Source organism: Sinohyriopsis cumingii, chromosome 14 (genome assembly GCF_028554795.1).
Source record: "Sinohyriopsis cumingii isolate HCF-2022 chromosome 14, ASM2855479v2, whole genome shotgun sequence".
In the NCBI taxonomy this organism is placed as follows: Eukaryota; Metazoa; Mollusca; class Bivalvia; order Unionida; family Unionidae; genus Sinohyriopsis; species Sinohyriopsis cumingii.
The window spans coordinates 16,354,629-16,426,717 of record NC_142974.1 but is presented as its reverse complement, the minus strand read 5'-3'; the positions used below and the strand labels follow the sequence as shown (position 1 = coordinate 16,426,717).

At 36.3% G+C, this 72,089-nt stretch overlaps 1 protein-coding gene across 1 annotated transcript; it reads left to right on the top strand.

The window, feature by feature from the left end:
• The first annotated feature begins 32,423 nt into the window (after positions 1–32,423).
• Positions 32,424–47,450, top strand: LOC149783323 (uncharacterized). Its single transcript, XM_089933094.1, has 5 exons — positions 32,424–32,919; positions 34,321–34,604; positions 37,092–37,199; positions 42,042–42,225; positions 47,318–47,450. The coding sequence occupies exons 1-5, from the start codon at positions 32,439–32,441 to the stop codon at positions 47,320–47,322; spliced, it is 1,062 nt and encodes a 353-aa protein (XP_089789220.1). The 5' UTR covers positions 32,424–32,438; the 3' UTR covers positions 47,323–47,450.
• Positions 47,451–72,089: the final 24,639 nt, after the last annotated feature.

The window sequence follows — 72,089 nt, the reverse complement described above, 5'->3', positions numbered from 1 at the left end:
GATGACGCAGAATATGATTTCGTAATCAAGGACGCAGTGGCAAAAAATAGATACGTGAACTGCAAAACAGCTTTCTTGTCCAATGGAACAAAGTTGGGTACAGTTGTTACCTACAGCGATGGAGACAGCCCCGCGTATCCGCATTTGAGGGCGTCTATGCTGGGTTATGCCGCTATCAATTTATTCTCGATGATAAATAGATTCCCCGATACCGCGGTTAGAGTAGCAGTTGATTCGTTTTATATTGACGTAGCGTATAAGGGAAACGTAGCCGAGTTTACTAGTCCGGACGAGAGTTGGGGTACATGGAGAATTAAAAATGAAATACGACGCGATTATTCCCCGTCAGCAGATGTCACCGTTGAGAACAACTACTTACGCGGTGATAAATTGTCAGAATGGTCTAATGCACCATCGTGTTCTGATCCAATTTGTAGACACAAGACGGTTTATTTAAGCGGCTGTGGCGGGTCAGGAAAGACGACTCGGGCAATTGAATTATTTCGAACGCGGGCAAGTATAATCGTGCTTACACCGACCCATAGACTAGCGCGAGAGATAAAACAACGAAATGTTGACGCCGTTACTTATCACAGCTTTTTTCGATACAGCGGCGGTGAGTGGACTCCTGATCGAATGGGTGAAAAATTTATTCCTGAAGTTATCATCTGGGATGAGATATGTACTGTTTCGTTAGATACTTCACAAATGTTTCTTGAGTGGTTGCTGCGCGCGAATACAGCGGTAATCATGTGTGGGGACCATGGCCAACCACCACCATTTGTCGGCGAGGGTCCACATGATTGGTTAAAGAATTTTGTGGACTATTATGAAGAAACCGATACTGATTACCGAGCACTTGATGAACAACTGCGCGAGGTTAAAAAATTAATCAGATTACAGCCGGATAGAGTTCAATGTGAAATAATCCGCAAGGTGATTCCGGAAACGCCGTTGAATGAATTCTGGGAAACATGGAGACCAAACGATTTGATTGTAGCGAGTAGAAAGATAGTCAGAGACACACTTCAGCGGAAGTTGTTTACGTTGCATAAGGAAAAGTTTCCAACGCGTCCAGTGCCGTTATGTTATAGACCCGCGGACACACGGCGGCAGAACATTGAAGTTGAAATTCCAGCCCCGACAGCGTCGGGGACAAAAAAACAAATTCTCGTGCTGAATGATATCGTGCTCGTTGATATCAGCGTCGTCGAGGACGCGCTACGTGCTGATAAATCCCCGTGGACGCTAGGATACGCAACAACAATACATTCCTCGCAGGGACTAACCATCACGGACACAATTGTTTGGATAGTTGATAATCGCATCGAATGGTCGAATCTAGTCTATCTTGCAGTGTCCAGAGTACGAAGGATAAATCAGCTTCGAAGAATTGTTGTTGACGAGGTCAGTGACGGAGTCACCAACGACAAAGTCACCATCGATGCAAGCGTCATTGATAGAAAACTCTCGGGTTACCGCCAACAGGATAAAAAAAAACAGCGGCGTTTTGATATTGATGCCGAATTAATAATCTCGCTACGACAACAACAGAATAATCACTGCGCGAGTTGCAATTGTATAATGAGTTGGCGTTATTCGGATAAAGACACTCGCCAATTTACCGTGGATAGGATCGATAACAGTCTCGGTCATGTCAAAAACAATGTGAGGTTGACCTGTCTTGAGTGCAATAGACGCAACGGCGCTAGTTAAGACCACGTGGGGGCAATTGAGTATCGTTAGGTATCACTTGTAGTTGCTCGCGAGTAAATCCGCGCTGAGGAGCAGTTGAATCCAGTCTATAGATCGGTGGTCTACCAGTTGATCGTGTTATCGTTGATATGTTATGTGTGGTAACACTCCAAATAGGATCAGTAGCTCTTTTTTTACCGCCTTCAAGCTCTCCTGGTTCATACAGATATCTGACAGTGACATCGCCGAGAATCGGCTTGGAAACGCTATCTATTTTTGATCTTTTGGGTATGTACTCGTATTTAATCGCGTCGCTGGGCTTCATGTTGATTGCTCGGGTAATCTCGTTATTTAACGCTGCAATTACGCCTGGCAACCTTTTGACCCATTCACGAGATCGTTTTTCTTGGATGAATTCCTTCGCGTATTGATATCCAAATAACCGTTCAGCAAGAGTCCGATTGAATCGTTCAACAATTGCCTGATCACGATGTAGCGCAGTATGACCTCGTCGTATCGCGACGCTATGATGTTTCAGCGTTGATAAAACAGCGCCGCGAAATTCACTACCGGGATCAACTTGTAATAGATTTGGCCAGCGCAGAGAACCTCTTTGATAAATTCTTTCAAACGCAGCGGCTACTTCAGTTGCTGACTTTGTTTTTAACGGCTCCGCTTGTTTGTATCGACTCGCAACATCAACTACGGTTAGCGCGTATTTGTAACCGTTGTCATGCGGCAGAAATAATATGTCAGCTTGATGAACTTCATTGGGTACGCTGACATCAAAGCGCGAGAAGTTGATTTGTTTAGGTGGTGGTAGATAAATTTGCCATATAGCCTGTTTGGATAACCAATTAGCCGCAGTGGCCTTTGTTACCTTTGCAGCGCTTGCGAGTTTACCAATTGCGGCCTTTCCTTTCCAGTATCCTCTCGGAGAATAATAGATGGATTCCATGTTGTTATTATAAACGCTAGCGTTTTCAATTACCAGCGCGAGAAGCTCCGCTTCCAATCATTAATTTACCTTTCATAGCCGATTTTACCAACCATGAGGCCAATTTTTCTTTGAAGGATTTATCAGGAATAGCATTTAGCGCGTGAATTAATTTTACATCCGCGATATGACGCTGTTGCAGATCGCTACTTTTGTAGTAAGCAACATCATGAGCATGACACGCCTTATCGATAGCGTTTATTGGATACTCACCGGGTTTGGGCTGATTTTGATCATCGAGTCTAATATCTAATCGTGTTCCGGGGCCACAGTAGTTATATCCTGGGAGGTGCTTTTCTCCTGGATACTTTGCCCACGGTGTTCCGGGGAGTTTTGCCAATTTGGCTGCAATATCACCTCCTCGCTTTTTTTTAAAACATCTCCGGGTCTAATAGAAATAAATCTGAATTTCTTTACACCGCATTGTACACACTTACCAGTAAGCGCCGATCTGTTATTTCTTGTTGTAACGGTTGTCATATCATTTGTGCCAGTACGCACTCTACACTTTACACAATATAGATCCATAATTTATGTATAGAGACATGAATATAATTGACTTTTCAGCGACTAAAACAAGAGAACCAGTTAAGCATGTTGCAGCGTTACCAAACTCGATCCGGATGATTATCATCGGACCATCTGGATCCGGCAAGACGCAATTGTTACTCAATTTAATAATGAGATGGATGAAGTGGGATAAGTTGTATTTGGTTGCTCCTAGCGTAGATGATCAACGATGCTACGAGGTGTTGAAAGATTTCAACGAGAATGCATCAGCGATCGCTAAAAAAAATGTCATCGAGTTTATTACAGATATCAATGATGCACCGGGTATTGATGATATTGATGGCGACGTTAACAATCTAGTCGTGTACGATGATGTTATGTTAGACAATCAAAAAAACCCAGCTAGGATATTTTCCAGAGGCAGGCATAAAAACACCGACGTGATATATGTCACTCAACGATACACTCAGATTCCAAAAGTAATTAGAGACAACTGTAATATTCTTGCTGTATTCAACGGCGTTGATACACACACGCTACGAAATATTTGGCAAACTTGGTGTGGCGGTGACATGGACTTTAATGGTTTTCGAAACTTTTTTAGTCATGCTCAGTCGACCCCACATGGATTTGTAACGATAAATTTACATGATCCTCGGACACGATATCGTATCGGACTTGACCAAATATTCGGTTAGTTGTAAATAATTTTCATTGTAAATAACTTCTTAGCAGCAGGGGGGGAAATGACATCGACGCGGTCGTCGCTGTGCTTACCGGACGCTGACGACGCTGGGATCGGCTCGCATTAAACCAAATGACGTCACCATCGTGTAGGATGGACCGACGTCGTTTTTTTTTTACCAGCGCTGACTACACCGGATCCGCTGAGTGCAGAAGTAATAATTAAGCAAAATAACGATTGGACAAAATGTCCGATTCGCCCCCCCCTGCTGCTAGCTTTGGCATTATTGGTATGTATGCCTTGTCCACACGTAGGACACAATCTCAGGAGTTGACCAGCACGTTTCTGCTTTGAACCTTGCGTCTTCAGATGTTGCTGGTAACAGTCAGGGCTAACAAGCGTGCGCTGACAAGTAGGGCACTGCACTCGTTCTTGTCTTTCGTTATGACAGGGTTGAGAGCCAAACATCCTGAGCATTTCGAGCCACAATGATTGTGCTGCTCTCGATTGTTATAGCCAGAGTCACATTTCTCACAATAATAACTGTATCCCAGGAATGCGGTGATACTGATAATGGTATCGAAATGTTCATCGTGATGATAGACATGAATGTATTTTCCATCCTTAAAGTATTTTCCTCGAAACAACAGAGGTCCGCGCACTTCTTGAGGGTGCACTTTCAAGGTGTAGCGTGGAGCTAGGACATCTTGCAATTTTTGCATTTCAGGAATGCCACAGGGTGTGTCTTTGGACAGGCCAGCTTGTTGTAACAGGAGTTCTGCTTCATTTCGTTGTTTGGCTCGGTCCGATTTTTGAATAGTTTTCCAGGCTCTTTTCCATTCTGCCGTGTCGTTCTTGTTGGCATAGGTTCGTCCCACCACGATGGCACGGGCTAAACACATCTGGTCTTGAGGGGTTGTTAATTTGGACGAGGCTCTTTTTGGTGCTACGAAGGTCATTCACCAATAACACTTTTCTTCATTGTCCGGTCCCTTGAGGAGGAGAGACGTGGGTCATGAACAGTGTGGCTTTTCCGTCGGTGATGTCAAACTGGTCATTGTATTGTTACACGGGTTGAATCTTGTCCATGACTTTGGAAGGGGTCAATTCTGCGGGACTGCTAAACTCGATCCCAACAGGGGATTTCAAACCGTCGTGTTGTATGGAAAGTCTCAAGCGATCGTCTTCTTTGGCTTGACATTGACGTTTCAGTGTGGTGTGCAAAGAATCCCACACTTCGGCGATGAAATCTTCTGCTTTTCTCCAGCGTTACGTCAGACTTGAAATCCTTAAACGTTACCTTGTAAGTGTAAGCTGTGGTTCTAAATTTTCCGTCTCTCGAATATGATAGTACTTTTCAGGGTTGGCTAAGGGTGGTGAAGTTTGGTTAGGTACAGACTCTCTGGGTCTGGATTCTGGTTCACTCATGACATCTTTAAAATCACTGGCATGAATTTGTGCCAAGACTTCAGCGATGGTACGAGGCAATAGATCACGTTTCTGCCTCTTACTTTCTTCTTTCTTCTCGATTGGATTCGATCGTTTTATCTTGACTGCAAAAAGTCAAATGACTACATGTGAAACACCATGGATCACTTTATATCTATGGCAGACCAGCGTATATATAAAGGGTGTGTGTCTTGTCCTTCCACTATTCATTTCACTCTCAAACTGAACAAAACGATGGAAGAGACTACACAGATCAAACTTTTCATCAGAGCTTTGCGAGGGGTTATCAGAAAATTTCTTGGGACAAGCCGACGGACTACTCACCCTCCTTTCGAGATAAAAGTCAAGATACTTGCTATATCTGTAAGAAGAAAGGGCATTGATCTTCAGAGTGTCCAGACCGTCAAAAAAGCAAAACAGGGGTTAGAAGATACAAAAGTCAAGATACCTGTTATCACTGTCAAGAAAAACGAAATTGGTCTTCAGAATGCCCTAAGAAACAAGAGCAGCAAGAAGAAGAGAGGGAATCAGAAGAGGAAGAAAGGAAGAAAGCAGAAAGGTGAAGAAACAGAAGCAGGAGAAGAAAAGAAGAAGGGAAGAAAGTGAGGATGATGAGGAGGAAAAAGCTGTGAAAGAGAAGAAATTTAAAAAACAGAGTGAAAAAAGAGAAAGAAGAAGCCTATGAACTTTTTAAAGTGCTATGTTGTGTTGTGAATTGGATTGTAAAATTTGTACCAGAATAGACCAGTCATTAAACGTAATTGTCTCTTGATTTTGAGTTTTAGAATAAGAATCTACACTTACGCACTCAACCATTCACACGTTCCAGAAGGGTAAAAAAGTTTTTTTTTTTGAGTTTGAATTGATGTTGGCAATTGAAATTCTATCTCTTTTCGAGAGAAATGTGTGGCCCTGAAAAAGGACCTTTGGGTATTTGTTGATTCAAACAATTAACTTTAACTGCCTTAAGCCTTTGCCACGGCCTTTCCTACTTCTGGACTGCGTACTGTTGATGATTTGGTAGAAATCACTTAGGGTGGTATGTTAGGTGTTGTCACAGGGTTGGGTTGCTTAGCTCGGGAAGGTCTTTTTCTCTTCGGTCGTAATAAAGAAGTCTGATACATTTGTTTCAGACTTCTTAAATCCGCTAAAATGTCTACCGTAACGGTTTGCTTTCACACCCTTGTTTCTTTGCAGCTTCTTCTTCTTGTTGTTTTTTTCTTACCTCTTCTTCTTGCCGCTGTTGCTGTAGGAGAAAAGGTTGTTCTGCTTCCTTTTGCTGCTGTATAAATTTCTCCAGTTCTTCTTTCTGTCTCTGTTTAAAATTCTCCACGTGTGGTAAAGAAGGAGAAGGTGGCGAAGGTACTGGTTCCGGAACAAATTCTTGCGAGGTAAGAAAATCCACAAAATCCCAATTTAAATTCACCTCTTCTGGAAGTAAGTGCGGGTTCTCTTGGGTAGTCTCCACGGCCGGTGCACCCCAATTCATCGTCTTCTGAGTTTCCGTCATGTTTGAAAACTGACGCATGGATTGACGGCGCACAGACGCTAGCGCCTCTATATAGGGAATGTGACGTCACAGACTGATCTCTTCGGATTGGACGAGGGATGACTGAATTTTGTAACGCGTGTTTGGATTGGTCAAACAACTCAATCCGTTTCGATCCTCCCTTCCCCTATTAATAACCGCAGTTCGCTGCATTCTTTCACCTGTACTCGTCACCAAGATGTGGACCAACGTGGAATCTTCTACTCTAGTCTGTTCAATGCTGTTCAGGTCGTACTTACCGATGTATGTCCGATCATCGTGGACTATTGTCAGGATGACAAATACAAGCCTTTGGAAGAGAAGAATATACGTGGAGAGGCAAGGATGTTTAAGGAGAGTTTTAATTTACGGTCCAGAAGTGAGACAGAGTTTGAGGAAAAGAAGAAGACCTAAGCGATGTCCTCTACGTTAACATGGAATAAGGTTAACATAACTCCAAAGGCCCTTTTCAGGGCCATTCATATGCCTCGAAAAGAAATTGACTTTCATGCCTAACCCTTTCAACCAAATTGTTTTTAAATGTTGTCTATGTATAATGTAAGTCTTGTCTATATTACATAAATTACCCATGTTCAATTCCCATTGTCCCTATACAGACACATCCATGTTACATTTCCTCCTGTTAAATTCCCCTTGTCGCTATAGTTCCGGTCCTGTATTCCCCATGTTAAATTCCCCTTGTCGCTATAGTGCCGGTCCTGTATTCCCCTTGTTAAATTCCCCTTGTCGCTATAATGCCTATCCTGTTCTCCCCATGCTAAATTTCCATTGTCGCCAAAGGGCCGGGACCCTATTTTAACATTAAAGTCCCCTTGTCGCTGAATCGCCCCACTATACTACTAAGGTTTTGAAAAATGCATGACAGCTGATGACTCTTCCGTGACTCATATAGTTTCTTTTGACAGAAACGTCTTTCTCTTATCAAGTTCTTTGGTACAAAAGGTCATTTCAGTCTCAGATGCCTTCTACCAAATTTCAATCCGGCATAACATTTAGATATCAATCATATGATAAGACTGGTCAGAAAATCCTTCGTTTCCTTCGTGCACTTATTATAAACAGAAACATTTCGGATTGTTACAGGTTGAAAAGCTGCAGAGTTAGGTCATAGCTATTCCAAATGCTCTTATTTGAAGGTATCATGCGCATCTTCTAGTTTTTATTCCTGTTTGTGCAACTGGATTTGTATTTGTCTTTCTTTCCACTTTCTCAAATTGTATTTGTTTGTCCTCTTTCTGCAGCTGCTTTCTCTCTCTTTCCCCCCTCTGATGCTCAAGCTTTCTTAGCTTGATCTCATACTTGTATTTTAGATTGAATTCCACACTGGAGCCAGATAGAGTCTTAAAAATCAAATGTAAATCACCTTTCTACTAGATACTGAACAACAATATCTTTTTAATTTCTTTTTTCGTTAAAGATGTTTTGCTTCAGAAAGATCATATTGTCTGGTGAACTGGAGGAATTCATCCTATTTCAAGAACTATAACTTTTCCTTGGTCGGATATCAAATAAAATTCTCCACTTTAGATGACAGAATAAAAGCTTGTTGGTTACACTATTACCTTTCCACATATGTAAAGTAATACCTGGGATTTAGACAGTTCCGAAGGAAATGAATTTAAATTTCGGAAACAATGCTTGCCAATATATTTTAGAGAAATTCCTTTGCCTTAAACAACATCCAATATCTATAATGGTTTTGAAATAGGTAATAGAAAAAAGGGAAAACCAATAAGTTGTTTTGTGAAATTGAACAAATTTATTTTCCCTGGAATGTAAAGGGAAATCATAAAACAATAACTTGTGGTACTGCGATTTAAATCCCAAATAAACCTACAATGACTAAAACAGGTCCTAATGAAAAAGATCTGAATAAATATTAGTGGTATTTCAAATAATTGCCAACGCGGAGGGTGTAGATATGCATATAGTGATCTGCTATAACTAATGTACTAAAGTAGCAATGGCCTGAATTGTTATGATGTGTCAACAGTTTTTTGCTGAATCATAGTAATACAATTCAAGGTTTCCTTCTTTCAATTCACTTTAAGTCCAAGTTGATGTCTCTTTCCGAGAATATTATTATAAATTACCACTTTGTATTTCCAGAAAAAGTAACCTGAATAAATAATTCCAGGTCAAATGAGATTTTGAACACAAAATTAAGGCTAAAATTTCTGCTTCAAATGTTATGACAGGAATACATATTTTTCCAGTACAATGATTATAAATCCCTCTACTTGATCTAGGTCACAGTTAGCATTTTCTAAAAAAAATATTACTTAAAGGAAAATTCCATTTCTGAAGGTTCTGTTACTAAATTTATAACACAAAACATGGGAAGTATAATACCCTTGATCCAGACCAAGATAATTTTCCTAATATTTAACCAACATTCACAGAGAAATATAAACTATGAACATCATTTTAGACACGTCTGCTACAAATTGACGTAACCAGCAGTCAGTATAGGATGAATATAAATAACTAACGATGAAATGCAAATTGTATATACATATCAAGAGGGAAATTAATAACGAGTCCCCCACGCCAGCTTAGTGGATCGTGACGAATCAATGAGCATTGCAACGCCTTGGCAGGTTGGAGGAGCTGCGGATTAGCGTGTTTTTTTTAAATGAGTCATGCGAAGAAAAGTTAATCCTTGAAAGTCTTCTCCCACTTTCTTGATTGATTGGTGGATTGGCTAAGCTGTTGAAAGACTGCTATCAGCAAAATTATTAAGTTTATAAAGTTTTGTATAGGCTACTGTCATCTAAATGTCGAGTAGTTCAGCCACACATGAGAGGGCGTGCCTTGTAATCATTATCCATATGGTACTTAAAATACATACAAATCTAATCATCAGATTTCTAAATTCAAGTTTAGCAAACAGTAATGAGAGAATGATATATACTCCAGAAAGAAAGAAAATTACTGTGGCCTTTATGAGCAGTATTCGTTTATTCTGAAAAGAGGGAAAATAATATTGTCATTGTCATTCGGGAGGGGAGTAAGTCTTTAAAGCTACTTTCAACATTTTTGTGATATTGTGCAGTCTGACCGTAAGTGTACAGGTCTTATAATCATGTTTAAAGGTAAACTTTCTTTTTCAATTTACATAAAATAATATGATATTTTGTGAAGACAGACATTTTATATTTGTGAACTGGCCTAATTAACTAACATCAGACAAGTATTCCCTGGCAAAGGACGAATTTACAATCCAAGGTGATTGCACTACATATTTTGCTTTGAATTGACATAGACTTTTATCCATATAGAGGGCGAAGGTTTTAAATATCATGTACTACAAACACGATGACCTTTTCAAGAATTTACTTTGACCTGTGTCATAGTACTAGAGATAACAGTTCATCCTCGTAATAGATAACGCTAATATTTATTCAGACCTTTTTCAGATCGTTTGTTTCGCTGTAAAGAAAGTATAATCGTTTGGGGGATTTTATTTAGCAAAGAAGAAAGTGATAAGACTTTTTAACGCAGCAGTGTTGTACAGGCATAGGAAAAGACCAATTCTTCTAATGATACCCTTTGTGCTGGGAAGAAATGCTCTCAAATTAGTTAGAAAAATGCTGAACATGTATCACCATTTTCGTGGCAGTGAGTCTTTTTGAACTATTAAACTGCATTCTCTCCCCTTCTTACACCTGTAACACATTTCTCAACAATCTTATTTTAATTATAGCCCACACAACCCTTTCTTATTTATCTAATATTTCACAAACCGGAGTTTTAATCATAACTGTATGTGTTTTATTTAGCTATAAATTATGTTTAAAATTGTATCCACCATAGAACTCAAAATGAGTTAATGCAAACTTGATGCATTCATAAGTGTTTTTGTGAAGTTGGGACGACATTGGTAGTCAAAAAGTGTTACAGACATAAATTGCTTAATCGTGTTCCCTACCTCTAGTAAATGAAGAAATAGTAGCAGCTGCAACAGAAGAGGAAGGGATCGTTGTTGTAGATGTCGAATCTATTACGAAAGAAAAAGAAAGAAAGAAAGAAAGAAAGGATGGATGAATAAGTGAAGGAATGAAGAAAAAGAATGAAAGAAAAAAATAATTTGTCGTGAGAGGTCATTACTGGACACTTGTCGTAAAAAGAGAAAATGTCGAGTGCTGTCCCCAAATAATTGGTTTACATGAGAGAGCCTTCCCAGGCCTCAGTTGGAAACCGATCTTTTTATTTGCATCATCCACTCGATCAAATATTTCAGAATACAAAATATTTTGTGGATGCGTGATAAAACAGACCAAACTATTTTATCATTCAAAGCTGATCTAATATTTTTTGCCACATTCATTTCGTATAGGTGTAGGAAACCAATATTTATATATGTATCACTTGCTTGATCCAGTGTTTCAGACGAAAATTTGCATTTGCAAATCCAGGTCACTCAGTGATAAGCTATACGACGATTAAGGTCATAAATCATCTCTTAAATATGTAATTGATAATAGTATTTTATAGTGTGATCTTAAATCGTCATAGACTCTAAGCTATGGCAAGATCGTAAATATGATCACTGGAGTATTTTTGTGAACAACAAATAACTAACGAGAGTCAGAATCATTCATTCGTCTAAAATGTATTTTATTTTAGATATAAGAGAATCAAAGTTTAGATGTCATTTGATTTGAGAAAGCTACTTAACTGTTCGCATACAGATCCTATTCATGATTGTGTACAAATTTTAAGAAAAGGAATTAGCCTATGGTCAATTGTTGTGCAAAAATATGAAGAGCTCGTTCAGCCAAGAGAAAACCCTATGCAAAGCCATCTTTAATTAAAATCATACATGGTCTATTTCATTTGTAACTATCAGATGTAGAGCTCGTTCAGCCAAGAGAAAACCCTATGCAAGGCCATCTTTAATTACAATCATACATGGTCTATTTCATTTGTAACCATCAGAGGTTGTTTAGAATACGCTTGTGAATCCTCATTAGGACTGTAACTATTCAAGCCCGACACAATACTAAATATATACGCGGCAAGTTTTAAACAGCATAATTGATAATGACTGGAGAATTGTGATAGCTCAGACCAGGTCGGGTCACACTGATAACAAATTATCAAAGTGTTCTCCTGTCCTCATTTTTGAATCAATGGCACACGATTGATGTTATTATTGCTATCTTGGGTTAAACTTGATTTTCAGCACATGATACTCTATATATGGCGGCCAGTATTTCTAGTGGAGGAAGACCCCGATAAGATCTTGGGAAAACCCCACCGACCCACGGGAAGCGAATAGCAAGTTTTGTCCAATTTCATACGTTGTCGGAGCCCGAGATGAGAAATACAAGCAGATATAGGTGAGATGTCAGTAATCTGTAAAGGCGAGCGTTACACTACTCGGCCACCCGGGGCGCAACATAAGAATTTAAAATATAATACCCCGTCACACGATTGCGATATCTATTTTAATTTCCACGATTAAATGACGGGTCGAACACTAGATTAAACCCTGAGGATGGCACTCTCTCAGCCATAGACCTAACCATCACTACCCCAAAATTGGCTCAAATCACAAATTGGTGGGTGGATCAGGAAGATACGTTAGGAAGTGACCATTTTCCCATCACAATCAATATTTAAACAAAAACTCAACACATTCCAAACGAAACCCCACCAACAGGCAGACTGGGACCAATTCCAATTATTACTAGCTAGAGTAAATCCAGATAACTTAGAAAACCCAAGTATTGACATGTATTATGATAACATAACATACACAATTATAGAAGCAGCTAACCGATGCATACCAAAGACAACTAATATCCAAAATAAAAACCCTGTACCATGGTGGACTAAACAGTGTACTATAGCACATAAAGACAAAAAAGGGGCTTAAATAAATATAAACGCACCAAAAATTCTATCTACTTCCAGCAATATAAAGATAAAGAAAAAGCACTAAAACAAACTATAAAAACTGCTAAAATTAATCTATGGCAAACCTTTTGCTCTAAACTGAGTCTAAAATCAAACTCAAAACAAATATGGGACAAGATAAAAGCCATAAAAGGGAAAGCAACTACCTCAGCTCCAAAAATTAAAAATGCCATAACAAATAAAGATAAGGCACACCTCCTAGCGAAGCATTTTACGAACATGAGTAGCAACAATAATCACACCAGAAACTTTCAAGAACACAAAAACTAATGGAGGGAAACCAACCTCAAATGTTTCAAGACCAAGGAACAAAAGAATCTCATCTAAATAGCGACATCACAGTACATGAATGGAAGATAGCCCTACGATCCAAAAACGAAACATCCCCTGGTAAGGATCAGATAGGTTACATTATCTACAAAAAACTACCTATCAATATAACAATAGTCATAATCAAACTCTTTAATAGGATATGGGATAAAGGCCAACTACCCACCAAATGGAAACAGGCCATAGTAATGCCAATCCCTAAGTTTGGTAAAGATCCCAACAACATAAATTCGTACCGACCCATCTCCCTTACAAACAATATTTGCAAAATAATGGAGACAATAATCGCAAATAGGTTAAAACACCACCTAGAAACCAATAACCTACTCTTCATAAATCAATGTGGCTTTCGGAACAAACGGTCCACCACTGACCAACTTCTTAGATTGGAAAAAGACATCAAACTTGCTTTTAACGCACATAGGAAAACCGATCGCAACCTCATAGCAGTTCTTTTAGACCTAGAAAAAGCGTTCGACCTAGTATGGACCAATGGACTAATGGCCAAATTAAACCAATTTGGAATAACTGGACGCTTGTTCAACTGGATTGGCGATTTTCTCACAGGCCGGAAAATTAACACAAGAATAGGCAACACCCATTCGGAAGAATTTTCACTTGAAAATGGAACACCGCAAGGCAGTGTAATAAGTCCCTTACTGTTTAACCTAATGGTAAACGACCTTGACCTCAATGCAGCCTCCCGAAAAATAAACTTGTCACAATTTGCAAGAAACACCAGGCAAATGCAACAAGAAACCAGCGATGTAAAGCAAGCAGGACCGTTCCCGAACTCTACTTCCCACTAATGACAGCCAACCATTCAACTATAGGGACCTTTATGGACCCACAGATTGAGGCCAAACTATCAGGGTTCCTTGAATCTATAAAAGCCTGGGTGAGATGGCACCATCTCCATCCCCAGGAACAACTAGCAGGCTGCGGTGCAGTCAGAAAAAAGTGGCACATGCACAATTGTGCGCACGCCACTATAATTAAACTCAACAACAACAACACGATTTTTAGGAAATTTTCTGTACTCAATATTCATGAAAGATAACACTACAAAAACGTAAACACATTACAGAACTCCTCTACACATTACATTAGAAATAAATGAAGGCACAATGCAGTATTCTTCTCCGTTATCTATTAAACTTCTACCCTGCCACCTCGCTCATTACTCCCACAATATCCCGTAAAAGTGAGTGAATAAACAAATTGGACACATGGTCTAAAGAAAAAACGTATAGAAATCTGTCGATGCTGCTTACTTAACCACAAAACTCTAGCTAAACCCAATCGAATAAATAAATCCTGTATGTTTTATTACTAAATTAATTTGAAAGTACTGTACATAATATCCACTACTGAAGCGAAAAGGAAGAAATGTATTAAGAGTGTAACACTGAACATTCTGATACAATTTTGAAATCAAAACGATTGTAAAATCTTACATCGAGATACAAACATCTCTAAGCAACCAAACAACTGTCGTGGATGAAGGTTGCTTTTAATAGATTGTTTGATTTGTTGTCTATTAAAAATGAAGTAAAAAGCCCTAACTTCTTTACGAATTTGAATGAATGTAAGGTACGGGATGACGCAAATCCTGGTCTTTCAAATTTGTGTCTTAGGTTTTAGTCAAACGAGTAGACATATTTTTTTGTAACCACAATGTTGATTTCAAGGCTAAGGATCCATTCACTGTTATGTTCAAGCATAAATAGAGAGGAATCATTTATTTATAGATTTGCTGGAATTGCAAAGTGCTCTTTGACCCTTTGTACAAGAGCACAGCATTGTGATTAATGCGACTTCATTCAAAGATAATCTGATAATATCGCTGTTATACATCAAGACTGTTAGAACATCAATATATTCAAGGCTATTGGTGCATCACAACATTTTAGATGCGGATTCTGAGAATGAAAAATAAGGAGCGATAGTGGACATTTTGAACAAAATGAATCACAGCTGATGCCTTCAGTTCTCATAAAGTTTCATTTGTCAGTACGTCTTTTTCTCAGCACGTTGCTGACAAAAACAGTATCTCGGTCTCATACGCGTACTACGAAATTTCAATCCTGCATAACATTTAGAAATCAAACATATGATAAGACTGGTCAGGAAAGACGCGTAGCAGAATTAAGTCAGAGCTATTCCAAATGCTCTTATTTCAAAGAGGTAAATCGTATCTTCTGTTTGGCATTCCTATTTATGTTACTGCAGTTGTTTTGCCTCTGTTTCCTCTTTCTCCAATTGCGTTAATGTGTCCTCTTTATGCAGCTGCATTTGGCACTCTCATCTTCTGATGCTGAAGTTTCCTAACTCGATCTAATTCGAGTATTTTAATTTCAATTCCATAACTTGCAAAATAGAGCCAGATGGAGATTTTCTAATCACCTAAAGAACCTTTATCCAAAAAATTCTTTTCTACTAGATAATGAACCAAAATATTGTTAATTTTATGCTTCGTTAAAGAAGCCTTTGCTTCTGAAAGATAACACTGGCAAGCTAGAGGAATTCATCCTTTTTCAAGGACTCTAACCTCTCCTTAGTAGGATTTCAAATACAATTCTCCACCATAGATAACGTGAGAAAGTATGCTGGTGACACTGTTAATTTGTCAAATATGCAAATTATATCTGGGACTTACACAATTGCGATACAAGTTTTCGTATATATTTTAGAGACATTCTTAAGCCTTAAACAAACCTCCAATTTTAATTAGACTCCATTGTCTTAAAATAAGTAATAGATAAGAGCGAAAACCAGCATGGTTCCTGTAATACTATACAAACAATTCATTTCCTCAGAATGACAACTGAAAATATAAAAAAACGTACGGTATTGTGACAAAAATCCCAAATACATATTCTAAGGATTAATAACAGAAGCCCCAATGAAAAACGTGCTGAATATCTGTAGCGGAATTTCAAATAATATCCAACGTGGAATGTTTTGATATGCCTATAGTGGTCTACTGTAACTTGTGTACCAATGTACCCATGGCCAGAGTTGTTATGATTTTCGAAACGTTTTTTTCTGGATCATAGTAATATAATAATCAAAAGCTTATGTCTCTGATTTCTCTATAATTCCAAGAGAGTGTATCTTTCCAAGGATGTTATTATAAATTACCACTTTGTATTTCCAGACAATAATAGTTTAAAAAAACAATTCCAGACCAAATGAGATACTGAACACAACAATAATACAAAAATTTCTGCTTCAGATATTATGACAGGAACAAAATATTTTTCCAGTAAAAGGTTATAAACCCTCTATTTGATCTAGGTCACAATTAGCAGTTTCTAAAAAAACACTATTACTTAAAGGAAAATTCCATTCTTAAAGGTTCTGTTACTAAAATTATAAAAAAGAACATGAAAAATATAATGTTCTTAATTCAGACCAAGATAATGACCCTAATACTTAGCCTACACTCACAGAGAAATATAAACTATGTATTGGATATTTACAACATATAAAATATAAATCATTTTGGTCTGGTAGAAAATGAACATGATTTTGGCCAAGGTCTGCTTCAAGATACAATTTTACACAACCCCCAGCTGCGGATGAATGAAAAAAAATCTAAGGAAGAAGGCGAATTATATATACATAAAAAGAGGGAATTTAATAACGAATCCACCCGCCATTTTAGTGGATCCGGATGGATCCGTGAGCATTGCAACGCCTTGGCAGGTTGAAAGGAATCGCAGATTAGCGTGATTTTTAAAAATGAGTCATTCGAAGAACATGTAAGCTTGAAAGTCTTCTCCAACTTTCTTGACTGATTGGTGGATTGGTTAACGTGTTGAAAGACTGCTATCAGCAAAATTATTATCATTGAAAAGTGTTGTATAGTCTACTGTCATCTAAATGTCAATTATATTTGGCCACTCATGAGGGAGACGTGGCCAGTAATGATTAACCGCATGATGCATACGGTACAAAAGATATAATCATTAGATTTTCCAAATTCACATTTAGCAATTAGTAATGAGAGAGAGAGGGAGAGTGACCGATCTTCACTGGTCATCAGAAAGAAAGAAAATTTACTGTAGTAATAATTAGCAGTATTTGTATTCTGAAAAGAAAGAAAATAATATTGTCATTGTCATTCGGGAGGGGAGTAAATCTGTAACACTACACTCTGAACAATAGTCATAATCATGTTTAAAGGGATTTTTTTTCTTCAATTTACTCGAGATGATATGATATTTTGTGAAGATAGACATTTTACATTTGTGAACTGGCCTAACCAATTAACATCAGACAAGTAGGCAAAGGACGAATTTACAATTCAAGGTGACTACACGACGTATTTTGTTTTGAAAATAAAGAAAAGAAAGAAAGAAAATAATTAATCGTGAGAAGTCATTACTGGAAACCTTTTGATTTACGTGGGAGAGCATTGCCGGGCCTCAGTTGGAAACCGATCCTTCTATTGGTATCACCCACCCGATCCAATTACAATTATTTCCTGGATGCGTGATATAAGGGACCAAACTAGTTTATCTTTGAGATCTGATCTAGTGATTCTTCCCACATTCATTTCCTTGTAGGTGTAAGAACCCAATGCTTATATAGCTATCACTCATCTGACCCAATATTTGAAACAATATATGTATGTATGTATGTATGTATGTATGTATGTATGTATGTATGTATGTATGTGTGTGTGTGTGTGTGTTAGACAGTTATGATAGATATTATTTAGTTCAACTGACTCAGCTTTCAGCTGTCACACAGTAAGAAAGAGGCATACATTAAGACTCGTTCTCATTAAATAGTAGACTTTCTGACATTCTTTTTGTGGTATAAATTTACCGCATCAATTAACATAGAACAGAAAAGTAGTGTTAATTCAATTAATTATGATGTCTGTGAATGTGATCATAGTCTGAAACGAATTTGTCCACGTCAGTTCTCGTTCATATTTTTCAATTTGAAGTCTTTTGTCGTCGTACGGACTCACTTTCAGTTTGTGTCAGATTGGTTGAGTAGATATTAAAACGTTGTTTTAAGTTCTTATCGGGGTCTGTTTAGTGATTGTGGATCGCATATCCGCATTATTGGAACGATTTTAGAAATAACTGATGCCGAAGTGCACTCACTGAAGAAAACGGATAGTACAGGTTGAATGATGTTTTTGTTTTTTTAAATTAATACTCTTTTAATGTTGACTAAATTACATATCAATGTTATAGCAAAATATGGAGAAACTCCACACAGTTTTCTTTAAGGTGCTTGTAAATTTGAATCTGGCAAACAAATGCAGATATGCTATTAACGGGCTTTTCTCGAGGCTTTGAGATGAATAGGTGGAAAAGTAGTTTTGTTATTACCATTTGAGAGTGTAGTAACTCTAAACAATTACGATTAGACCTATTTAAGACAAACGTAAGAGTTCAGCAGTTAGAATAATTTTTAGAGGGAAACTTAAATGGAGATGGATTTGGAAGTTAATTGTATTAAAACCTTTCTGCCTTGTATGAACTTTGCTCCAGATGATATGGTATTTTGTGAAGATAAACTTGTTACGCTTCCGAATTGGCCTCAGCAACCAACACCAGACAAGTATTCCTTGCTAAAGGCGAGATTCACGTTAAAAGGTGTTACGATATATATTTTAGTTTGGTTATATATGGCCTGTTACCCCAGTAGTGGGCAAAGGTTGTAGAGATCATGTACTCTACATACAGGATGACCGTTTAAAGAATTTACTTTGCGCCTGAGACTAGAGCTAATGCACTTAGTAAGAAAACTAATAGCTTCAAAGCATTTAATATCATCGTTTAAAAGTAACGTCAATTATTAAAAGGTTCTTCTTAAGAATAAACTTATTTGAACTGAATAGACATTAATAGTTATTATTATTGACCAAAGATTGATATGCAAGTGGGTATTGTTGTCATGCACATTGCAAAACCATTCAAAACGTCGTTTAAATCTTGCTACATACATAATTCTTATTCCATTGCTCCATTTGTCCACTGCTGCTGAATAACCTCCTTATCGGTTACAACATTGTTTATTCGAGTCTTTTCAACATTAAATTGATTTTCGAGTCTTTTCAACATTAAATTGATTTTCGAGTCTTTTCAACATTAAATTGATTTTCGAGTCTTTTCTACATAGCGTTAGGCATGACCTCCCTCCTTATCCCCGATGTCGTCGAGTAGAATAACCGACTTTATTCAAAATTAATACGTATCCGTTTACGTGATGAAATGTTAAACATGTTTGGTAATGATTTATCCGTATGCTATTAACTGTATGCGAATTAATTACAGTCACATTTTTTAGAGTGGACGAAATGCCTTCTTCGTAAAGGAAGCGTTAGATTTATTGTCACATAATTTTCGGTCTTTTTCTGGCACCCTGTTTTGTTCAAGGTTAATTTCTCTCTGTGTGTTAATACACAAAACTATATTTAGCCTACGCTGACCATGTTATGATCTTGACAATTAAGTCCTGTTGTAATCATCGAAAAGAAGAACTCGATAGAAGTGTGAAGCCCAAAATTCTAGCAAAACACAGTTTCCTGTAAACGTCGCCTTTTATAGATAATAATATAATATTAATTTTAGTGTTACATGTACTTTAGTCAACACTTCATTAACGGAAACCTAACATGGGGAGACAGGTATCGACGGTAGAGATAATCCGATTACTTAGGGTACGATATGAATTGACTATTGCTTCTGGACACATTTGAAATAAAGAGACCACTTGTGATGGGAACATTTAACATTTTTGTACTAATATGCCGGCCGTTGCTTCCGTTAGAGGGTTGGCCCTTCATGAAGGGTACATTTAAACACCAGTTGTGCGGCAATGAATATTTTGAACTAATATCAAACAGCACAAACACATCTTTTTTGCACCGGTTACCAGTTGCTGAGGAATATTATTTTAATCAACTCCCACATCCACCCTTTAGTTTTAAAATTGTATCTATTCACCATCTGAACAAATAGTTTTAACAATATATTGATAGTCAAAACCTGTTACTATGAAACAATGGATGAATCGCTTTCTCTACTGAAAACAATGGTAAGAAATAAAGAAACAGTATTCTGGGTAAGAGAAGAAGAAGAGAACACTGTTGAAGACAAAGAAGTATTGCAAGATGTCATTTTTATTGGCATAAAAAAAATTAGCGAGAAAAGAAGGTAATCTTTTTGCGAAGGAATCATCCTATACAGACGCAGCAAGCACAGATGTCGTGAGTTGTCCTCCGAGCTTAATTTTACATGAGAGAGCATTGCCTTGTACCTCAGTGGGAAAATCATCCTGCCACAGGTATCACTTAAACAATATAATATTTCAAAATCACAAATATTTCTTGGATCAGTGCAACCCATTGCATCTTTTATACCTTATCTAATATTTCATCCCATAGTTATAGGAAACAAATCTTTTTTGTGTCTCACCCATTCCAATAATGAAAAATATCCTTTTATGTTAGACGCGTGCTCATGCAATTTGAGAAAATCCGTTTCTTTTGTCTTTGGAATTTAGAATTTTTGCAAATGAAAACTACTAACTAAAACAGCAAAAAAAAAAAAAACAATTTATGTGAAAGATGAATAAACTATTTTTTTGCGTTTTATTTAGAAAAAAGAAAATCCTGCATTCATATGTTGGGGAAAGTTGAACATAAAATAAGTTCAGAAAAACATGATGTGTTGACCTTGTTTGCTATATTACTTTGCAGATCGTCTGTTTATCCATCGATGCATCTTGATCTACACTTCTGCAGATAGAGCTCACAGAGTCTTAAGTCATATGTGGTATAAAGTCCTGAATGGTCTCTTAATTTCACGATTTATGCAAGTATTTTATTAAATGAGATCTTAAATTGTCTAACAAAAGGCAATACATGTCTTAATATCAATATGTCCTCCATTATAATGTCAAATGATTGGGAGGTGAGTCCACAGTGATAAGAGAACCCAAGATCAAATTGTACTTTTAGTATATTTACTGTTTTATAATAATAAGTGATCAGCTAGTGTAGAACGTAATATGATGACGTCTTTTAACTTCATCATAAATTATTCTATATCCAACTGAAGGTCCTTAAATGGCAGCTTATATTTACAATTCAAAAACAATTTTCATTATGAATCAATTCGTGTGTAATATTTGATCTTCTGTGTGATGAGATCATTCAGGAGTCATACATCAAAGACTATGGCGTGATCGTATATTACATAATTGAAGTATTTGTGTAAATAATATATAGTTAACGAGTCAGGATCGCTCATTTATGATTAACATATTTTAGGCTTGATATAAAAACATCAACGAATTCGATCTGAGACACTTATTAAACAGGCAAGTCGAGATGACTTTCTGCATCCATATTTGTGTACAAGTTTAAAAACAAAATGAATTACTATTTGGTCATGTGCTGTGCATATTAATATGCAGAGTTCGTATTGCATAGAAGAGATCGAGTGTTCGGCTATTTTTACTTACACCTTATACATGGCTTATTTTGTTTATAGCATTCATTCAAAGGTTGCTTTAAATATTTTCAGGCCATTCTATAGTATTTTAACCATTAGAACCCGATTCAACACACAAATGTACAGACGTCTGCCGAGTTACGTTGATAGCCAATTATCAAGGTGTCCTACTGTCCTCACATTGAATCGATGGCACAGCATTGATGTTGTTGTTAATGGCTTAGCGACTTTGTCAGCACATGATAGGCTCTAAATAATGGCCAGGATATCTCTCGGAGGAAGAACCCTAGAAATTGTGCATGTGCCACTTTTTTCTGACTGCACCGCAGCCTACTAGTTGTTCATGTGGAAGGGAATGGTGCCACCTCCCCCAGGCTTTTATGGGTTCAAGGAACCCTGATAGTTTGGCCTCAATCTGTGGGTCCATAAAGGTTCCTTACAGTTAAATGGCTGGCTGTCATTAGTGGGAAAGAGAGCTCGGGAACGGTCCTGGTTGCTTCACATCGCTGGTTTCTTGCTGCATTTGTCTGGTGTTTCTTGCAAATTGTGACAAGTTTATTTTTGCGGAGGCTGCATTTTTTTTTTAAATGTTCTAAAAAGGGGGTGGGTGTTCTGTGCTATTTATAGAGGTTGTTAGTAGAAATCATCCATGAAGAGAGATTTTCAAGGTTATTATGGTATTACTAGTCGAGGTGTTTAGGGTGTGCTTCCTACGTTATGTTATTTGTAAGTTTTTAGACATTGTCTTTTTAAGTTATTTATTTATTAATGTTTTTAGAGATTGAATGTTATTTATACTTTATTTAGCAAGAGACCGGAGTCGTCATATTTTGGTGTTGATGGTATACTGCATTGTTTGCATGTATCTTTAACGAAATTGGCAGCACTGATAAATATAACAATAAATTCTTTAAAAAAACTTTGATATTTTTCAGCAAATATTGAATCAAACAATAATTAGAGATATTGTACAATTATAAAATTGATGATTACAAAAGGTGATAAGCAGTTTGCAACACCTCGGCATGTTAAACAGCCTTATAACAGTGATACAATTGTAACTGCGCATAACCAAACGACATAGAACACAGAAGAAACAAACATGCCATAATATCTACGATGATGGTGCAAAAGAACTATCTTATTTTAGTTTCAAAATAGATTAGGAATTTCCACCCATTTTCTTAACGCAGTTCATCACAATGATACATACTACCGTAATAATGATGTAAATTTATACACCCTTCCCTTTGATCAGTAGTTTAACTCCTCTACGTAACACAGTTTTTGTTCCTGAGTAGTAAATGCTATTTAATAATTGCATATGCCTAGGAAGTATAGAAAATAGCTATTATTGCTCACAAACTTTGCTTTTCGGACCAGAACAGTGATATTTTGAAATGTACCTATTTCCAATGAGAAAACAGGCGAATTTGTGCCTTTTCGTTCATATAAAGGCAGAAAAAAATATGAATCAAAATTAACATGTATTTATACTAAAATAGTAACAAAATGACCACAACAGATTTAGAAGTTAGAAGTTTTTCGATATTCACGAAAATACTGTAAATCGCTTTCACGAATCAGCCCCCAAATGTTGTCTCCCATCATGTTCTCGTTATTCTGTCCTTGGTGGCGGCGTTCAAAATCCAGTAAATCCTTTTGGAAGCGCTCGCGTTGCTCCTCCGAGTACGCTCTCTTGTTATCCTTGAATTCATCAAGATGAGCATAAGGAATATGGATTTTAAGGGACATCATGGAGCAAATTGTGCCGTAGTTCTTCACCAGGATGAATTTATGGACGATGAAGAAGCGCACGTTTGGTCAAAGTTTCTAATTGATCAAGGCGATATTTTTATATCTAGGCTATATTGAACAATCAGAGAGCAAGGACATTCATTGATTATCTTGACGAACGAAGATACTTTTTTATAATCAAATTTATCTTTGCCGTCAGTGGCGTTGTCAGTGACGTTGTCAGTGACGAAGACTATGACACAATATAGATTATCCGGGATAGACGCGACCCTGTTAGGGAAGCACAACATAGCCAGCATGTTGTCACGTTGGGTAACATTCTAGACCAGGGGTGCTGGCACGTATCAAGCAGCCATATTATGAAAGATCATTTCACCAAATTTGGTATTTTTGGAATGCTTTTCCTTATCAGTGAATCTGTCAAAATCGAACCTACTCTGGGAAGGCTTGATCGTACCTAATCTTGCAAAATCGTCAACGGATAAAGTCATATATGTTCTAATTAACGATTATCAAAGATTATTATATAATGACGTAAGTAACAAATATAGATAAAATAACTCATATTTGGATCAAGAACCACAAGTGGTACATCTTGCCATCACGAGTATTGCGGCTATCATCAAGCAAGTGTTTAGAGAGGAAGTTTAGGAGCACAACCTTGTATAACATACAGTATTGACGTTAGAGGTAATTCTGAGCTATGTGTTCCATGCGGTATATATATATATATATATATATATATATATATATATATATATATATATATATATATATATCAATGGAGCAAGGGAAAGCTGAAAAATGTAGCAGACCTCCAAATTTTCATAGTTATGAGGCAAATCGCCTTGGTGTGATTAGACATTATCGACTGCGAAAAACACTTGGCGCTGTCATTAATACCATTTACCCAATGATCTGTGTTGGGAGAACAAAGTATCTTTCCCACAGTTTTCTTTATGAGTGTTTTCACGGCTTGATCAATAACGGTTTTGTTATTGATTACATCAACGGCGATAAAACCGATAATTGTCTATAAAATCTTCAGGCCAATACACGAAGCGAGAATAACAATGGGAGTACTGGCAAAAATGCATAAGTTTGTTTATACAAATTTTAGAAACCAGCCAAAGAATAAAATTTATTTCAATGTCTGCCATTCGAGACTATTTTGTTATTTTTCCAGTTTCAGTTTGGTGATTTATAAATCGCTTAATTAAAAGAATAACTATATTATATAATGAATCAAGGAAACTTTAATGTGATTATCTCTACGATTGAAAAATTACATAAGGATAGTATGCAACTCATTGATCAACTTGATCCTGAAAATATCACAGATAATTTTGAGGTATTCCAACAACGACGTGAGGAAGGTAGATATACATTACCAGCAGATTATCGATTCATCAAATTAATCGAACAAGCAATGGTAACGTTTTTCGCTATAGGCTGTGATAATAAAAATTTGCTGAATTTGTTCCAATTGCAGCGGCCATAAAATAATTAGATCAGCGTTGTCTCAAAAATATGAAAGAAAGAAGATTGTATGAAGCCAGCTAAAGATATGGATGATGGAGAATCCTCATAGCTATCCACACGAGAGTTCCAAGGATTCTGATGAATCAAAATGAAACGCTAAAGCCAAAAGGTAAATAAAATAAGTTACCTATTTTTTGCTGTTGCTTATTTAGACTGTTTTTTTCGTTTGTTCATGGTGGACCATTCATGGTGGATCGCGGGGAGACTACATCTAGTATTTATAAGCTCACGATTAATTCTTCAATACGAATATCCAATGAATGCCCGGTTTTATCAGTCAGACGAAGGTGAACTGGTGACAACGACGGATTATGACATCAACAATAAATAGGATTAAAAAGGCAATGATAAAAATCAAATGGCCAGGAGGATCTACGGGAGAAAAGCTATAAAGAATATATCCTGTTTGGAGTTTACAATATCTGATTGATAACTATCATCAGCGGAGTCAGAAACAAGATTCACGGATATCATCTATGTAATATTAATCACATCCGGCGCTATATAACTACCACCACCATGGTGTTAGAATCGTTGATACGTCTCTTACTGTTTTCCATGCTTTGGTAATCGTCTGTAAATAATCATAGACGACGTCTGTGTCATTTTTTCGCATCTCGATATCATGTCGCGGTAATTTGAAATTCAGTAACTGGTCTTCGGTGATCTTAAAATAATCAAGAAATGACATTTTGTGTAATAAGTTATTTAATAGTATTAGCCTCCGTTGAATGATTGTTTATATCACAGATTTTTAAAATAATTCTGCATCATAGTTCATTTGCTTCAGATGGTGTACTGTCGCAGTTCTTTTTTTATTTAAGATCATCATTCGGATATTAAAGCATATATTGTTGCAGTCGATTTCTCAGATCATTTCGTGTATTATTATATTCCTTTACTATTTTATCGATGAGTATTTGATTAGAAACACCTGCATGTGCACTTCATTTAGTAGTTTTTCTGTTATTATTACATCATGATATATCCATGATGGAAATTCGTTTTCCATCACTTGCACTAACCACCCCCACTCCCAGATATTCAGCGTGACATAGACTACCTGATCATCCGTCCATCGCCGGTGTTTTCTATCCTCTGGAAGGCTTAAGAATATTGGTTTCATCTAGTAAAGTATCCGATCGTTGTGGTTGTGGTGGTCCAATATAAACCGGTGGTACCAACGGCCAGCCAGGTACTGTTCTTGTCGACGAATCGTATATTCGTTGATGATATTTCAATGGCATCACTCAAAGTTTGCTCGTGTACTGTACTGATATTGTGATTGCTGATTTTCCAGTGATTGATTTAATCCAGAGTTGAAATTCATCATTGATCTGTTGAATTTGATATGATCCTTTTGGAATACCAACGACGTTCCAGTCTGGAACTTGTCTGAATGCTTCATCATTCTTGTTTTTATTCGCCAATACCAGTGAATCCTTGGCTAGTAATCTACCAGATGATTTTGATCTGATATTTGGCCAACTGTTATAAGCTTGCATTTGCGATTTATCAGCTTCTACTGGACTATATTGGTGAGGACGATTGTGGCCTGCATGCTTTCATCGGGGTAGGAGGAGTAGTCTCATATTCCAACTGCTTTGATGTCGCTGATATCATCGTGGTTGTTGGCGGTGTTGTATTAGTGACAATTTGTTTTAATAATGTTCGTGTCACACGTTCATGTTCTGTAATTATTATTTACACAGATTCTAAAGGTGGTGGTGTCAAAGTTGTCAACGTCTCTTACGCATTTTGATAAATATTGCTTATTGCAATAAATAGTCGTCCAATATCGCACAGTCTTTCAACCCAAACGGTATTATCGATATTATAATAATAGTTCTGTGTGTTAATGTAATTTATCAGCCATGCACGTTGATAGTTTCTTCGATAAGATATTAAGAATAACAGCAGCAGCGCCGATACCAGCAACACCGATTCCGATTACTGGCGCTATCAGGTTCATCGCTGCTAATGACCCAGTTAAAATCATAACGAGTATACAAAATTATCGATAACCATCATACCTGTGTGGTATTTTTTGTTTTGTCGTGTGCGTGTCGATGATATTCTTCAGCGATGCCTGCCCCGAACATACATAAAGGACCCTGTGAGACTGTGAACATTGGTGTTGAGATTTATTATGTGAGTAAGCAGTAGTCAATTTAGGCGCTTTTGCGACGAATTTCAGACACCACCAATCGTGAATTTATCGCCTTAACCATCACAGGTCCACGTTGAGCATTATGTATGATCATGTTACTTTTTTTTAGCACTGAACTAAATGCATACCAATTGATCGCTTTTGTAATCTCATGCATTTCTTGTTCAGCGAAGTGGATCTTTGCTTGAATAACAAACTGGTCAGCAGAACCATGGATACTTAGCCATACCGAGCGTCCCTAGAAAATCCATTCACGTACGGAATGGAAGCTAACAACACGCATCTGGATGCTTGCGTGCCATGGAAACCTGACACAGCGGGCAAGTTCGATGACACCATTTTGATAAAAGTTGATAGTCTAGACCACAATGATGGATCTAACAACCGTCGCTGAACAAGGAATGCATGAAATTGTTGACAGGAGCTACTTTCTCATCGCCGTGTGCAAGATTTCCGTCCGGATCGACCACTTTGACTTTAAAGTACAAGTGAATGTTTATCAGATTGAGGTAATCTTTGGTCTGCACTTTGATTTCAAATTTGACATGGACTGAGGTAGTAAAAGACGAGACGAGATCAAATTATACCCATTAGAAATCTTGCAATGTCATTATGGTGGATGTCCTGGTAAGCAGATTCAGTTCTGTCTTTGAACAATAGCAAGGCTCTCTTTGCATAATTTTCTGTTGAATAATCAAACACGTCTATTTCTCTAGCTGTTCTTCCTTCCTTAGTCTTTATATTTTGGTCCTGTCCTTGCTGAGGCGTGAATTAGGAAGGAATCACTCGATCAGAAGCGTGCAGCACATTTATAGGAGTCTCTCTGCGAGCCAAATCGACTTTTCCAGTTTGAAGCAACACATGTTTACCTGCTCTCAAGAAAGCTTGTTTGGGGTTTTGCTTCTCGATGATGCAATTTTGGAGTAATTCTTTTCGATGTGTCAACGTGGCATCTTTCAAAGCGTGCAAGCCTCGTGACACCATCGGCTAAAATACGAGAATCACCCAAATAGACGCAAATTTCAGCATAAATCCTAAACCATGTCCTCGTTGTCGAGCTACTCCTTGGTACACAAGATATATGACTTATAAGACGCTAGAGAATCGATTTCGAAATGAACTTTCACCGTAACCTTTCCTTTCGAGAATGTAATATTTTGTCACAACACTTATTTTACACCGATGTTGACACTGTCAAAATACTACTTAATAACAGGCAAATAACGAAGATGTACAAATTCACTACGAAAGTAATACGTGTTTCAACCCTAATTTTAAGCAGCCATCGCATATCCGTTTTGAAAGGAATGACTCTCAATAATGTCGCGTCTGTTACCAACCATATTATACTCCACCACATCGCTGTACACAAATGACAAATTCAATTTTTAATTCAGTTCCATAGTGAAACGAAAATGCCTATAAATGTGATCGTTGTTGTTGATGTCTCTTGAATATGGGGCCTTTTTATTTCTCCACCAAGATTATCACACTACATTGTAGAAAACAGGATGGGCAACATTTTGGCATCATAAAACGTCATATGCAGACGACGAGCTTTTTTATGTTTTGCCAAACAGAGCTTCGAAAATAACGACATTTGGTTCCACCAGACGTTGAACGTTAAAATAATAGCCTGCAGGGATTTTCATGGTAGAGAAGCTTAATTGACGATTTGCTTTCGCTACTAGTATTTGGAATTCATGAAAAGGAGGATCGTTTGGTCGTTTGCATGCAAATGTTGTTACACTTTTTCATTCAGGATTTCGACGGTAAACCTCGTTTCATTTCCATTGACATTTTGAACTTGTTTGGGATGAATCATTTCTTCCAAAGCGACATTCCAATGCGCTTCGTGATCCAATTGGATGGCCAGAGGTAATGTTGCCTTGAAACAACACTAGTTCTTGTTGGGAAACACATCTATGGAACTGTCACTGGGTAAAGTTAAGTAAAATTGGTTTTCATAATTCTGGTGTTCTGCTTTTCGACGAGTTACTCAAGGTCAAATTAGGTTCCACAATAGGGCTGCTGATGATCCAGTTTTGGGGATGACTGTCGTTGGTCTCAAGGCTCTCGTTGTTACTAGAATATTTCAGGGAAGGATTAGGTAGAATGTAACCGATACAACTGTTGAATAAAATAATCCACAACTGTGTGTCTATTTGCTAAAAATTAATATAGGCGATTGCGGCACCGATAACACAATACATCACAAAGATTTAGCAGAAAAAGACGATTTGCATTTTGGCACACGTACTCCGTACGACGCTGCAGATGTTTTGAACGGCATGATAGTCACTTCTTGTTATAGTCGATGACTTACGAAGCGTCGATCCAAGAATCAAAACTCGATGGTTACACTTTCCAACGCAAATTTACGTCTTTGACTTGGCGTTTACCTACTTAACGCTTCTTGATCGAGAATGCTTGAAATGTCTTCGTTTTGGTCACTTGTCGTAACAAAGGGAAGTATAAATTTCCTTATGGTACCCAATTTATGGACGGGAGGATTGCGTTCCGACTCGTCCAGTGACACGAAACATTTCAATTTTATAGTATGGTAACTAACCCTTGTCGCAGGTGCGTTCGGTTCGTCCAGTGTGCGTCAAATCTCCCGTCGTTAACAGGCAATGTTTCTTGGGGGCAGTAGGGTACGTTTCAAAGAAGCGCTCAAACACGGACACTTCGTTGCCGAGGGTTACTTATTCGGGGGCGCATCGGATGCTCCGATGGCAAACTTGATTGTAGGCTTTGACCAAACTCATTAAAACGTCAATATGCATGAGGGTGTGTTGTTGCGTAAAAAAATACTCCATACGAGGTTTTTCCACGATGCTGGCTTTGGATTAAGGATTCTTGGTGGTGAAAAAGTGGATGTCTCTAAATGTTTGACTAACAAGTGCACTTAAGATTTATCTCTGGGGCTTTTTAATGAGCAGATAAACTTTTGGAACGGTGGACTTTACTTTGTAGAAAAAAACATTGGGTAGTATAAATGGTACTAGCATTACGAGTGTAAACCAGTTTTTCTTCTTTCTTCGTCTTCTCCTAACATATCGTCGAAGATGAGATGATTAGATGTGTTTGACTGGTGCTTCAGCTTCAAGCCTTTGACTTTGTTTTCGGTGTGCAATTATTCTCTTTTGTCTCGGTATTCGTAGCCATAATTTTTAGGACCGCCACATGCAAAGCGTTGGATGAAGGTGGTGACGACATTCTCCAGGTAAGAGACCTTTCGTTACAAAGGGATCAGAGTGACCTAATGGGCCCTATGTTATCAGCATATAACGGATACGTCACTATGTCGTTGCGAAGCTTAGTGACGACTTGGTTCAATCAACTTGCACTGGACTCTAACCCGTATCGCACATGAAGCGCAAATCTGCCTGGGATATAACTAACATGTGCTCTTTTCACACATGTGATGGCTTACCTGAACTTTAGGTATCAAAGGAGAGTGCTGAGTCTGAACAACCCTTTCTAGTGGTTTCTCAGTATTTGAGGAAACTGAAACATAATAAGATCCTGGACCAGATGGTTTTGATTCAGATATATGGAGCGATATGACTGACTGTGTTACTGAACATGGACATTTACTGGAATCTAACCACTTGCAAACGGCCAAGGAACTGGAATACAGTCAATGTCACTGAGGTATTCAAGATAGGAATTAAGAGTGATACTAGCAACAAACGTCAACACCATCGACATATAGCGATCGAATGTATTCTCAGATACGAGATAGGTCATCACCTGTACAGATGTAATTTGACTAGAGATGTCAACATTGTTTAAGGAATGGAAATCGGTGCCTCACATATCTATTATTTATTGAGATCATGACAGACGCTGTGAATAATGGCAAACCCTTGATGTATTTTATTTATATTTTGATAAATCATTTACTAAAGTGGCTAATATATGAATGTTGCAAAATATTGAATGCAATGCTCTTTCACAGGTAGCATTGGACTATGTCCAAAGATTTGTTCATTTGTATTAATGGAATAGACTCTTCTCATCAACCTTGTAATAGTGGAGTTCTTCAGTGGGTTTTCTTTGGGTCAGTTCATTTCACTATCATTCTTAAAGAAATTAACAATATAGTATACAGAAGTATCCAAATTTATTGATGATGCAAGCATTTCTCGAACTGTAGAGTCAGAAAAGGATATCGCTTTTTTGACATAGGATACTAAAGAGCTGTGTAAATAGAGTGGAGGAAGGAGGAATCAATTTAATGTTAACAAATATGACCTACATCGTGACTACACAAATGAAGGGAGTTTATACGGTATGATCCAGAAAAATAACTCTCAGTGATAGGTGAAAAAGCCAATGGTTTACTTAAGGAGATGCTCTCAATATAAAATTAATTTATGCTCTCCATCAGATAATATGGTACGTTATTTGGAACTAACTCCCATTGGAAATTAAAGAACTTACATCACTGGATCAAAATGGAACCTGTCTGATTTAACAAAATCATTAAAACTTTAAGTTGTCTATCTAAAATCTTCCCCTTTGTAGCCTCTCTATATTTAACTGCATGTTCATAATTTTATCACGTATTTATTACATTATCTACTGATTATATTTGTATCCACTTTTTTTTACAATTTTTACTTACTTCTGAATACCTTTTTAAGTATGTCTTTGTGTATATTTTCCTCTAGAAAACAATTAAGGGTTGTATGTGTTTTTCTTTATCTCTTTGTAATATATATATATATATATATATATATATATATATATATATATATATATATATATATATATATATATATATATATATATATATTACAGAGTACTACAAAGTAAATTAGTTCCAAGTAACCATTTGTGTCGTCTTGATAAAGTAACTTTTTTCGTCTTCTTCTTTTTTAATTAAGCAATCAATTAATTATTTAATAACTAATAATAATAATATTGTCATTATTATTATTATTATTATTATTATTATTATTATTATTGTATAACATGTGATTTAAACGGTTTGATGTAGGTGTTACAAGGGCCAATTTAGTGTTGTGGATGATAAGAGATATTTTGTATCAAGACATGATGACTTGATTTTACTTTATCCTCATGATTATTTCGTTTTCCGCTAAAGGAATGGATATTACGTGTTTTTAAGCTATTTGAGAGCTAGAAGTTTTCTTTATTCCAAAACTCCCCGTCCTCCCCTTCCCTAGTCGCAAATGTTATGGGCAATCCTTATCTACAACACATTGCATAAGATAATAGCCATAACGTATCTGAAAATGCGGTATTGATAAGCCCAACGACTTTGTGTCAATCTTTAGAATATCTGTCCAAGGTTGACCAGTCTAAACATGGCGTACATGAATATTTTGATAAGCTTGAGCCTGCTAATCATTGGTTATTCGGAAGGCTTTATATTCTCTTCATCTGGTGCCCGATATGCAATGTATGTTTGGACCTATGGTTTTGACATCAGTGTTCCCGGCTGCGATGAAAACAAATTCTTAACCTGGGATAACCATAAAAATCCAGAATGCTTTACACACACATGGGACACGAAAGCAAAGAGAGACTGGTTGTGGAACACATGTAATAAGTTAGATCGCAATGTCAATGTAATTTTTCTCAGTGATTTTCATCATGTTCTCAAAGACGCGTATGATGCAGGGAGTTGCTCTGGTAGCAGTATTTTGAACGTGAGGACGGCAATGACGGAAGGTCACGAGAAAGTCAACGGGTTAAAAATCTATGCTCTGTTTGCCGTAAGCGATCTTCAAGTCTCTGAACAGGGACTGGTAAAGTACTGTGTGTATTACAACGACCACTGTGCAAGTAAGTAATATGTTTGTATATATTCTCTTTGTGCATACAGCTATTTGGTTAACTCACGAATTTTGATTTTGAATGGCTTTGTATGAAGACGCTGTTTTTAATATCCCTTACCCTCTTAGAACGGGGTACCTAAAGAAACTTCCACATGTCCGAGTTAACTTTGAAATTTCCAACCCATTGTTTGATAATCGGGCATTTTTTTGGAGTTGGAAGATATCCCCCAATCGAAAATATGAAATCCTCAAACACCACTCTGTAGCGGCGTATAGTTATACCTTTACCCAAGGGCTAGTAATATTGTGCGACCTTGTATCAAACCACTACATAAATAATTAAATTTTCAGACTTTAAATTTGGATTAAAACCAAATATATAACTTTAATAAGCAGACACATGAACCGAATATTCAGCATTTGCAAAGAAATTCCTAATCTGTGATGCATCATTTCTTAATCATATGATCAAATCTCCAAATACTGAGGCCTACCTGATCGGAAAGGTTCTTTGTATCAAGTAATCATTTGACTTCTATCGTAAAGAAAAATGTAGGCCGCAACATTATTAAAAAGTATTTTCGTAACATGTCCAGTTTGCAATCACCGTATTTGGCGTGTGTGCCGGCTTATTGAAAAAACGAAAAACATTATGATTGTTTAGACTGAGAAACAAAGTAATCTATTTATTACCGAGTGGTCTTAATGAATTCCCTGTTTTCGATTGCGGATCTTATCTGGCCTTCCTCCCAACATAACCGTGAAAATATCCAACAAGAGGTGAGAAAGGTCAGAGGAAACACGGAATTTAAAATACATACAAACACAATAACGATTTCTTGTCACGATAAAATCAGTCTTGCTCGTGTCAGTCCTAGGCACCTAATTCTGTATGAAATGGGTAAGTAAGGAGGTATGTTAACAATCCGGAGGAAGCTACCCTCCGTGTACCCTGCTGCACGAAGGCTATGTTGAACATTTTTAAACTATGCATATATAATCAACTTCCAGACTAAATATCCTCTGAATTGTTCACTCATATATATATATATATATATATATATATATATATATATATATATATATATATATATATACTTGTGTGTATGTGTCTGTGTGTTTGCGTATCTCTGCATGTAAATGTATGTATATTATGTATATGTTCATGTCTTCATGCATTAGTAGTGAAACATTATTTGCACTTTAATGTCGATATTGAAATTAACAATTCAGTGATACACGAAAACGATAATTTTTCAAATATTCACAATATTTCCTTTCTAAAACAAAAATGCAGTAATAGAATGGCTCGTATGCAAAACTAAAAGAAACGAATCTTAAACAAGACTAAATCACGAATCTATTTTACTTATACATGAATGAACAGCTTTGATTTTAAACAAAATAGATTCACAAGCTGAGAAGATAGATGGTGTAGCCGTCAATAATGAAGCATATGCTGGAATTAAATGTTCCGATGACAGCTCCAGAATAACATATTTAACAAATCTGCACAACATCAAAGTTGAAGCTAGCAAGCAGATCACCGGGTCACTTCCGGTACACTACTCGATAAGCTGGCATTGGGGGCAATGTGAATCGAATGTAGCACGAGAGAACATTACATGGAACGGAAAAACAGCCATTGCAGTTATCCATATGATTGATATTTTCGACAGTATAGACGTCCAAGTGAGCATTCACTTCTCTCAATCTATGTTCTATCATCTTTTTTAGCCAAAGTTTCGATATGTCTCAAGTCAATCCCACGTTGACTCATAAAGTTTTTTCTGCGCCCGATGCTATAGAAAGTTGCTTGTATTCATCGAGTTGTCCTCCATTTCAAACACGACACATCAACCAACATATCTGCTTGTAATATTCAGAAACATATGGACAGAGCTGACTTAAAACAATTATGAGTTGTTTTGATTTCTTTTTAAGTCTTGTTCTGTCAACGAAATCCACTGATATATGTCAAGGCTAGATGGGTAGAGATCGGAACCTTGGCTAACAACGATTTGCTTTGTCACTATATATCTCTTAAATCCCGTCGGTCTCTCAGTATCCAACTTTTAGTTCATCCTGTGGTATATATATATATATATATATGTATATATATATATATATATATATATATATATATATATATATATATATATATATATATATATATATATATATATGAATATGGTTACAAATATGCGCCAAACAACGGAAAGTGCTATCCCTAGATTATACAGGAGAATGATTGATAATACTAAAAGAAGTTTAATAAATACGAATAAATAGTATTATAACTTTATTTTGTACTGTACTGAGATTTGAACGCTAGTCCGCGGATAAATGTCACCCATCATCATTTCGATCATGCACACACCACCAAAAATGACACTCGGTCCCACAGGCATCTGTGCATAAGCAGACACACCCACATATCGACCTAACATTCTCTAACCTGTATGATAATAGTAATTATTCATATTTATGAAACTTCTATAAGTATTAAGCATTCTCCGATAGAATCCCTGGTTTCCGTTCTGTTTGGTGTATATTTGTAATCCTCTAAAATTATTTCTGTATACCTTGATTTCTGTCTTACGAATCCTGTATGACTGTGTAAGATGAGAATTACTTACTAGGTGGACATTGTAAATTTATACATACGTATTACTTAGAACCTTGGTCCAACGTTATGTAATAATATTGACACTCACGTCTTCGTAAACAGTGGACGACCAGATATATGTGAAACTACATAGTGATTTTCAAGGCGTGATGTAATTCCTTGTTTCTTTCGGAATTGCTTGTTAAAATTATATAAAAGCAAGAATCGAACTGTCCCGCTATAAACGGCACATTTAGACTTGCTTGTATGCACCAGCACTGTAACCTTACAGGATAATGCTCTCATCCCCAAATACTAATGGAAAGACGAAGGTAAGACTCAAGGTTCACGTGAACTCACGCTATGACTTGATGAAGTTATGACAGATTCGGACTGATCCATCTGGATATTTGCCCGAGAGTTGATCGGCTGGGGAATTTTGGGTAATATTTAAGTGGAAGGCAAACTTCATTCATTCCGGTGATTTTCAAAAACCGATCATTTATGTTTAGACAAATTTGGGATTGCGGACTATTTGCAAAATGTACTTATGTCCGAAATTGAAGAGCTAAACAACCATTCAGAACTACTTCGGTTATTTCTGCGATGCACAATTATGCCGTAAATGTATGTCGGCGCAGTAATTTATAGAATAAAATCACACGTTTCGTTCGCCGGAAATTATTTTGAGGAAAGAAACCCAATCTGTTTGGACCATCTCGGCTATTTCTACGATTGAATTGACTCAAAGTTTTGCCGAAAGGTTAGGAATTAATAAAAACTAGTTCGATCATTCGTAACATTTCTGTTATTCCTTATTTTTAGTAAATAACCGAAGTAGTCGGAATGGCAGCTATCGACATACATATGATCCATATGACTCACCTCGAAGTTGCCAATGCTTATCAACGTACAAAACTATTTTCCCTGAGAACGTAAGTTCCCGCTTAATTGTACACTTAGCAAAAACACGTGTTTTAACGAAGCATTGTGCATAGTTTAAAATACAATCAAGAGATCTATTAGATGACCTTAGCAAGTCATGAAACTAAAGTAATGCAGTCATGTATTTGGAACTTATTTGTTACTCTTAATAATAAGATCTGACCCACAAGGGATAATATCCAAAACTTGGATAGTAAATCGCCCGATAACAGAGGCGCTGACTCAGCGGCGATGGTAGAGAGTGAGGGTAGGCCGCCCTTGTCTGCGATGATCGTGGGCCATCGGATCCAATGGCAGATCAGAAAGACCAAAATTTCAGGTCCAGTTCGACACTGCGGCTATGTACACTAACCAACAACTGGTTTAGACCTGGTACCCACAGTGCATGTATGTATGCATGTATGTATGTATGTATGTATGTATGTATGTATCTATGCACGCATGCACGCAGAGTGAGACAGAGAGAGGGTTCTGATCTAGTTTTTTTTCAGGCAGAGCTTGTATACACCTACCAGTCTTCACAGTTTTGTTGTCTTAAAATGCTTTATACTATATTGTCTAAACACTATATGAAAGAAAGCAATAAATAAAACGAAAAAAATAAATCTGTTTTCTTTTTATTTCAGGTTGGTTATATTATATACCCTCAGATCTCTGATCGCATGAAAATAGCAGGATACGATTACGCTGGTTCAGTCGGAAAGCCCATCTTTGCAACATTTTATACGGAAAAGGTGCTTCTGATCTTATTGTCTGTTCGTCTGTATTTGTATGTGTGTGTGTGTATTTGTATGTGAGTGTGTGAATGAAAAAAAATATTGTACCTATGAATATGTGTACCGAGTCTGTTTAAACAAAAGAAGGATATAAATGAGGTAAGGTTCAGCATTATAATATTGGAATGGTGAATTGTATTTATTCTGTCATAAGTTTGATATGTTCATTTTAACAATTGCTTTATTTAGAAAAGTAATCCTGAATTGGATTTCATACTCTCATTAATTTCTTTATATTTTCTTCTCTTCTTTCTCCTTCTTTAAGTCATCAAGGGTAAAGCAGGTACCCTGCACAAAAGAAATCGTTTATATTAACGATTTCCTGTGGCCTTTCAGTAGTACAGACACACACACACACCACACCAACACACACACACCAACACACACACACACACACACACACACACACGAACGCACACGTACAGTGGAAATACGTCAATACTAAAATGAAAATCCCAGATTCTTAGCGCTCTTAAGCAACAATCCATCGCTTTCGGATATAAATATAACAAGAAAGAAATCGCTATTTTCTAGCACCGCCTTACAATTGTTCTATATAAAATTTAAAAAACTACAATAAATTGGGATCATGAAACGATTTAAATTAGGAACTTGAAAAGCATCAAATTTAGTTAATTAAAAGCAGTCATTGCTGAGTATTGAGCAGAAGGCAGTCACACTGTAAGAACCGGATAAAGCAGGTCAACTCTAATTTGAAATTGTGAAACATGCTAAATATTGTCATAGTCGAAATTTAATGGTTTTCTCTTGTTTGAGCTTAATATTAAGACAACTATATAAAAGCTCGTAATCCTTATAAGATCAATTGACGATGGTTCAAGAAAAGCAAATTGTTTTCGGAAGGAAAAGCTACATAATAAAGAATAACACGGTCAACAGTTCCTGAAGTTTTTGTGTTGGGGGCGGGGTCGTCAGACGTTTACACACGTTTGAAATAAATTACAAAATGGAACAAATTGTTGAAAATAAACGTCTGTTTTAGAGGGCAGTCATTTTGTGTTATTGATGACACCTAACGAAAATTTATCAGACGTAGGGTTTTATCTCGATGTTTATTTTAGTTTCCCGTTAAATAGCTGACAAAGAACAGTATTTAAGACGTCTCTTTATGATTCTTAAAGTTAAGGTACTTGTGCACTTATTTATCAATTGAAGAAATAGACAAAGGGAAACAGGAAAAAAAATTAATCGAAGTTTGAGAATAATTAATTGAACAATCTACTTGCACATATCACAAAAAAAGGCATAGAAATCTGCACAAGGATTCATATTTGTTACGTGAATGAATGGATGAACAAATGCAGGCTAAAATAATTTAGTTGGAAGCATAATAAAAAACACATTAGATATCTATACATTTTGACAGTGACACAATGGTTTCGAATGATGCTTGGGATGTAAAAGCAAAATTGAAAATGAAATATGACCTACACAGTTCTTTGAGAGAAGATTGTGAAAAAAAACAAACCTGGACAAATACAATTTGACTAAGGAAAAGAGATGTATGACAGGAAAGTGAAATGTGTGCTGGAAAAGTAAACACATCGGCCGTGTCTCTAGTGGCTCAACGTATATCACCTGCAATTAAAGGTTTAACAGAACCCTAAAGATTACAATCTGGAAGCAATTCTCTTAACATAAATCCTGAAATCATTGAGTGTTTTACCAGATTTAATTGATGGTTGATAAACTATTTGGTTTACTGAACAACAGACACATTTAGGTCAACAAAATAAAAAATATGACCTTTTTTGCATTACAAAAACTTAAAAAATCTCTGCAATGGACTGCCATACTGTCTTTAGAGAGGAAATGATTAAAATCAGGAAGTTATTTGGGGCGAAACATTTCCTTGCAAACTGGAAGAGTTGAATGGAAATTATGTAGGTGACATGTTTTGCGAACAAGGGTTGTCTCTTTCAGACAAACACGATTTCAGACACTGTCGAAAACGAGCGTACGTGTGTGTGATTTTTTTTTTAATGTAGTGTTGACAATCTTTCAGTCATATCATTACCATTTCTGCATTGTGGCAGTTATGGTGATGGTCTAGCATTGAGGTATCATGCCTCATACATGCCAAATCACATTCACATTATCCTGACACCAGGCCGACTTGTCATGACACTAACCTCTCGATGCTGAGCGCAAAAACGATTAGCTGCTAGTACCATTTTTATAAGTCTTTGGTATGACTCGGCCGGAGTTCGAACATCTATCTCACGCATCCGGAGCGGTCGGCTGAAAGCGAATGGATACCAATAAGTAAATATACGTGAAATGTAGAAGTTATATTGAATAGTTTAACATTTGGAAACCAGCTCTAAACGCTGAAGGAAGTTGAGTAAATAAATTCATATATAGACGTATCAAGGAGCATGAAGACATTAAGATTTGAAAAATTTACAGAAAGCGAAGCATGTAGTAAACTTGGTACTAAAGCTGGAGACAAAATGTGCACACTATGCCAATTTGTTTTTATTACTAAACCTGAAGAAAAGAGCAAGGATATCCCCAAGCCATCATCAGTTAATAATGACATGGTATATGTTATAAAAGAAGATTTATCTCATAATTTTTTATAAAATGTCTTCCCCCACACCATCAATTCTGGTTATAAAGTGTTTAGACTCAGAGGTGTCTGTCATTCATGATTGATGATCGTTCGTAAGAAATTTCACGTTCCCTTCAAAAGGGTGTCATTCCTAACAGTGTAGATCTTGTCTAAATCATTGAAGAAAGCTGAGAGAGAGAGAGAGAGAGAGAGAGAGAGGTACGGAATCGTTATAAAGCAAAGGCGAACTATTCATCATGAAGTTCAACGGAAAACTGTTTTTATTGAAATTATAGAATGCTAGATATATAAAATCACATTCCGAATATGTAAATACTCATACATATGAGTTACATTAGGTAAAAAAGACATATAAAATTAAAATATTCTTTCAAGCTTACTAACTTCGCACAATTCTGAAATTTCTCTATTTTAGAATATAATGCAAATAACCAAATATCGAATTAGTTAACTATAGTCAAAATGCCTAAAAAAGTCAATATTTCAAACTAATAAATAATTAGAAAAGTATTTTACTGATTGTTTGACCTAAAATACCAAAAATATTATGCTCTGTTAATTTGGGAATATTTTATTTCTAATTTAATTATTTCCGAGCATGACGTTGGAAGCAAACTAGTCTTTATAATATTAAATTTTCTGATTGCTAATACATATAAGTTCTTACAAAAGCTAGAACAATCCATTACATGCTATACTGAAAACTTCATATCAAATAATTATCAGAAATGCAGCAACAAAAAGATAAACAGAATAGATGTTATTAAAAATTACATAGCTGTAGATGCAAACATTGCGACATTGGACTTTTTCTCCGATTTCATTCCAAGAAGGAATTGTACAGTGCCAACATACTTGATATGCAAGCAATTACAGAAACGATTATGCATTTTCTCTGAATACAATTTTTACACTTTACAATTTTCATGCACCCAAGAAACTTCCTGTCACAAGAGTGCCATACACTTAATCAATATCAGTTTAAACGGGAAGCGTTTTAACGTAATATGGACGAATGAAGATCCAGTACAAATTTTGCAAAACTTGTGTTTGTAAGTTAGTAGCAATTGAAATTACACAAATCAGTAGTACATTTAATGTTGGACGTATCATTATTTTAAAATAAATTTTGGAGATATAATTATTTGTAAAATGTTATAGATGCAAAAGAGACGAACTGATTTGGAAACGGAAAAACGAAATACAAAATTATGGTGAAGTATAGAATACGCATTGTTTAGTGCAAATAAACTTCCTAAGACTGACAGAGTCACCCCCGTCTTGTTTCCTCACCCTACGTAAAAGCTAAGAGGCTGAACGAAATAAATAGTTGTATTTTTTATTTATGAATAAAGGAGCATTATATATCGAAAACGTTCATAATCTAGTATGGACACCTCTCTGCTTTGGACAGTTAAGTAGTACTAATAATGTATCCATTTCGCTTGGTGATTTTTCAGTAGCACAATTATAGCATTTTGTCATCCCCATTTATTGTAGCAGCAAGAATCAAATATCTCGATCGCAGGGCTGTACTAAAGAATGTCAACTTATATTTTGACATTGGCGTATAAGTCCGTTGGAAGGTTGCTCCAGTGCGCCTGACATTTTGGATTTTATTATTTTAGTGTTGTGGTATGCGATGCTAGTATAGTATTGTATTATTTTGATACCGCAATACTATCAGTTATCTCATTCCGCTAAGAGGAAGTGATAGACGTTGTGGTCGATAAGTGGATAGGACAACAGACGAACATTTATAATGTCTCTTATATCACTCTTAAAGAAGACTAATTGGTAATTGCAATGAAGTCTATTTTCTCGTCGAATAGATTAATATTACTAAATTCTTGTGATAGTTTATAGGTCTAAAAACAGCTGTTCGATACAAGGCCTAAAGAACAACCAATTACCAAACGTCTAAGACCTAAAAAACACTATTTACTAAACATCTATGACTTAAAAGAGTACAATTTACCAAACATCGAAGGCCTAAAGGAGCATTATTTACCAACATCTAAGAAATAAAGGAACACTATTTACCAAACTTCTAAGGTCTAAAAGAGCACTAATTACTGAAACTTCCAGTAACTTAAATTGTTCATGATATATTCGCAAGAAAGGTTAACACCGTATCACTGCAGTCAGATTTTCGTCCTTTATCCACTTCTACACTCCATACCTTTTTTTTTTCTTTCTCTTAGGACTCGCCATGCCAGATCACTTTCTTTCCACAATCTTGCACGAAGGGGTCTCACACTGAGACTGAGATGTTCCGAATATTTGATCAGTTCAACAGCCATGGTATAGGCAATGCCAAACCTTGCATACATTACTTCAGAGGGATCTATTCCAGTGGGGCAAACAGCGATTGGCCAGCTCATAGAGGTAGATAAGCGATGGTTTGTTTTTATAATAATATTTAGACATTCGGTCTCTTGGTTGTTTCTTGAATGCTTTATTTGATTAATTAATTAACTATTTAGTACATGACGATGCACACTGTCAGATCTTCCAGACCTTTCTAGTAAAGCATACTTTACGGAAAATTTGTATGATGACCATCGCATACCACTGAGAAATTTCCATCCGGATTATATTCACAAGTAAAGTTATGAAATATATAAGTAAAGTTTACAACAGACTAGAGCCGAATTGAATGTCATGTCTGGACTGTTTCCTTGATCTGCAATGAACATTTTGAGAGGTATCAAATTTATCCAATGAAGAGGTCATAATTTGATCACTGTGGAGGGCTGAGCGGATCGTCGAGTTTGTAAGATGGGTATGGGATGGAGTGAGATTGACGAGGGCAACCACGTGGATATATTACTTTGCGGAGCTTATTTGTCCTTTTGTATACTTCCCGTAGCATCATTAACACCTCGGCCATAGGCGGTATCAGCCATTAGCATATCAGTTGATCGATCAGTTTGCCAGTTACTTCCAAACAGTACGTAACAGTAGTTTGGCTGATAGCTTTTGTGTCATTGGACAAACGAAAGTGTTGTAATTTAAACAAAGTAAATTCTTCCTAAAGAAAGAGTACATCAACACGTGCTTTTGCAAAACGTAAAATTGCCCCATGTTTATTAGAGCACCTTTGTGTCAAATCATCAGTTTCGGTGGAGTTTAGCTTTATAGGTTGTCAAAGTCTTTAATTTCAAAGGCAAATACATTTCGCATGTTGTCGGCAATTCCATAATACCTAAATAGAAGTGACAGGTTTTGAAAAATTGAATTTCGTCGCGAGAGGGAAAGTTGTATTGGTGTCATTCGAACTTAATAGATTCCGGTATATATGGGATTACAGATCACATTCAAGATTTACTTACATCCGAAAATGAATAGTTTGACAACGTACAAAAACTATGCATCTCCAAAAGTGAAGAGCTTAAAAGAGTGCAAAACTACCCAGCAAAGGTTTTGACAACAAAAATGATCCAATAACATTGCTAAATTTTAGTTTGCAAATATACACGTAAAATACTTGTATGAACAATTTTTACTTAATTCAAACTACTATCGAAACATAGATTGATCGTAGCATGTCATCAAAACAAAGAAAGCGATTGGATCTATTTTGTCAGACTGTTCACCTACATAATATTTCGCCCAGCTGGTACCAGGGAGGTAATATGCAAATTTGTATAGTAAATCGCCAAAGAGCAGAGGCGGTAACTTAGCATCAATTATGCAAAGTGGCATTCACTTTATACCATATACAGTTTCAAACCTTCTTAAAATCCACATTTGGTGAAGTTTTCACTGTTTTCTCAAAAGTCATGCACTAATGTCTATCAATAGTTCCCACCCCAAACACTCTGACAAAAAATCTAACTTCCCCACACCCCAACACATAACCTAGTTTAAAAGAACAGTTATGATGAATAGCGGTTGGACCATTCCCTGGTTCTTAGAAGGCTTAATTTCTAATGAAACTGTAATTACTTAGTTTGCAGATGTTCGTTGGAAATTCCTTTTTTTTGAAATTAACATGGTTAACAATTATTGAAACATACGGTTTTCTCATTCTCACGAATGCGATAGTCCTGGTGGCATGATGCTTTGATAAGGAAATGTTGCACATTTTAACTCTCTCTTCCAATAAACAATTTGCAAATCGACTATATCCTAATCACGGGAAAAAGTATCCCAAGCAACATTATGAAAGTGATTTGAATCGAAAGACGGTATCACGACAAAATGGTGCGTCAATAAGAAGGCACGACAAATGGGTCAGTCAATTAGAGTTCGCGACAAATGGGCCAGTGGACAAAAAGGGCGAGCGACAAAGAAAGTATAAAATATCCGAGTTAAAAGGTGCACGCAACCAGTCATAAGAAGACAAAAAAAGTTTATAAATAGGTTGAGTTGAGGAAAATTGGTATTAATTTAATTCCCTTCAACTGAAAAACATTCCAGCAAACTACTATTAAACATGTAGCATAAAAATGGAGTTGAATTTAAAGTCATGTCACTAAGAAAGACCAAGAGTCGTAAAAATAAGGATTTATTGGTTTTGGACAGATGCACGTTTCGATATAAAAATAAATTAAGGATAGGGCAATATGGAGATGTACAGAATACCGAAAGGCAAAATGTACAGCTTGTTGTCGTGCGGAAGATGGAATAATCATCAAGAAGTCCCCGCACCACAAACATCGCCAAGATTAAAGTTAGAAAAATTATTGAACACGTCAATGAAAGAGCTGGAACATCGCAGGAAACAACTCATCAGATCATCGCGACCATCGATGCATCAGTGGCCGAGTAAATATCAGTAATTCCTAATGTGATAACAAATATACAGATAAGAAGACGAGGACATCATGCTCCATTGCAAAACACGACCAATCTACAAGAATTAGGGATCCAAGAAGAATACAAGAAGACTTTGAGAGGCGACTTGTTGTTGATGTACGGCAGTGGTTCAAATTTTCAGCGAGCACTGATTGTTTCTTCAACATAACGTAACCTGGATTTGTTAGCATAATCTCCTCACTGGTATGCATAAATACATTCAAACTAGCACCACCGCCCTTTTAGCACATTTAAAACATCTGTGCCTAAATGTGAAGTACAGTGATCCCAATTGTTTTTGTACTAATGACTGGGCGCAAAATAAACGCATACTATCAAATCTTTGACGAACTGAACAAGCCGAAATCTACTCTAGGTCTAGTAACAGTTATGACCGATTTCGAACATGCTGCTCTTCGATCATCTTCGACTACATAAGTACGGGCTCAACAACGGTGCTATTTCTTCCACTTCAGCCAGTGCCTTTAGAGACACTTTAAAAGATACATGGATACAGCCGATATACTTGAACGACCCTAAATTACCTTAGCAGTTCGCGAGCATACTGTGTTGGTATTTGTTCCAGTTCCAAAAACTAATCGACCCTCATACTTCCAGGAAACCTTGAGGATCCTCGAGAACACCTTGATCGGAAGAGCGGGAAACCTTTCGCGGGATGCTTGACAAAAAGCTATTTTCGCGCTGAATTTGTGGAACACTTACTATGCAACCTTTCACAATTTGCCTAAAGTCAAATTCAGTCAGTAAGTTAGTGGAGGGTTGGCACCGTGGATTCAGCCAATTGCTTGAAATTTCACTGAAGGTCTTAAAATAGAAATAGGTGTCAATGAAACCAGTGTGGAGCAATAAAGCGTTGGTCAGGAAGGATACAGCAGCCAGGATCAACACCATCATAAAAGATTATTGTTTACGCAGATTAGCTCTTAACCTGACCTTTAATTGACTTTATCTTCAGGCAAGTAAACGCATGCTCAGATTATATTTATCTATGATTTAACTTTCGCAATAAATATACATTCATATAATATATTAGTACATTTCCTTCCTAATAAAATATAGTGTCGTTATTTTGTCGCTTGCCCTTTAGCCTCTCGTTCTTTTCTCTCTCGCACTATTTGAAACTCCCTTTTGTCGCGTGTTCGTATTGTTTCGTCAGTAAACTCAATTAAGAGCGGAGCATAATACTGACATCGACGGTTATAGTGTTGATCATTTCTTTCGGATTCTATAAATAAAGATAATTTCGCCATAGTTGTTCCCAAGCTGGTCGGGGTGACACCGAGCGTCATTTTAGGGCACACTCTGATGATAAATGTCTGCTTTTTGGAAAAGGTCCACAAAAGAAATACATCGTTTTTTTTAATTTCGGTAAGTATGTACCACAATTCTATTTAGTTACTGAAGTAGTGTTGCTATTTAATTATGGAAATAGACAAGTACAGAAATTGATCCAAATAAAAGGTCAAATCCTAACAACAGCAGACATTCATGTACTCTTCTGACCATTATTCGTAAAGTGTACAGCGTATAATGATGGCAATGGCTGATTATTCAGCTAATAGGTACGCGCAGCAGCACCTTATAATTTTGTGAAATACAAGGCTTACACATATATGTATATAATAAACTACGGGGAAGGGTGGGCATCTGCAAAACCCTACCACGTCAGACAGTGTTCTTTAACAAGATTTCTGTGTTGTCGTGTGTTCATTACAGTTACAATAGTAATATTTTATGGGAAAGTAACTCTGGCTCTTAGAAGTTGTTTCTAGTGCAAGCTTCCTCTGCATAAGGGTGAAAGTCAAAGCGTGAATTGTGACCACAGTTAATGAGCTGATAACATAAGTACTTATAGTTGCTATCTTTAAAATGGCATTACTTCATAAAATGTTCATGGAGATGAACCAAAACTGAATCATTTGTTTACTTTGTTTTGTTTTTGGTTGTCTTTTCTTTTCTTTTAAGAGAGAGAGAGAGAGAGAGAGAGAGAGAGAGATGAGGAAGTCGGGATTATGACTTATAAACCACACATTAAATTTGAAAGGGTTAAACAAAATTAACGAAGGAAATCTAGAATGAAAAAGATACACACAATTGAAGAAATAACTGAAACGTGTAAGGTGCCGTGCCTTGCAATAAAATCCTACCTCGATAAGACCAACTCCCTTAAAAAAAGAATATAACAGAGTTAGTAGTAAACTAATTTTATTCGTATCGTTTTTGTTTCCGTCAAATTTTCGAGAAGAATTGAAATAAATCTGCGATATGAAATATTCCTCCGTCCTAATTTCTTTTTATTGAAAATTAGATATTCAAATAGTGGCAGATAAACGAAAATTCATAGTTGACAAATATCTAATATTGCAAAAACGCAATATTTAAGTGTGTGCAAAAACACAGATTGACAGGAATCAAATTTTTTAAAAAGCTGGTGAAACAAACTGAATGAGACAGTATAACAACAAAACGTCCAGACAGAACCACGCTGTTATCCAACCTGCCTTAATATATTTATATATTCGTAGACTATGTTTATTTTTATATCTAAAGTTAGTGGTAAAGTTCATTCAATGTAACCTTTTGTAGAATAGAATTATACATATAAAATTATATAACATTATATGATATAAATCTATAAGAAATCATTCTCCTTCAGGTTGACCAGAATAGACCGTGACACCAAAGATGACAACTCTGGAGGGAAAAATGTGTGACCTTCGATTTCACGATATTTTCATATTGTGGGCTATCAGAATTGTATGATTTATTTATAAATGAAGGTACTATCATTGTTTTGCTTGTCTGTCACTGTGATACATGAAGATACAATTATCTGTTTTTGTTGTGTACGCCAATGGCACTCAAGGTAAATATTTATTCTTCCCCTTTATTCGTGTTGTCAAAGAGTTGCCATTTAATTGCATAAAGGCTACAAAGTAAATGCAGTTGGGTTTCTTGATTGTTCTGAGACCTAAGTCCTTATGGGTCAATATCAGGTAAAATGTCTTCATACATCTAACACTAACTTATTCCTGATTTCTCCACTGTTTTATGACATGATTATAATTGTCTTCATACATCCAACACTAACCTATTCCTGATTTCTCCATCGTTTAAAGACATAATTAAAAGTGTCTTCATACATATAACACTAACCTATTCCTGATTTCTCCATCGTTTCAAGACATGTTTATAATTGTCTTCATACATCTGACACTAACATATTCCTGATTTCTCCATCGTTTTAAGACATGTTTATAATTGTCTTCATACAGCCAACACTAACCTATTCCTGATTTCTCCATCGTTTTAAGACATGTTTTATAATTGTCTTCATACATCTAACACTAACATATTCCTGATTTCTCCATCGTTTTAAGACAAGATTATAATTGTCTTCGTATATCCAAAACTAACCTATTCCTGATTTCTCCATCGTTTTAAGACATGATTATAATTGTCTTCGTATATCCAACACTAACCTATTCCTGTTTTGTCCATCGTTTAAAGACATAATTATAAGTGTCTTCATGCATCCAACACTAAGCTATTCCTGATTTCTCCATTTTTTAAAGACATAATTATAATTGTCTTCATACATCCAACACTAACCTATTCCTGATTTCTCCATCGTTATAAGACATAATTATAGTGGTCTTCATACATCCAACACTAACCTATTCCTGATTTCTCCATCGTTATAAGACATAATTATAGTGGTCTTCATACATCCAACACTAACCTATTCCTGATTTTTTCCATCGTTTCAAGACATGTTTATAATTGTCCTCATACATCCAACACTAACCTATTCCTGATTTCTCCATCGTTTTAAGACAATTATAATTGTCTTCATGCATCCAACACTAACCTATTCCTGATGTTTCCATCGTTTTAAGACATGTTTATAATTGTCTCTCATACAGCCAACACTAACCTGATCCTGATTTCTCCATCGTTTTAAGACATAATTATAATTGTCTTCATACAGCCAACACTAACCTATTCCTGATCTTTCCATCGTTTTAAGACATGTTTATAATTGTCTTCATACATCCAACACTAACCTATTCCTGATCTTTCCATCGTTTTAAGACATGTTTTTAATTGTCTTCATACATCCAACACTAACCAATTCCTGATTTCTCCATCGTTTTAAGACATGTTTATAATTGTCCTGATAGAGCCAACACTAACCTATTCCTGATTTCTCCATCGTTTTAAGATATGTTTATAATTGTCTTCATACATCCATCACTAACCTATTCCTGATATCTCGATCGTTTTAAGACATGATTTAAATTGTCTTCTTACATCCAACACTAACCTATTCCTGATTTCTCCATCGTTTCAAGACATGATTATAATTGTGATGACAGTTAAAGTCGCTACTTAAACATTTATTTACATGTAATCAAGAGTTTTTCTTTAAAAAGCTGTTTACTATTTTTCGTTGAGTGTAACCTGTATACGATACTCTTTGGGTGACAGTGGTATTCCATATATTGAAACAGCTACTATTAGTTAGACTATATAGTTTTGTCCATAACCAATTCATGTATTTATTTCAGAGTACAATTCATTTCGTAATTTAGCATGGTGCTGGATAGTCACTGCCAGTCAGATGGAATCAGTTGTAATAATAAAGTAATACTATTGTAACAATATTGTATTTCCACGAATGTCCGTCTCAAAGATAGTATCCCCCCCCCCTCGACACTAAACCAAATGTACAATATTACGTCTTCTTCGGTACGTTACTGAATTGTAAAATTTATCGGGAACATCTACTTCCTCGCAAATCTAGCAAATCCACAAAAATTAGTGATTCTTTGATGGAATTTATTATTGCGAACAATGCAATAATACAATAGCAAATGCAACGTTTGCATATTAATACGTAAAGAATATTAAACATTTAAGATCTATTTGTAAAGGTCTATTTGTGTTCCTTTTAGTCTTCTGTGCTGTATTAAAATTGTATCAATTTAAACCCGTATCCTCGCAAAATCTAAATAAATTTTCAGTGCCCCAATTTCAATTCAAATTGTAAAAATATAGCTGTCCTTTTGCAAAAGTTTTACAGGGAAAGTATGTAAATACAGAAAATTTCTAAAATGATTGTCTCCGGACGGTATTTGATTTAGTTTATAGCAAAACGAACGGACTCAATGTTCAATGTTTGTGCAAAACAATGTAGGAGGCAGTATCTATGTTTTACAGATAAAACTTGATTATTTTTTAAAGTGATACTAGAAACATCACCGCTGTAAATGATTCTATAGCACCACTAAGGAACAAAATTTGAATGAATTCTGGATTTTATTTATTGCCTTTACAATTAGATGTGTGACAGGTATATTGAACAAACATTAACAGACTTTTTATTGCAAGATGTAATGTTGGAATTCACTAGTTATTAAAAATGAATACGGTGAGATATAGCTTGTAAATATGGGATACAAACTGCATATATCTGCACCATTATTTAAATCTATCCATTCCTGTGACATCGAACCATCCCACACACCCCGTTAATCTGACGGATAAAAACGAGTGTCAATGATAAATAAATCACGAGGGAAGAACTCTTATCTTAACATTGTGTAAATTACAAGTTCACAGCGTATCAAGCATTTTTATTTAAATGTGCGCTTATTATTAGAATATAAATTTGTGGATATGATAAATTGACTGCCGTGAACGACAGTTATTAAATTATAAAGTAGAGCATTGAATAGCTCTCTGATAACCAGTTTTGTTTTCGATTCTAAATTCGTCGTAACATTCAGACGTAATTCAAGGTCTGGCGTCATTGACTACATGCATTTTGATATCGGTCGGTACTTATGTGCATTACAATATTTGCAACCAGTTTAAATTATCGTAAAATAAATGATTATTATTTTTATTGATTTGCATTCATCTCTCCAGACCACACCAAAATTAATTTATTTTCATAAACATAAATTCAGGTGTTCTATGATACTTTCGATAGTGAATATACATCTGATATTCAAATAAAACGGCGTGTTTTCTTCATGAAAAGATCGTCATTAGTTGGTTCTTTAAATAGTAAAAGGGGCCAAGGAATCCGTGAAAATTTATATCCAATGAATAAAGCTAAATTCACAATAAATGATCGCCCACTCAATAAAGTAATGTGTGTGATCGTTCACTCAGTATTAGTAATGTTTGTGATCGCCTACTCAATATAAGTAATGTTTGTGATCGCTGATTCGGTACTAGTAATAGTCCCTGATTTAAGTTTTCAGTCCAGCGTATCGATGCAATAGAACAGGTGCTAGAGGTAAGAGTAATGTAAAATAATGATTATTGACATAAATTAATCAGATTAATGTTACAGTTAGCAGCAGGGAGGGTGAACAGACCACTTGCTTGAAAGTCCATTTATGAAAAATAAAACATCATACAAAATAAAATGAAAAATGCAAGGTCATTAACGTCAAACCGAAGCCTCTAACTAAAAACCGAAAGTTTCTCTAATGTGGTTAGCTCATTTTGTCATTTTATCTTTGTCGTTCGTGTTTTTCAAAATGTGTATATGTTTTGTTTACCTTTTCGGACACTCATTTTTGGTCGCACGCTCCCTGGTGCAGTATTGTGTGAGTAATTAAATCATTATTATATCAATAATTAATAGATTAGATTAGCTCGAGACCAAGTAGAGTCAATTAAGAAATATATCCCTGTTCGTGATTCCTACGTTGGAGGAAACCACTAAAGCAACTGGAACAATAGCAGAAAGAACTATAAAAAAACAAGAAAGATTTTACGAGACCTTCCAGCTAAAAATGATGCGGCTCATCCACAATTACAAGAAGAAACACAACAAGTACTTGAGAGTATTGACAAAGTCCATGAGGAGGTCGGTGATGTGAGGGATATTGTTACGCCAAAACAAAAACCAAAACCAGCAACCCGATTTACCGAGGAAGGTCTTAGACAACTTCAAGAAAACGCTGTAAAGGTTGCCGCAACAGCATATCCAGACTGTGATAAATTATTAGATCCAGACACCGCCAGTGTTCCAGAAAAAAAATTGGATTCCTTTTGTATCCAACATCATTAAACAATATAAGATACATTTGCAGACTTTGAGAAACAAGTCGAAGAATTTAGAAGAAAGTCCTTACTCGGAGTTTTGCCACTCAGCCCACCTCGTATCGAGGAAGAAGAAGTAATTGAAAGTGGTATTGGTTCAGGTACCAGGGGTAGTGGCCTTGTTACTCCATGTCAAAGCAACGTTCTTGCTGATGTTGAAAGATTAGAAATCCTCATTGGAGGAAAACGAGCCTGTAATAATTCCCCAGAAGCAATTAATGAAGCAGCTGATATTTGTCAACGATTATTTACAGGCGGTATCATGGATATTAATGTTAATCGGACCCTCATCGATGAAATTGTTGATGATTATCACAGTGAATAATAAGGTTATAATATTTATTGTGATGATAATATTTATTCAAATTATAATATTTATATAAATAATATTACTTATTATGTAATATTTTTTTTTCAGTAGGATTTTCACAATTTCGAGTACCATGCTCTCCATCAAATTATAAAATCTGACTGATTTGCATGATTTTAAGTAACATTTACCCCATCGAATTATAAAATCTGACTGGTTTTCATGATTTTAAGTGCCATTACCTGAAATCTAAACGAAAATCAGTAAAAAGTAAATTCTGTTATGATATATTTACTTGTTACTTGACAAAGTCAAAGTTGAAATTATTATTATGTAATTCTTTTATTTTTTATTTAATGGATGAGATTTTTTATTGTTTTGAATACTATTTACCCGTTTTAATTGCATAAAGTGACTAGTAATCTGAAAAAAAGATGGGTAATATACCCATCAGTTTGATGAAATTATTTGATAATCGGATTTAATTTGGGTAATATACCCATCAATTTGATGAAAGTGTTTGATAATCTGATTTGATTTGGATAATATACCCATCAATTTGATGAAATCGTTTCATAATCTGATTTCATTTGGGTAATATACCTACCAATTTGATGAAATTGTTCGATAATCTGAAAATATATGGGTAATATACCCATCAATTTGATGAAACAGTTTGATAATCTGACAAAATATTGGTAATATACCCATCAATTTGATGAAATTATTTGATAATCTGAAAAATTAAGGGTAATATACCCATCAATTTGATGCTATTGAGTAATCATCTGAAAAAATATGGTTAATATACCCATCAATTTGATCATTGTTATGTTTGAGAAAAATTGCTTGTGGGTTCCTTTTTCTCCACGACTTGACTACTTCTAAAAAATATTCATTTATAAGATCGTATAGTGATTTTTTTATTTCGTCGGTGTTAAATCCCGGTATTACAAATGTTGGTAATTCTGCTTCAGTTATTTTATACTGTTCAGCAAATCATAATTTACGAGCTTTGCTAGTAAATCTATGCCGTCCGAAGATTACAGACTCAATAATAACTAAACTGGCATACTCAAGGTCTGATGTAACTTGATTCAGATGTTGGATGGTTTCAGTGATTTGTTGTTTTACGTCGATATTGTAGTATTATGTGATGCTAGAAAATAAATGTCGTAGAGTATTACATATAATTTGATAGTTTTAATTAATGAATTCTTCGTTAGGAATTTCAGAAAAATTAAATAAATCTTCTGGTAGGATAGATGGAACTCCAACATTTTTAGTAGTAGGTAAAACTTTGGTTTGCCCAAAAACCTTTTCATCATATTTAAATTAATGATATTCCTTATTCCATGGATATTCTTTTGGATATTCTGAATCCTGTAAGAATATTTTCTTGTCCGTGAAGAATTCGTAGCGTTGTGGTTCTGGCAGTTTGTGAAATTCTGAAGGAACACCAGGCCATCCTAACACACTTCGGATTGATGATTGATAAAAATCTACAGCATATTCTAGCGAGTTTATTTTTATCGCTGCTGATAATGTTGGTTCGTGAACAGTGATAGCAATTTGGGATTCTTTACCCGTATTAGATTTAATTCTGCAATGGAATTCATCGGGGGTTAAATCGGGTTTATTTTTATTTGCAAATAATAGTGAATTATTTGCTGGTAATTCACCAACTGACTTTGATCTAAAATTTGGCCAACTATGATATACTCGTAATTGTGCTAGTGCTATTTCGTTATCTTTTGAATTGCAGTTGAAAAGTTGACACTAAATCCAGGATAAGTTGAGCTTGCTGATATCATCGATCTGTTGTAGTAATTCGCTCGACATCGACATTATTATTATTATTATTATTATTATTATTATTATTATTATTATTATTATTTAAATCAGGCGTAGATTCTATCACAGTTATTCCTTCCTTGTAAATTTTAATCTTTTCTGTGAACTCAGCATCATATATTATTCCATCACAGAGACCTACTGATATCAACAAAGACAATTTGGAGTATGCTAGTGTCGCCTCGTGCAGCGAACGAAGCAAGACAAAGTAATGCAATCAATGGAGCGAGGGACGGAAATGATTCCCGCTCAGGCACTAAATGCAGTGAAGGGCCTTGGCCTTACAGTTGCCTCAGGCTGGAGTTTAAGAGCTAAAGCTAACAGGAACGACTTTGATCTTACTATTGGAGGAAAAAGAAGTAGAAAATGAAGAAAGGAGAATGCCCAGGAGTCGGAAAAAGTGGAGTAAGTAGAAATCGAGGGAGCATACAGTGCAGACCCGGTTAACCTGCGACCAGCCGAGTACGACCCACGGAGAAAATAATCACCAGCAGTCTCCTGAGCCAACAATAACAACTCTTGGGGCCCGGCTACCGGTATTGACTGCACTGGCTTCACCAGACCAAGCTCTGGTCCACAAACAACAGCAAGAACAGGAGACATATGCTACTATTGTCGCTCATTTTCCTACGAGTATGACTCCTACACAAAATCCATCTACTCCTGGTCATACTCCCTGGCAACCGAAATTGGTCGCTACACTTCAAGAATTGCTTAGCGCCTTTAAGGAAGAGAATACTCCTGTCATGGACAAAAAGGATGAAACTGATGACGAACAAGAGGGTTTTACAGAAGATAAGCAGAGTCAGGTTGAGGATGGCAAGGAGAGCGATTCAGGCAGAAGACTATAGACGACACCAAAAAGCAGGAAAGTATATAAATGCAGTATCTTACTTAGCAACGAAGTCTCTAAAAACAAACCATGGCCACAACAATGAATTTTGGTAACCGCATCCTCTCCACCTACTATAAAGAAGCCTATGAAAAACACCCACTGTCGACCTTGATTGATGCCGCTGAATACTTAACAGAACTTCATGGGTTTGAGGCATTCCCGAATCAGTGGTATAAAGAGAGTCACACGGCGGAAAAGATATTTGACCAGGAAACCGGCCGGAATGCATTGTTACCTGCTGCCTTAAACAGTCCTTTTTAGTTGTACTAAACAAACTGCCTCTTATCTAGGGATCCTATTTTGGCTTGGAATCCCAATTTGACAAAACCATTACACTGACTTCATCATTAAATCCCCCGCTTCAAAATTGTAACCATTTTACCTAAGAGTGATCAAAAGATTTTATGTCGCTTAGACATAATAGTAATCAGAAATGTGTAGGCCACAAAATATGTACACTATGTACTAATATTAACTGATTAGTTAGGACGTAGGAAAATTTTAAGACTAGTTTGATTTGAACAAATTACACAGGTGGCTTACAAGTGATTGGTACTTTTTATCGTCCATTAATAACTGGATTAAATGTGGTTAAGTATGGGTTGGCGTTTCAGGGCTCTGTGCCTTTGCACCTGCTGCTGGGTACCTTTCCTCCATTCCCTCTCCTGGTCCCCCTGTACCACGATGAAGATGTAGAACCATTTCCACCCGTCTAAACCCAGGTGTTCCGATGTGACGTCATGGTGGCGAGCAATCGCTACGGGCGTCACATACTGATTCGGTGGACACTTGGCTCGGTTGATAACAAACTGAAATTCATTATTTAACATGAGTATGTGTTGGGTTAATTCTCACTCATGGATAGCCCTTCACCCAGGTCGTTAGGGATTGCAAATAGTCCTAAACCTGACGTCTAAATTAAACAGTGTTCTGTGAATACATAAATGCCTTGGGATGAGGCACTTATTCCTTCCCCCAGGAGTAATTGAATATCCTGCTTTAAAGGAATAAAACCGATATCCATGCCCTTATTGTGCAAAAAGTTCGTTACTTCAATATAAGTAAGTGTCGCTGCATGCAGCTTTATTGTATACTCATGTACTTTTGTACTTGCACACGTAGATATTTTTGCGATGATATTAAGTACACCATCAATTTTGTTGCTGCCGAAACACATATTGCTATAACTGCTGGTGATGGCATTGTTTTTGTTGATATCAATACGCCTGTTCCAGCGATAATAGCGGATGCCGAAAACACAACTATGTCAACAATAACTACACGTCTTCGATATTTTTTACTTTTACTCTATGGTCGTCAACAAAAAATGTTAGTTTTGTTTGCCATTCACGTGCTTGATTGTATCTAATACGTTGAAACTTGACCAAAATGCTCATTAATTTTTAAGTAGGTGGGAATTTAGCTACTAATTCAAGACACCAATAGTAAATCAAGCCGAGTTTATTTTTTCTTCGGGTCTGCTACAAATGTTTCCTCGTCGTGTTGCTCCAACATCACTAACATCTATCCAGGAGATCGACCTGACAAAGTCCATAAAATTGTGGTAGATATCGTAAATGTTGCAACGCCAAGTACTGAGAACCTGTATCTACCGGTAACCTCAGCGTGATGTTTAATGGATTTATTGAGTGGTGACCATAATGCTTATCCAGATGCTACCGTATACACAGAACTGTCGGTAATTATTTTATGTCAGAGAGCTTAATGACAATGGCTGGTGGATTTTCAAAATATTCATTAATGGATCTATTTATGTTTCTACGAAAATTTAAAAACAATTGTACCTGATTAGAATGCGCAGATCTAAATGTGGTCATTTCATTATTAACGGAAACTAACGAGTTCATGATTGGAAGGACGAATTTCTTCGTTGCAGCGTCATTGTCTGATTCTTCTTTTCCAAGATCAGTAATTTTATTATTAGACATATTGAGAGAACCAGTCATTGTATCACCGGATTTTTGTACTCAACCACGAATATTATCTGATATCGTTGACATAATAACTCAAGGTTTAATGTTCTATTAATCGCAAACACAGCTATGCTATTTTCAGTTACTCCATTAATTCTAACGATAATATCTTGCAATGAAAGATTGTTTGTTTTTAATTTTTCCTTGCTTATCTTGAAATACAATCACTTCGTTTGAATCTATATTTGCAAGGTTTAATAATTCAGATATTTTATCACTAATCTGTTTACTCACATTTTCATGAGTTATTCTGTTAATTTTTTTGTTTTTGTGAAGATCTTCAGTACATATCAACCATTTTACTTTAAGATTTGTTTAAAAGGACGGACCGTCTACTTGAATACTCGTGCACGACTTTATGTATGGTGTTGTTGATGGTGAAACAACGTAGAGTAGAGCAATTACTTCATGGGCAAATATTGACGGATCAGTTATTGTTTGTGTTGGTAATGTTGAATTTCATACTGGAGTGTTTATCGTGCTTACATATTTAAAAAATTCTTTTAGTGGAGCCAGTCCATACCAATGAAAATAAACAATTCCACATGGATCAATTCCACACGGATCAATCGCGCATGCAACCCAATGAGTACCTGGATCACAACTTTTATCAAGATTAATGATACCGGTTTCAATAGAATTTGGTTGTTTTGGTAATTGGTCACGCATAAAAACACCTCTGAAAATTTTTATACTTAATTTTTAGCAGCATCAAGTAAATCAAAATTTGACATAGGAAGAATCAGCAAAGTGTTCCTGGAAATCTCAGACCTTTTCCGTGCCAGTGAGGGGTTCCTGGCAATCTTAGATCCTTTCCCTTTTTCAGAAGTCTTTATTCATTTTCCTGTTGCTTTCATTAATGCCATTCCAGCAGCAGTTCCAATAGCATCAAGTGCAGCTGATTTTGCAACATCTGGATCAGCAGAGGCTATTAACGCTGCTATAGCTGCAAGAAGTGAAAATATACCGCCAGTCTCGATTGAATCTTTAATGGCGCTAGCAAAATGATTAAGTTTAACGAGTGTTTTTGATTGTTTGGCGTCATTGAAATGCCTGAGTTGATGTTCTGACAATGATGGTTTATTTTGGTGATATTTGTATTCCACAGTTCTTTGCTGATTTCGATTGAAGCATTTTAATCTGACAAGGAGTCAGACTGACACTAACATGATGATATGACGTGAATATCATGAGCGATGTAATTACTTCTTTTCTAATGGTGTATCAATGACTTTCATTCGTTCACAAACACCTTCAAGCAACGTTGTTTTGTCTGAGAGAAGAACAGCAGTAACTGTTTTATAACCACCAGGAATAACTGGTGGACCACATTTTTGGTGGTGGTTGTGCTACACGAGCACGGAAGTGTATCTCAACGACAGATTGCCTGAGTAAGTCTAATAGATTATTTACAGCGTTGCAAAGTCACGCTGAGATATCAGCAAACCAGAATCAACATTCTGATCGCGTCCCATAAATGTAATCAACCTATGATAAACAAGTGCTACATGATTGTGATCAAAACTCAACAGTACTTCTTCGGATGGTTCCTGATGCCCATTTATACTTATATAAACTTCACTAACTCCAAGCGTGTCAAATACCATTGGATTTCGTATTTGTGTGCTTTCTCTTACATTTTCCTGAAATGTAATAAATATATGCCGCGGTGCAGAAACACCCTGATTATATGCTATCTGCCATGTAAATAAACCATACACTTTGCTTGAAGTACTGCCTGTTGTCATTGTCAACCATGACAATGTCGATTTACCACCTTGACTCATACAAGAGAGTAACCGTTGCTCCTTGTCGATCGGTGGAGTCATTACTGGCATCCACAACGAACGTTTTGTTAGGCTTACTATACACGCAACAACTGCATCATCGTCGTTGTCTTTTCTAACAAGTACAACTGTACGCTTGGTTCCGAAAATAACCTTTCTGACATGTCTACAAAATCGAAATAGATGTGATAGTGGAATCACACATGAAAATTCTTCTTCGTCATTTAAAATCGATCTACGTGCGGCGAATCCTAAGTTGAAATAGTCATTCATCGATGCAACTGCAGTTCCAGCTGCATTTAGTGTTAGGTTAGATGATCAGTTGTATCCTTTGCAAACATCATTGACGGACCAGCTGATCTCAAGTAATCATCGCTGTATCTTGCAAGGCCAAGTATCGTCGTGGCAATATCGACGTTTTCCAGGCATAATTCAATGGTTCTTCCGTCAATCATGTACATGGCACTTTTAAATAACGCCGTAATACCATTATTAACAAAACCAGGTCAATAACCATTTCCGATTCCTGTATCATCTGCTTGTAAAAGTCTACCTTCTGCTTCAATACATGTTGCAGCGGGTAAGAAATATCCGTTTGCATCCTGAACTTGAAGTTCGATTAGTCCACGCTGATATGGCTCTCGTGCGTCATAAGTATAATGTTGGTAATTGCTGGATCAGATACGCCTTTAAACATTTTATTATAATTGTTATCGTCTAACACGAATACCACTTCCTGCTATTAAACTTGCAAGTATTCTTTTTCTGTTTCTTTTTCCGATTGAGGTACACTAGCCAACTGTTCTAGTTTTTGATTTGCAGCTTGATGTATTATTTTACTAACATTTGCAGGCATAACTTCAGTGCTGGGTAATTTTACTGACTGAGGTGTTCGCCGCATGAATCGTGCTAGTATATCCTATATTGCCGAGAATTGGGTTACTAGCAACATTACCAACAGCACCAATACCCTTATCACGAACAAAATCAACAGCTTTCATTGATAATTGTTTTGCTATCGGTATTACTTTTGGGGCTGTTATTCTAAACTGACCTTGAAAAACGTCACCGAGTCCATCTCCGTTGGTAACTTTGTATGTTGGTAATCGCGATTTTATCACCCTGACCATTGCAGGTCCACGTTGAGCATTATGTATGATCATCTTATTATTTTGTCACAAATATAATTGCATACCTCCTTAATCACTGTGATAATCATCAACAATTTCATCGATGAGGGACCGATTAACATTAATATCCATGATACCGCCTGTAGATAATCGTTGACAAATATCAGCTGCTTCATTAATTGCTTCTGGGGAATTATTACAGGCTCGTTTTCCTCCAATGAGGATTTCTAATCTTTCAACATCAGCAAGAACGTTGCCTGGACACGGAGTAACAAGGCCACTCCCCCTGGTACCTGAACCAATACCACTTTCAATTACTTCTTCTTCCTCGATACGGGGTGGGGGCAAAACTCCGAGTAAGGACTTTCTTCTAAATTCTTCGACTTGTTTCTCAAAGTCTGCAAAATGTATCTTATATTGTTTAATGATGTTGGATACAAGGAATCCAATTTTTTTTTCTGGAACACTGGCGGTGTCTGGATCTAATAATTTATCACAGTCTGGATATGCTGTTGCGGCAACCTTTAGAGCGTTTTCTTGAAGTTGTCTAAGACCTTCCTCGGTAAATCGGGTTGCTGGTTTTGGTTTTTGTTTTGGCATAACAATATCCCTCACATCACCGACCTCCTCGTGGACTTTGTCAATACTCTCAAGTACTTGTTGTGTTTCTTCTTGTAATTGTAGATGAGCGGCAGCTTTTTTAGCTGGAAGGTCTCGTAAAATCTTTCTTGTTTTTTTATAGTTCTTTCTGCTATTGTTTCAGTTGCTTTAGTGGTTTCCTCCAGCGTAGAAGAAGACGCTTGGTAGCCTCTGTAACTCCTTCGGTAGTCTTCATAACAGGCTTAAATAATTGTTCTGCACCTTCTGCAAATTCCACCTGAGACTCCTGATGTGCTTGTAGGTGCTGCTTGACAGCATCACGAACAAGGATATATTTCTTAATTGAGTCTAGTCACTCTCGAGCTAATCTAGTCTATTCCATCATTGATATAATAATGATTTAATTACTCACACAATACTGCACCAGGGAGGGTGCGACCAAAAATGAGTGTCTGAAAAGGTAAACAAAACATATACACATTTTGAAAAACACGAAAGACAAAGATAAAATAACAAAATGGGCTAACCACATTAGAGAAACTTTCGATTTTTAGTTAGAGGCTTCGGTTTGACGTTAATGACCTTGTATTTTTCATTTTATTTTGTATGATGTTTTATTTTTCATAAATGGACTTTCAAGCAAGTGGTCTGTTCACCCTCCCTGCTGCTAACTGTAACATTAATCTGATTAATTTATGTCAATAATCATTATTTTACATTACTCTTACCTCTAGCACCTGTTCTATTGCACCGATACGCTGGACTGAAAACTTAAATCAGGGACTATTACTAGTACCGAGTCAGCGGTCACAAACATTACTTATATTGAGTGGGCGATCACAAACATTACTAATACTGCGTGAACCATCACACACATTACTTTATTGAGTGGGCAATCATTTATTGTGAATTTAACTTTATTCATTGGATATAAATTTTCACGGATTCCTTGGCTCCTTTTACTATTTAAAGAACCAACTAATAACGATCTCTTCATGAAGAAAACACGCCGTTTTATTTGAATATCAGATGTATATTCACTATCGAAAGTATCATAGAACACCTGAATTTATGTTTATGAAAATAAATTAATTTTGGTGTGGTCTGTAAATAAATGTTTAAGTTGCGATTTTAACTGTCATCACAATTATAATTATGCCTTAAAACGATGGAGAAATCAGGAATAGGTTAGTGTTGGCTATATGAAGACAATTATAATAATGTCTTAAAACGATGGAGAAATCAGGAATAGGTTAGTGTTGGATGTATGAAGACAATTATAATCATGTCTTAAAACGATGGAGAAATCAGGAATAGGTTAGTGTCGGATATACGAAGACAATTATAATCTTGTCTTAAAACGATGGAGAAATCAGGAATAGGTTAGTGTTGGATATACGGAGTCAAGTATATTCATGTCTTAAAACGATGGAGAAATCAGGAATAGGTTAGTGTTGGATAAACGGAGTCAAGTATATTCATGTCTTAAAACGATGGAGAAATCAGGAATAGGTTATTGTTGGATGTATGAAGACAATTAGAAATATGTCTATAAACGATGGAGAAATCAGGAATAGGTTAGTGTTGGAAATACGAAGACAATTATAATCTTGTCTTAAAACGATGGAGAAATCAGGAATAGGTTAGTGTTGGATGTATGAAGACAATTAGAAATATGTCTATAAACGATGGAGAAATCAGGAATAGGTTAGTGTTGGAAATACGAAGACAATTATAATATTGTCTTAAAACGATGGAGAAATCAGGAATAGGTTAGTGTTAGATGTATGAAGACAATTATAAATATGTCTTAAAACGATGGAGAAATCAGGAATAGGTTAGTGTTGGATATACAGAGTCAAGTATATTCATGTCCTAAAGCGATGGAGAAATGAGGAATAGGTTAGTGTTGGATGTATGAAGACAATTAGAATCATGTCTTAAAGCGATCGAGATATCATGAATAGGTTAGTGATGGATGTATGAAGACAATTATAAACATATCTTAAAACGATGGAGAAATGAGGAATAGGTTAGTGTTGGATATATGAAGACAATTATAATCATGTCTTAAAACGATGGAGAAACAAATTCAGCAATTTTTTTTATCACAGCCTATAGCGAAAAACGTTACCATTGCTTGTTCAATTAATTTGATGAATTGATAATCTGCTGGTAATGTATATCTACCTTCATCTCGTCGTTGTTGCAATACCTCAAAATTATCTGTGATATTTTCAGGATCAAGTTGATCAATGAGTTGCATAAAATCTTATGTAATTTTTCAATCATAGAGATGATCACATCAAAGTTTTCTTGATTCATTATTTAAGCACATAATACCCTCAGTCCTACACGGTACGGTCGTGAACTTGATCATTTGATGGGAAATAAAGACACATGTGTCACCTTCACTGAAAAACACAAATATTTAAAAGCTGTCATATAGCTTTTATCATGCTCTAAATGTTGAATTAATATTTGAAAATGCACGATTTAAACACCGTGTCATAGCAATTGATCAAACACTGTATCACAGCACTCTATCAAACATTTTTTCATTAAACAGAGATCATATTATGAATGATTGAATTTTGACAGCATGTAAAAGTAATAGTACCCAAAAAAAAAACAAATTTGTAACACATGCTGAGTGGAAGTGACTTTACAAATATCACTTGCCATGACTCAAATTCTACTTGCCCCAGAAGGCCATGTGTTTTTACTTTTATTCTGACTCATCATTGAAAATGACACTTTATATTAAACTGAAGACAAAAACAGTGAACTTCAGAAAATAAGATTTTATGTAACCCTGTCTGCTAAAATTTTAAATTTTATGTAGTATTCATTAAGGCAATGTTTTCTACAAGTCTTGATTTAAAACACTGCTCAGTGCCAACACAGTTTATGCCTTATAGCGTCTACAAACAATATTTATATCTCATATTCAGATTTTGATTCAATTTCGCTTAAAGCAATGATCTCCTTCATCGTCAAGTGATCTATCATTATCCTTCATACAAATGAAGCAGAATATGTGTGTGTGATCTGGATTTTTAATGTAGCTTTAAGAAACAATGTCAGTCATATCGCTATTCTGTCTGCAATGTGGCAGTTAGTAGTGATGTCTAGCAGTGGGCATCATACCGCAGACATATATCATCATTTCCACCCAGTCACATTATTCTCCCACTAGGATGACCAGTCCTAGCACTAACCTCTTAATGCTGAGCACCAAGCAAGGCAGCTAATAGTACCATTTTTATAAGTCTTTGGTGTGACTCAGCTGGGATAGAATCCGCAACCGCCCGCATCCAAAGCAGGCACTCTAACTGCTAGGCCACCAGAGCAGTCCAGAGCAGAATATAAATAGTATTATTCCCTACCCAGAGGACATATGCTTTGCTCTGTACAAGTTGATAGCTTGCATTACAATGAAGAAAACATTCTTCATAAGGTGTAGATACCTACATATAAAACTCCAGCAGAGGAGGAATATTAATATTTTACAAGTGTATTTGAAGAATTTCAAACTGAAAACACGAAAATGCTGCATTTCCGTGGCATACTCAAGTGTCTGTCAGGCAAATTAGACTTAACTTTTATTTCCTGACAAGCCCATGGGTAATAAACTTAGAATATTTGACGGGTCTTACATAGATTTCAATGAGCCCTGGGTATTGTGCTATCTGCCTTTTATAGTACAATTGCTGCAATTAGCACGATGTCTGTCCATGTTTAACAGTACTCTGTGTAGGCACTAGTAGGGCATGGTTGACTCTGGAAAGTACTGACCAGTGGCTCTCAATGACCGGTGTCTTTGATGAAGGTATGCAATGTCGAACTCATGTTAATGTGAAGAAAACTATAGACTCTGCGGTGAAAGGTAATGTAAGCCATATTTGTTGTTAGAATGATATTTTGTTATTTTAATTTAAATGTCTTAATACCTGGATGATCATGGGTAACTTCTGATAAATTTTTGTTCACCAGTTTTGGAGACGTAGTCTTAAAAATAATGCGTGTGTCATTTTAGTAATCACAGCTATATTTCAAAACAGAATGGCAAACAATGGAACAGACTGTCATCCTTTGTATAAACTTAAAAAACCTTTATGTCTTATGCTGAGACGCAATGACAAGTCTGACAGAAACTTAATACCTAACACAGTGGTTCCTCTCTTATATAGTCATACCTTCTGCACCAGGAAAAATGGCTGTAAAAGAGTGTTGCCCTTTGGGGGGGGGGGGCAATATTTGTGCTTGTGTGTGTGTGTTCTGGATTTTTAACGTAACTTTAAAAATTTTCGGCCATATTGTTACTATGTCTGCAGTGTAATAGTTTACAGTGATGTCAAGCACTGGGGCATCATGCCACAGACGTTTAACATCATGTCCCAACCAGTCATATTATTCTGACACCAGGCCGGCCAGTCCTAACACTAATCTCGTAATGCTGAGTGCACAGCAAGGCAGATGTTAGTACCATTCTTATAAGTCGTTGGTATGACTCAGCCAGGGACACACAACCTCCCACATCCAAGCGGATGTTCTAACCACTAGGCGATCGGAGCGGTCGATAGTGTCGAAAAAGTGGCTGCTGATGATGGAGGTCGTATAAGTGGAGGAACACTATAATATGCTTGCTGATACGTCATTTTATCACTCGTTTATTACTACCCAAGCACTAACTGGCTAACTTTTAAATTTGCATATAACACTAGGGTACTTCACAAACTGTTATGTTTCGGACTCTAACAAAGGAAATACAAATAAAGGAAGCAATATTTATTGGAATGCTTTACGTGAAGGCATCAGTAGTTCATAAAACTGAAACAGTTTAATCTCAAACACAGCATACGTCAGTTCAGCTCTGACTACACTGATGTTGACAACTTATTGGAAATAAAAGATGTCAAGATCAACTTATATGCTGGTTATACTTTTCATTTCAACACTGCAAACACAATCATTAATTGATCAGCTCTAAATCCACACAACCTAAACCCTAAGCTATTGGCCAGTTCTGTTGGAAACTATTTTCTCTGCAACTAACTTCTAAGCAACAGACAAGATAACTATTTTTTTATAGCTGAAATAAAGGGGAAAATGGTTGTCTTATCAGTGCTGACCTTGCCACTGCCATAAAAAGTGATACTGGTGTAACACTATCTGGCAATGCAGATGAGAAAATAAGTGCAATGGGAGTAGTACTGATAGATATTTTTAATACCCTTGAATGTTTTTTCAAATTCTTTGATGTCCTCTATGGATATTTTTCGAAAAAGCAGCCTCCAGTAAGCTGTCCAGTCTCGGTCTTGAGGCACACCATTCTCCTCATCCACTTCACCTGTTGAAAACAACAGCTAAATTCAGCAATAAAGAATTATTCTTTTTAAAATTCAATCTTGAAGCCTTTTTTCTTAGACTGAAGCTTGTTTTTTTACTTTTCTGTTCACCATACACGCCTGCAAATCTAATTGAAGAATGATAATCTAATTAAGAGACAAGGTATACCTATATAAAGTGGGTAAATCAAAGAATCAATATTCATTTTAATATATGGTTTCATCATATTTTCAATAGCAGATGTTCTAAGTCCTTACACCCAACATAACTTTCAAATATCTAACATGGTGTGGGAAAGGTCAGAAGAAATTCTTACAAGTTCACCAATGCAAGAGACCAGTTGACAACTTTATATTGCATATAGCATAACTTTCGTCCTGTTCAACCTTCAATCTCAGTGTATGGTTCTGGCCCTGTCAAAACCATTTCTTTGAAAATGATTATGGACTAAAAAATTTAGCCAAGACCAGGGCTTGTCAAGTTTTTGGAAACACAACTATCCTTCTTGGCCAGATTAATCTTCGTTAGGGAATAAAATGTCAATGTAAGATTATGTTTAAAAAGAATTATTTTGTACCATGTATATCTTAAAAATTTGTTTTAACATAACAGTTCAAACCTGTTTCATCATATATTTTTCTGGACTCAGGGTCGGACAAGATACTGTATACGTTTCCTAAAGTCTGGAACTTTTGTGTAGATAATTCTTTCTCTGACGCCTCCACTCGATCTGGATGGACTTTGAGGGACAACTTGTGATAGGCCTTCTTCACGGAAATTGGAATTGATAAGTTAAATCTATATATTTCTTTACTAAAAATACATTTTCTTTTTTTCAAAAGTATATTTTACATGCAGGTGCTTCAGAAAACACTGATGGTGGTGATTAATGAAACATAATATGTACTAAATGGGTGACTACTAATCTTTTCACATCAGAGCTTTCCATAACTGGTAGGTCATTGCATAAAACCAGAGTCCTTCAAAGGGACTAATGTTCTGCTCACCAAATAAAGTTTCCAAGAAATCTATACAAGACCATTCTTTCTTGCTGAGTATTAAAACCATCTCTGTTATTCTTCAGCAATAACTGGATCATTAAATTTGCTTCTTTGGATGTCAGATTGGCAGAGTTTTCAATTAGGACCAAACAAGATATTATTTAGGACCAGCAAAACATCAAAAGAAGACTTCTGATGGAACCCCAACATCGATATGACATTCCTACTTGGTGATGTAACCATAATAAGGTTTTCAAGATGGTTGCCATGGTTTGCCATTTGGTGTTTCAGATTCATACCATTGCATCTTGGACCAACTAGACATCATAAAGTCTTTTGGTTAAATAAAGGACAATGCTTATATGACCAGACATCTATAATTAGCTATAACAAAATTTTCAAGCTGGCCTCTGAGATGGTCATATTGGAAGTCAAATCATCTCCATTTTCATTTAAGAATAGCAAGATACCATAAGAATGAATCAAGATGACAAACCCATATGAATACGAGTTTATATTCCTGAGACGTATTTTGGTGAAAACGACATGCTGATATGACAATCCATACCTACATTTATATGTACAACAACATCTCCAACTTTAACAAAAATTAGATCTCAACTGTACACCGTCAGAATTAGTTATTGTAAGAAACATTAAAATGTGCAGAAAATTTTGATGAAGTAAAATATTTAAATATTGCTCAGAAAGTTCTCATGTAATTAGCTTATAGACTCATGACTGTAAACGGGGGTCCTAGGGAGGCCAAGTGGTCTAAAGCACTAGCTTTTTCCAAATCACTGCCCTCCCAGCCTGTTTGAGTGGGTTTGAGTCTCGGGTTCAGCCAATGTGTGTAGGTGAGAAAGCTTGCCAGTAGCACTGCATCATCATGGGTTGATAGTTCTTACCGGCAGTGCTCACAAAATATGATAGCCTGATGCCCCTCTTATTTTAGATCAGGCCAGTCCTGTATTCTAATTAAGGTGCCCACTGGGTTAGTCAAAAAGAAAATTAATTTGCCTGAAGAAAATTTGATTGTGCTGATGAAATGTGTAAACGTATTTTCTAAATCAGATCACCACTGTTCTACATGAAATCGAGATCAGATTTTAATCAAATTCAGTCGTGATAAAGAAACCACTCCATGTTACTGCTATGCTGATGACAGAATATTTGAGATCATGCATGCTAGGCTAAAAACAAATTGTTGTAAATTAAATTATGATGTGGGGCCCTGAGTGGCCGAGTGGTCTAAAGCGCTCACCGTTACGGATCACTGGCATCTCACCTCTGTCTGCGTGAGTTCGAGTCTCAGGCTCGCCTAACGTTGATACGTGAGAAAGCCTGCCAGTAGCTTCTCGTGGGTCGGTGGTTCTTCCCGGGGTTTTCCATGGTTCTTCCTCCACTATTTATACTGGCCGCCATGTATAGCCTATCAGTGCTGAAAAATGGTGTTAAACCTTACAACAACAACAACAACATTAAATTATGATGTATATGCAAATCATGTTTCTAATAATAAGTATTGCTCCTGTGGTGAAATTGAGAATGCAGAACACTTTCTTCTAAACTGTTTCAAATATCTAAATCTTCGAGATCAAATTCTATTCACACTCCCTTTCGCTCATATGATTGAAACGTTATTATTCGGCAAGCCAATGTTAAATGTAGAAAACATAAACAAATTTTTAACTGTGCAACATTATATTAGGATGACTAAGAAAGTAACTTAATTGACTGAAATCAATACCGTTCGAATTACAATTAATTAGTTCTCATTCATTATCATGCTTTGTACATATAATTATGTATTCATAATACATAATGCATATTTTCTGTAAAACCATTATTACCAACATCAAGAACCTTGATGTTATATTTTCTTTCTTGTAACTGTTGGGAAGACAGTGCTAATAAGCTTATGCTTTCTACTAAATCCCCCAAATTATATGTTTGTAATTCTATTTCACAAAATTTCTCCAATAATTATGGTTTAAACTAAATTGAAGGATTGTGTGTCATGCGATAAAAGGTTTTGTAATCCCAAACCCATGACGCAGAATTCCTGAAACTTTGAGTTGTCATTCCGATGTTAAATGACATCGGAACATACTACAGTGCCGTTACTTGGACAGTAAGACCCAGACTCCCCAAACAAATATGAGCATCAGGGTCTTACATCTAAGATTAACGCGCCCTGGTACAATATATTAAAGTGTATGGATAAAAAGGTATGGAATTTTTTAAATTTTAAGGTATTCTGTCACACACTCAATGTAGTCCTACAGTGTAAGACATAGCACATTATTTTTATTAAAGTGAATTGTCTTACTACCCAAATAACATGATTGTATAGTGTGTTCTGATGTCGGTTGACATCGGAACGAGTAATCAAAAGTTTCAGGAATACCCCACACACTTGGCAGCCTATATCAACACTCTTCCACAAATTAATATGTAATAAATATGCTTACAGTGCTGTTTTTATCCTGGTGGAATCAAAACTGACACTAGCAAATGGACACATTTTCATGTTCCGTTGACACAATTTGAATTTGTTGAAATGTGACGGTAGTCAAGGTATGCCGAAGTATGTAAAAGTAGGTCCATGTGGGGGATATGTTTCTTGAACAAAACGAAACGTTGCTTACAGTTCCAATAGGCATTATATATTTTATTCGTTTCTTTAAGCAATAATATTTAAACTTAACCCGATTTCGGCAAACCCGACTTTCATCGCTTTCCAGCTAACTGAAATGTAGGCCAAAGAAACTTGAAAACAACTCCGTTTCTTTTGTGAGAATTTGAATTTATTAGAGAAAAGACATCAGAGTAAGTAAAGTTTGACTAAAATATTATGACTTTATTTTGTAGAAAAGCGTCATTAGTTTAGTTGCCAGTTTTGTGAGATATTCCTGAAAATTTGACATTCGTTACGATGTTAGTCGACATCAAAACACGCTACACATTTTTAATTAGGCTATAAGACCTTGACGCCCAAAACATAAATATCAGCGTCGAGGTCTTACATGAAGGACTATAACTCAATGGAAAATGTTCCAGGATAGTTAAGTGAATGAAATGCGACATCACTGCTACTATTGTTCTTAGCCATTTCTTGAAAATCAAAGTATATCTCCAACCTTTAAACAAGGTTATGAATTGTGTATTAACAACCGCCATCGTTTTCCGTATTCACCTTCATTGTCAGTCGCTGTTTTCTTGATTTTCAAAACTGCATACAGGTTATCCGTCTCAAACAACTCTCTGCATGACTCAAAGAGACTTGACATTATGATTAACTTTTAGCACCAATGTATTCAGCAACCATGTATAAATTTTAAAAAATCTGCCAGTTTCGCCAAAATTCCAATATTGTTTCTCTTATTGGTGAAGAACCAGCATGACTAATATGTTGAACAGACGCACACTTCGTGACCGGATCAGTCTTACATAACGGATTAGTAGGTGAATGATGGGAATGACAGCAGCAACAACAACAGCAGCAGCAATACTACTACTACTGCTACTAATACTACTACTACTAATAATAATAATAAGCCAAACCCAGTTGTGAGCGAAGCTTGCTGGATATACTGTCAGTTAGATCACCATCGTTTTTATCCGACTCAAGCTAAATATTTTCAACTCTTTATGTGAAGAACGAAATATCGGCGGTGGAAAAACAGGCATTTCAGCCAACAATGAAATAGCCGCACTTTTAATTATTACTACTGCTAATCATGAAACCTGCTCAAAGAAAGTAAAAAATAAATCATTCAGTTTCAGTAGTCTGGAAGTATAGTGATGACACATCATTGAGTCGTTGTGACACCAATGAATGATGTATAACATTAGCAACCAAGAGCATGAGGGCAGTTGCACTATATATCCAAGTTTGCTTGAGTGGGAGGGGTTGGGGGTTAGCATATATAATGAGATTGATAAATTTATAAATGCGGAGATGTGTATACTTTTATTGGATGCACTGACACTCTAACGAAAAACTTTGTTTCACAGCGCATAAATAATCAAATTTTTCAAACATCCCTACAGTATGGAATATTCCATGGAAGGTTATTATATACGCCCTCCAAAAATATACATATCGATGGCAAAATCAATGTTCAAGTACCTGGGCCTGTTTGGAACCTAATGGCGTGATCCAGTACAATATCGAATGTTGCGCGCTGTGATGTTGAATTTAAAATTTGCGTGTGTTAAAAAGTCTGTCCGCTCTTTTACTTGTTGATTTTACCCGACGTCCTCTTTCCTTGACCCAGATTAATACCTTGTCACCAGTGTAAAAGTCCAAAAAGATCGATAGCTTGCGTTGACTGAGTCGCCGGTGAGCGCTGCTGACATCCTTGAAGATGATGAAATACCCAGTGAAATACATTGAAATATTCAACGAAGACAGCGGAGACGGTGGAGACCACAGAGGCAGTGAAGACAGAGAAGTACTCTACGGAAGAATGAAGGATAAAGTAATTAGAGAGATGCCTTCGGAGTATTTTATATAGAAACACAGACGGCATTCTTTGCAGAAAAAAAGAACGATAGAAAATGATACTCAAACCGAAGAAATGGCAGTATTTCAGTGCAAAGTTATTACGATGCAAAGACACACAACACATAGGAGTAATACTCATGAACGACACGGTAAACGTAGGAAGCTTCAAGTTCAAAGATACTTTAACCAACACGTACGGCAACACATTTGAAATTCTTGGATAAGAACATGCAAGGGATGGCCAGTTTTGAGTTGGCGTGGTGTACTATTATGATGTTAAGTTTGCAGTATAGGGAAATAAATTATTCGTAAAATTTTACAAACCTCTTTTCTGTTTCTTAGTTTCAGACCATATAGTCGGATAAAAGACATACGGCAAACCTTGTCCGGTCGTGGAAACATCGCATGGGTGTATTGTTGTACCAAGGTGACTTTGATCCCGGCTGGATACCAAGGTATTGATTTTCTCTGACAAATTTATCACTTACGCGTACGATTAGAAAATAGATCCTGGTTATTGTTTTCGCGGGAAAGGCTTGCGATTCTTCTCGTACGAATGATATACAATGAGGTTGTGCTGCTTGCTCCTCCACGGGCGCATACTGGTAACGTGTTGACTGTCGCGGAATATTAATCAGGCTCGAAATCGTGAGTGAATCAACGGACCACACGGGTTTAGTAGCACAACATTGTCCACCTTCGAGCTCTCCCAGGGCATACAGGTATCGAACCAGATGGTCCTCGGCAAAGTCTAACGCGGGTGGTTGAGGATGTAAAGCACCCTGTGTGACCGCGATAGTAGAATAAGGGGATACTTTAGCGTCAATGGAAAATACATTACAGACACACACACCCTTGGGAACGTTT

What these genes read in the sequence shown, in the direction of transcription:
- LOC149783323 (XM_089933094.1), top strand. Translation starts at nt 32,439, where the DNA reads ATGGCGTACATGAATATTTTGATAAGCTTGAGCCTGCTAATCATTGGT. An exon ending in TTACAACGACCACTGTGCAA is followed by an intron (nt 32,920 to 34,320) that starts GTAAGTAATATG and finishes TAAACAAAATAG; the next exon opens with ATTCACAAGCTGAGAAGATA. An exon ending in TCGACAGTATAGACGTCCAA is followed by an intron (nt 34,605 to 37,091) that starts GTGAGCATTCAC and finishes TTTTTATTTCAG; the next exon opens with GTTGGTTATATTATATACCC.